This window comes from Cherax quadricarinatus, chromosome 85 (genome assembly GCF_038502225.1).
Source record: "Cherax quadricarinatus isolate ZL_2023a chromosome 85, ASM3850222v1, whole genome shotgun sequence".
NCBI classification, from domain to species: Eukaryota; Metazoa; Arthropoda; class Malacostraca; order Decapoda; family Parastacidae; genus Cherax; species Cherax quadricarinatus.
In genome coordinates, this window is record NC_091376.1 from 15,322,643 (window position 1) to 15,394,731 (window position 72,089).

Sequence of the window (72,089 nt, forward strand, 5' to 3'; positions counted from 1 at the left end):
TGTCCCACCGTTATTTATTCTTTTTCTTATATTTTATTATGTTTATATGAGTGAAGAGTGGGCGAGGCATATGTTAGAGAGTAGTGTAGAGTTAATGAGTGTCGTGAAGGTCACCACTGACCTTACATTATCTACCTACCTCACTCCTACTGCCTCGCCTGTCCCCTACCTACTGACTCCCTCCGCTTACCCCCATATTCCCCTAATCATTACCCCCCTACATGACAACCTGAAGAATTCCATGTGTCACACACACCTCACTTCAGGTCACCATGTGTCCCACACACCTCACTTCAGGTCACCATGTGTCACACACACCTCACTTCAGGTCACCATGTGTCACACACACCTCACTCTCCACCTGTATATACTGTCTTTCTACCTCTGCATGCTAGAAGTGATCAACGTCTCAGGACCGAAACGTTTGCTGATAAATATGTCCTAGTGTTTACTTACGTGTTTTTCTAAACCAATTTGTGGGTATTTATTACCAAGGTTTATACAGGATGAATTCTATATATTTTAAATGGCATATTTACCTCACATGTAGGAGATTAAGTAAGTAAGTAAGTAAGTAAGTAAGTAAGTAAGATAATTGGTACATAATACCGACATGATGGAAAAATAAACGCAAAAACAATAGATTTCGATCCTTTATTCCTGACTCTCCAACCTTTACTCAGGTAGATCTGTTTGTGACTTGATAAAGGCCACTGTGTGGGCGAAACGTTGTCGACAAAGGATCACATTATACTGTTTTATGTGTCTATTTTTCCACCTCATATGAAGCTTTATACAGAATTAAAAAAAAGAGTAGCTTCATTGAAGCTAAAACCTCGTTTAGCTTTAAAAAATAGGTTAGACAAGTACACGAGTAGGTGTGAGTTGGACCTGCCTAACATGGGCCAGCAGGCCTGCTGCTGTGCGCCTACTTCGTTAAATTCTTTGGAATAAATGGAAAAAATACTGAAACGCTAATAAATTTATTCAAATATTAGACATGGAAATCCTTAATACAAAAAAAAAAAAATCTAACAGGTGTTAGTACAGTTACCAGCGAAGGGCTCACAAAGGAGTAAGTCTGAGTTAAACGCCTCTCCTTCGGGGCAAAGAAAGTATGCCACCTCAGGAGGGTGACAATACAAGTAACCATTGCAATTTTTGGGGTCAGGAATCTTGCCCTCAGCGACGCAATACACTTCGCAGGGGTCACACAGGTTGTAGCAAACAGTGTCGTCGTTGGTACAATCTGAAGTCTCGAAGTTGAAGTTCGGATATTCAGGTGGACACGACACATCCAAGAATCCATTATCAAGGCAGATTTTATATAGCTGACAATCTGTTGGAGACGGCAACATAGTTCCTGGAATACACAGACCATAGTTTAAATTATAAATAATGGAATATTTGTTCTTCCAAGGAAGGTGAATAAATTAAAATCAAGTAGGTCATTGCCCAATTCCAGAGAGGATCCAGGTCCTCTATGTTGTGTGTAGATAAATGGTTCAGAGAACCGATAAGATGATCAATTAGATGATAAACTCTTCGCCATACATTGGCTTCATCCGTCCAATGTAAAGAAGAATGGTGAAGATCACAAGAAGTTTGAGGTAATCAGTCCCTCAGCCTGGAGTCAATAAAATCAGTCCATCTATAACTGATAGATTGATTATATCGATTCCAGGCTGAAGGATTGATTACCTCAAACTTCATCTGATCTTCACCAATCTTCTTTGTATTGGACTGATGAACCCGCTGTAACGAAAATTTTCTACAATAAAAGCACCCGAGTGTTGCACATGTGCCTAATCATCACCTATGTTACCTAACAAACCATACCTAACCTAACCTAACCTAACCTAACCTAACCTAACCTAACCTAACCTAACCTAACCTAACCTAATCTAACCTAACCTAACCTAATCTAACCTAACCTAACCTAATCTAACCTAACCTAACCTAATCTAACCTAATCTAACCTAACCTAACCTAACCTAACCTAACCTAACCTAACCTAACCAAATCTAACCTAACCTAACATAACCTAACCTAACCTTACTTAACCTAACCTAACCTAACCTAACCTAACCTAACCTAACCTAACCTAACGTAACGTAACCTAACCTAACCTAACCTAACCTAACCTAACCTTACTTAACCTAACCTAACCTAACCTAACCTAACCTAACCTAACCTAACCTAATCTAACCTAACCTAACCTAACATAACCTAACCTAACCTAACCTAACCTAACCTAACCTAACCTAGCCTAACCTAGCCTAACCTAACCTAACCTAACCTATCCTAACCTAACCTAACCTAACCTAACCTAATCTAACCTAACCTAACCTAACCTAACCTAACCTAACCTAACCTAACCTAACCTAGCCTTACGTAATCTAACCTAACCTAACCTAACATAACCTAACATAACCTAACCTAACCTAACCTAACCTAACCTAACCTAGCCTTACGTAATCTAACCTAACCTATATCACATAACCCCAGTCCTCTGTACTTCAACTCACTGCAACACGACTAGCAGTTGTACCTGAAAACTGCAATTAGGCAGAAGAGCTTCGGCTCAACTCCCTCTCTCCGAGACTTGACTGGAAATTTACATCGAGTTCTTTAATAATCCAGACTCCTGGAAGTGAGGGAGACCGGTGAATATGATAATGGTATACAATAATCCAGACTCCTGGAAGTGAGGAAGACCGGTGAATATGATAATGGTATACAATAATCCAGACTCCTGGAAGTGAGGGAGACCGGTGAATATGATAATGGTATACAATAATCCAGACTCCTGGAAGTGAGGGAGACCGGTGAATATGATAATGGTATACAATAATCCAGACTCCTGGAAGTGAGGGAGACCGGTGAATATGATAATGGTATACAATAATCCAGACTCCTGGAAGTGAGGGAGTCCGGTGAATATGATAATGGTATACAATAATCCAGACTCCTGGAAGTGAGGGAGACCGGTGAATATGATAATGGTATACAATAATCCAGACTCCTGGAAGTGAGGGAGACCGGTGAATATGATAATGGTATACAATAATCCAGACTCCTGGAAGTGAGGGAGACCGGTGAATATGATAATGGTATACAATAATCCAGACTCCTGGAAGTGAGGGAGACCGGTGAATATGATAATGGTATACAATACCGACAAGTTGACAAGCAAGACACATGTGCAACAGTTAGGTATCCTTGCAGTGCTTCTCTCTCTTAGAATTTGACTGACTCCACTACTACTACTACTACTACTGCTACTACTACTACTACTACTACCTCCACTACTACCTCTCTTGCTCCCGTCAATGTCTGCTGGCCTACATATACTCCCTCCTCCTCTACTATCTGTTAGAGTGACTTTGTAAATGGTCCAAGTTGGACCGAAACGTCGTCGTAAGCTCCTCTCTTCTATGTGCCGGTTATTTGTGTATTGTTCCAGTCACGGTATTGTGCCTTTTTTTGTTATCCTTGTTCCATAGTCTGGAACAAAGTTCCAGATTATGGAGCAAAACTCTTCTCCAGGCTGAGGGACTGATCACCTCAAATCTACGTCTTCAAGGGTGATGGATTGATTACATCGTCTTTACATCACTACTGCTTCTGCTGCCTCTATACTTGACTGAAGAAACCTACCGTGAAGGCGAAACATTTCAAATAAAGACACCCAGCTGTTGCACAAGTCTCTTAGCAGAGAGAGACTGGTTGTGAGGGAGGAGAGAGACTGGTAGTGAGGGAGGAGAGAGACTGGTAGTGAGGGAGGAGAGAGACTAGTAGTGAGGGAGGAGAGAGACTGGTAGTGAGGGAGGAGAGAGACTGGTAGTGAGGGAGGAGAGAGACTGGTAGTGAGGGAGGAGAGAGACTGGTAGTGAGGGAGGAGAGAGACTGGTAGTGAGGGAGGAGAGAGACTGGTAGTGAGGGAGGAGAGAGACTGGTAGTGAGGGAGGAGAGAGACTGGTAGTGAGGGAGGGGAGAGACTGGTAGTGAGGGAGGAGAGAGAGTGGTAGTGAGGGAGGAGAGAGACTGGTAGTGAGGGAGGAGAGAGACTGGTAGTGAGGGAGGAATGAGACTGGTGGTGAGGGAGGAGAGAGACTGGTAGTGAGGGAGGAGAGAGACTGGTAGTGAGGGAGGAGAGAGACTGGTAGTGAGGGTGGAGAGAGACTGGTAGTGAGAGAGGAGAGAGACTGGTAGTGAGGGAGGAGAGAGACTGGTAGTGAGGGAGGAGAGAGACTGGTAGTGAGAGAGGAGAGAGACTAGTAGTGAGAGAGGAGAGAGACTGGTAGTGAGGGAGGAGAGAGACTGGTAGTGAGAGAGGAGAGAGACTAGTAGTGAGAGAGGAGAGAGACTGGTAGTGAGGGAGGAGAGAGACTAGTAGTGAGGGAGGAGAGAGACTAGTAGTGAGGGAGGAGAGAGACTGGTAGTGAGGGTGGAGAGAGACTAGTAGTGAGGGAGGAGAGAGACTGGTAGTGAGGGAGGAAAGAGACTAGTAGTGAGGGAGGAGAGAGACTAGTAGTGAGGGAGGAGAGAGACTAGTAGTGAGGGAGGAGAGAGACTGGTAGTGAGGGAGGAGAGAGACTGGTAGTGAGGGAGGAGAGAGACTAGTAGTGAGGGAGGAGAGAGACTGGTAGTGAGGGAGGAGAGAGACTAGTAGTGAGAGAGGAGAGAGACTGGTAGTGAGGGAGGAGAGAGACTGGTAGTGAGGGAGGAGAGAGACTGGTAGTGAGGGAGGAAAGAGACTAGTAGTGAGGGAGGAGAGAGACTAGTAATGAGGGAGGAGAGAGACTGGTAGTGAGGGAGGAGAGAGACTGGTAGTGAGGGAGGAGAGAGACTAGTAGTGAGGGAGGAGAGAGACTAGTAGTGAGGGAGGAGAGAGACTGGTAGTGAGGGAGGAAAGAGACTAGTAGTGAGGGAGGAGAGAGACTAGTAGTGAGGGAGGAGAGAGACTAGTAGTGAGAGAGGAAAGAGACTAGTAGTGTGGGAGGAGAGACTAGTAGTGAGGGAGGAGAGAGACTAGTAGTGAGGGAGGAGAGAGACTAGTAGTCAGGGAGGAGAGAGACTAGTAGTGAGTGAGGAGAGAGACTGGTAGTGAGGGAGGAGAGAGACTGGTAGTGAGGGAGGAGAGAGACTGGTAGTGAGGGAGGAGAGAGACTAGTAGTGAGAGAGGAAAGAGACTAGTAGTGTGGGAGGAGAGACTAGTAGTGAGGGAGGAGAGAGACTAGTAGTGAGGGAGGAGAGAGACTAGTAGTCAGGGAGGAGAGAGACTAGTAGTGAGTGAGGAGAGAGACTGGTAGTGAGGGAGGAGAGAGACTGGTAGTGAGGGAGGAGAGAGATTGGTAGTGAGAGAGGAGAGAGACTAGTAGTGAGGGAGGAGAGAGACTAGTAGTGAGGGAGGAGAGAGACTGGTAGTGAGGGATGAAAGAGACTAGTAGTGAGGGAGGAGAGAGACTAGTAGTCAGGGAGGAGAGAGACTAGTAGTGAGGGAGGAGAGAGACTGGTAGTGAGGGAGGAGAGAGACTGGTAGTGAGGGAGGAGAGAGACTAGTAGTGAGGGAGGAGAGAGACTGGTAGTGAGGGATGAAAGAGACTAGTAGTGAGGGAGGAGAGAGACTAGTAGTCAGGGAGGAGAGAGACTAGTAGTGAGTGAGGAGAGAGACTGGTAGTGAGGGAGGAGAGAGACTGGTAGTGAGGGAGGAGAGAGACTGGTAGTGAGGGAGGAGAGAGACTGGTAGTGAGGGAGGAGAGAGACTGGTAGTGAGGGAGGAGAGAGACTGGTAGTGAGGGAGGAGAGAGACTAGTAGTGAGAGAGGAGAGAGACTAGTAGTGAGGGAGGAGAGAGACTAGTAGTGAGGGAGGAGAGAGACTAGTAGTGAGTGAGGAGAGAGACTGGTAGTGAGGGAGGAGAGAGACTAGTAGTGAGGGAGGAGAGAGACTGGTAGTGAGGGAGGAGAGAGACTAGTAGTCAGGGAGGAAAGAGACTTGTAATGAGGGAGGAGAGAGACTGGTAGTGAGAGAGGAGAGAGACTAGTAGTGAGGGAGGAGAGAGACTAGTAGTGAGGGAGGAGAGAGACTGGTAGTGAGGGAGGAGAGAGACTAGTAGTGAGGGAGGAGAGAGACTGGTAGTGAGGGAGGAGAGAGACTAGTAGTGAGGAAGGAGAGAGACTGGTAGTGAGGGAGGAGAGAGACTAGTAGTGAGGGAGGAGAGAGACTAGTAGTGAGGGAGGAGAAAGACTAGTAGTGAGAGAGGAGAGAGACTAGTAGTGAGGGAGGAGAGAGACTAGTAGTGAGGAAGGAGAGAGACTGGTAGTGAGAGAGGAGAGAGACTAGTAGTGAGGGAGGAGAGAGACTAGTAGTGAGGGAGGAGAGAGACTGGTAGTGAGGGAGGAGAGAGACTAGTAGTGAGGGAGGAGAGAGACTGGTAGTGAGGGAGGAGAGAGACTAGTAGTGAGGAAGGAGAGAGACTGGTAGTGAGGGAGGAGAGAGACTAGTAGTGAGGGAGGAGAGAGACTAGTAGTGAGGGAGGAGAAAGACTAGTAGTGAGAGAGGAGAGAGACTAGTAGTGAGGGAGGAGAGAGACTGGTAGTGAGAGAGGAGAGAGACTGGTAGTGAGGGAGGAGAGAGACTAGAATGTTATATATCCCATTCCTGAATTTCATTTAAGAACATAAGAACATAAGAATGTAGGAACACTGCAGAAGGCCTACTGGCCCATACGAGGCAGGTCTTTATCAAAACGACATCTACCTAAAGCTACTCAAGAAATAACTCCCGTACCCCTTAACACCAATCAAACCCAGCCCCTCCCACTCATATATTTGTCCAGTCTCTTCTTAAAGCTACCCAAGATCCTAGCTTCTATCACCCCACTGGGAAGACTGTTCCACGCATCTACAACTCTGTTAGAAAACCAGTACTTACCTATATCCTTTCTAAATCTAAATTTATCCAACTTAAATCCATTATTCCTGGTTCTTACCTGGTTCGACACCCTCAGTACTTTATTAATGTTTCCCTGTGATATCTTGAGAAAGCTTCGTCTGCTCAGCTTCAAGGTATAAACACCTGTGTGGGTGTTAACCTGCCAAGTTAAACTGAAAAATGTGGTAATTTTTTCTGTAAAATATGTTAACTCTGTGTCCCGTGAATGAACATTAAAATGGTATAAAATACCGAGAGATTGTTAGGTAAGACACATATGCAACAGTTAGGTATCTTTATTTTGAAAAGTTTCGCCTACACAGTAGGCTTCTTCAGTCGAGTACTCGACTGAAGAAGCCTACTGTGTAGGCGAAACGTTTCAACAATAAAGATACCCAAGTGCTGCACATGTGTCTTAATCATCGGTAAGTTATTAATGGACTGTGCTTCTTATGGGACTGATGAAGTCCTTCAACCTCAGTCTGTGTAGCAGGTGAAAATTTTCCAATGTAAGTTAAAAAAAATATATACGTTGGATTCTGAACAATAAAATGGTATAAAATACCGACAGGTTGTTAGGTAAGACACATATGCAACAGTTAGGTATCTCTATTTCGAAACGCCCCGCCTACACAGCAGGCTTCTTCAGTCGAGTACAGAAAAGTTGATAGAAGCAGAAGATACTTGAAGACGATTTAATCAGTCCATCACCCTTAAAGTTTTGAGGTGGTCAGTCCCTCAGTCTGCAGAAGAGCACCGTTCCATGGTATGAAACAATATGGAGATGAAGTGACAGGATGGAGCCCTATACAGCGCCAGGAGGCGAGACGTAGGTCACTAGGAGAGGCAAGAACTCAGGTGTTGGGAGGACAGGTCCCTCTCAAATCCAGCCGTTCTCACTAGTAGAGGTTTGTCTTACCTAACAACCTGTCGGTATTTTATACCATTTTATTGTTCAATCTGTCAGACACTGCAACACAAGGGTATCTTGGTACAGACCTACAATCAACTTCGACAAACCTCTACTAGTGAGAACGGCTGGATTTGAGAGGGACCTGTCCTCCCAACACCTGAGTTCTTGCCTCTCCTAGTGACCTACGTCTCGCCTCCTGGCGCTGTATAGGGCTCCATCCTGTCACTTCATCTCCATATTGTTTCATACCATGGAACGGTGCTCTTCTGCAGACTGAGGGACTGACCACCTCAAAACTTTAAGGGTGATGGACTGATTACATCGTCTTCAAGTATCTTCTGCTTCTATCAACTTTTCTGTACTCGACTGAAGAAGCCTGCTGTGTAGGCGGGGCGTTTCGAAATAGAGATACCTAACTGTTGCATATGTGTCTTACCTAACACGTTGGATTCTGTAGGATAACTGGAGAATGCCTCTTTTGGGTGGCTTCAAACTTTTAGCACTTGTGTGTTTTCCTGGCTACATAAGTTGCAAGCAGTATATTATATTATTGTACCCTATTGTTCAGTGGGTACAATAATATATTATACTGCTTGTTGAGCTAGTACACAAACAGGGAGTAGAATGAAATTAACTCAGAGGCATCCACACCACCGTATGTCCTACAATGATGGGTACAACGTCTAGCTTGGCTGGATGCACCATTTTAAGGATTGTGTGGTCTAGTGGTCTAAAGCGTCATGTGCTTTCTCTCACTATGAGGCGGGTCAAAACAGCATTACTTCGACTCCTTGGCTAGTGCAGTGTTGTTATTGATCAATACCACTAGTTCGTGGTCACAATAATATAAAATACTGCTCGTTGTACTGGTACACCAAACAGGGACTAGAATGAAATTAGCTTCGAGTCATCCAGACCATCGTGTGTCCTTGGGTAGCGAGTACAACATCCAGTTCCACTGGATTAGGGCATCATGTGTTTTCGCCTGCCATGAGGCAGGCCAAACCAGCATGGATTCGAGTCTTCGGCTAGTGCAGTGATGTTATTGATCAATACCACTCGTTCGTGGTCACAAATATATATATATATATATATATATATATATATATATATATATATATATATATATATATATATATATATATATATATATATATATATATATATATATATATATATATATATATATATATATATATATATATATATATATATATATATATATATATATACATATATATATATATATATATATATATATATATATATATATATATATATATATATATATATATATATATGTGTGTGTGTGTGTGTGTGTGTGTGTGTGTGGGGCAGAAGTTTGTGGTTATACGAGGGTGGGGGCAGGAGGAAAGAGGAGTGATTGGTGGAATGATGAAGTAAAGGGTGTGATAAAAGAGAAAAAGGTAGCTTACGAGAGGTTTTTACAAAGCAGAAGTGTTATAAGAAGAGCAGAGTATATGGAGAGTAAAAGAAAGGTGAAGAGAGTGGTGAGAGAGTGCAAAAGGAGAGCAGATGAAAGAGTGAGAGAGGCACTGTCAAGAAATTTTAATGAAAATAAGGAAAAAAATTTGGAGTGAGTTAAACAAGTTAAGAAAGCCTAGGGAAAGTATGGATTTGTCAGTTAAAAACAGAGTAGGGGAGTTAGTAGATGGGGAGAGGGAGGTATTAGGTAGATGGCGAGAATATTTTGAGGAACTTTTAAATGTTGAGGAAGAAAGGGAGGTGGTAATTTCATGCACTGGCCAGGGAGGTATACCATCTTTTAGGAGTGAAGAAGAGCAGAATGTAAGTGTGGTGGAGGTACGTGAGGCATTACGTAGAATGAAAGGGGGTAAAGCAGCTGGAACTGATAGGATCATGACAGAAATGTTAAAAGCAGGGGGGGATATAGTGTTGGAGTGGTTGGTACTTTTGTTTAATAAATGTATGAAAGAGGGGAAGGTACCTAGGGATTGGCGGAGAGCATGTATAGTCCCTTTATATAAAGGGAAGGGGGACAAAAGAGATTGTAAAAATTATAGAGGAATAAGTTTACTGAGTATACCAGGAAAAGTATACGGTAGGGTTATAATTGAAATAATTAGAGGTAAGACAGAATGTAGAATTGCGGATGAGCAAGGAGACTTCAGAGTGGGTAGGGGATGTGTAGATCAAGTGTTTACATTGAAGCATATATGTGAACAGTATTTAGATAAAGGTAGGGAAGTTTTTATTGCATTTATGGATTTAGAAAAGGCATATGATAGAGTGGATAGAGGAGCAATGTGGCAGATGTTGCAAGTTTATGGAATAGGTGGTAAGTTACTAAATGCTGTAAAGAGCTTTTATGAGGATAGTGAGGCTCAGGTTAGGGTGTGTAGAAGAGAGGGAGAATACTTCCCGGTAAAAGTAGGTCTTAGACAGGGATGTGTAATGTCACCATGGTTGTTTAATATATTTATAGATGGGGTTGTAAAAGAAGTAAATGCTAGGGTGTTCGGGAGAGGGGTAGGATTAAATTATGGGGAATCAAATTCAAAATGGGAATTGACACAGTTACTTTTTGCTGATGATACTGTGCTTATGGGAGATTCTAAAGAAAAATTGCAAAGGTTAGTGGATGAGTTTGAGAATGTGTGTAAAGGTAGAAAGTTGAAAGTGAACATAGAAAAGAGTAAAGTGATGAGGGTATCAAATGATTTAGATAAAGAAAAATTGGATATCAAATTGGGGAGGAGGAGTATGGAAGAAGTGAATGTTTTCAGATACTTGGGAGTTGACGTGTCGGCGGATGGATTTATGAAGGATGAGGTTAATCATAGAATTGATGAGGGAAAAAAGGTGAGTGGTGCATTGAGGTATATGTGGAGTCAAAAAACGTTATCTATGGAGGCAAAGAAGGGAATGTATGAAAGTATAGTAGTACCAACACTCTTATATGGATGTGAAGCTTGGGTGGTAAATGCAGCAGCGCGGAGACGGTTGGAGGCAGTGGAGATGTCCTGTCTAAGGGCAATGTGTGGTGTAAATATTATGCAGAAAATTCGGAGTGTGGAAATTAGGAGAAGGTGTGGAGTTAATAAAAGCATTAGTCAGAGGGCAGAAGAGGGGTTGTTGAGGTGGTTTGGTCATTTAGAGAGAATGGATCAAAGTAGAATGACATGGAAAGCATATAAATCTATAGGGGAAGGAAAGAGGGGTAGGGGTCGTCCTCGAAAGGGTTGGAAAGAAGGGGTAAAGGAGGTTTTGTGGGCGAGGGGCTTGGACTTCCAGAAAGCGTGCATGAGCGTGTTAGATAGGAGTGAATGGAGACGAATGATACTTGGGACCTGACGATCTGTTGGAGTGTGAGCAGGGTAATTTTTAGTGAAGGGATTCAGGGAAACCGGTTATTTTCATATAGTCGGACTTGAGTCCTGGAAATGGGAAGTACAATGCCTGCACTTTAAAGGAGTGGTTTGGGATATTGGCAGTTTGGAGGGATATGTTGTGTATCTTTATACGTATATGCTTCTAAACTGTTGTATTCTGGGCACCTCTGCAAAAGCAGTGATAATGTGTGAGTGTGGTGAAAGTGTTGAATGATGATGAAAGTATTTTCTTTTAGGGGATTTTCTTTCTTTTTTGAGTCACCCTGCCTCTGTGGGAGACGGCCGACTTGTTGAAAAAAAAAAAAAAAAAAATTGTAGACAGCCTGTACTGTCTGCATAGACAGCCTATGCTGTCTGCCAACTGAGTACATATTTTGTGCCATGCTTGTGCTGCCACCTATAGGCCTATGCCACTTCAGTGTACCCAGACCTGCCTCTACCTCACTCTCTCAGCGGCCTTGACTCAGTCAACAAGGCCTACTCCCCTCTCCCTCGCGGGCATGGCCCTCCCGGGCCATGGGCACAAACACACTGCCTGTGTACCCCACGACATTGCAAATAAAGTATGAAACCTCTGAAGCCTTATCTTTGAACCCCGCTCTGCAGAACGACCAATAATCTGGTAAACATTGGTGACAGTGGTGGTCACAGTGGTTGTGTTGCTCGAGGAGGGAAGGAAAAGGAATGAAGTCGTCTTCACTTCATCACCCCATACAAGAAGTATCAGTGTCTCAACGAGTCATCCTGATGTCGTGTCTGCACGTTTCAGCATCCAGACATGGGTACAAGCAGGATTTGGCCGAAATTTACCGAATTTCTTGGAGAATTATGACTCCATGCCACAGTATCAAACTCTGTTCAAGTCACGTGTTCAGCGTATGGTTCTGCTGTTGTTGTTTAACTCAGCACGGCTATTTCAGCAAGTCAGCGGTGAGTTTGTGGTGATTTCAGTGTCCAGTGTGGGTGTTTCTTTAAGTGGGTATGTGGGAGAGGAAGTGGCTGGGTTTCTCGCCTCACTCACACCTCACCCGCCTACCACCACACTCCACCACTATGTACTCACTCCCTCTGCTGTGTTTTCTGCTGTTTTCCATGTGAATTCATTGCCAGAGCTGTGTATCCGAGTGCCCGACGCCACTCAAAGCTATGTGGATCACCAAGCCACGTAGATCACAAAGCCACGTGGAGTGTGGACGATGCGACGTGGATCTACAAGCCACGTGAGTTACCAAGCCAGATGTCCCAGGCCACATGCTGTGGTCTGCTGCCGTATCACTCAACTGACGTCACCTCACGACGTCACCCATGATGCTGCTCGACTTCACGACGTCACCTACGATGTTGCCCGACTTCACGACCTCACACCAGGACGTCACTTCGAGACGTCTGCTGACGTCACCTCGAGACGTCTGCTGACATCACCATGCTGCTGACGTCACCTTGCGATGTCACCCCATGACATCACCTCACGACGTCACGCCTGATCGACAGTGTTAGTTTCACAGTGAGCAATATGTTGTGTTGTAGAGAAGATTGAGTGAAGATATATGTCATATGATAATTAATTCCTCTCAGTCAGTGTTCTCACGTGCTCATGTATAGCTTAGTGTCGATATTTCGCACAGAAAAGCACCATTTGCTAGTAAGCCATGTAGTACCGCATGTGCAGTGTGGGTGTGTGCAGTTTTCCATGTGTCCTGTGTTGTCTTGAGCCCAGAACACTGTGTAGCACCTTGTGTTACTTGTCACCCAGTGTGACCTGCACATTTGACAGCTAATATTAGTCAGCCCAAGCAACTGAACCTCTTGCTGAGAGTGTCTTGACTGCAGAGACGCTTAGAGATGGGTAGCTGCATGATGTAAACATCGGCTGGATCTGGGCGCCAGGGAGGTGTTGGATGGTACCCAGCAACAGGAAGGTCACAACTCTTCCCAAGGAGTAGTTGTATAGGCAGCAGCTTCCGCCCAACAGCACAAAACGAACGAATCCAGGAGTAGTCCGTGAAGAGTGTGGGATCTTGTGACATGGTTGTCAATATCCGTCTCCTTAGTGGGGTACCTTGCTGCCTGTGCAGAATCGTGGCCACTTTGCAGGCGTTTATGTATCTTACTCTGTCAGCCAGGGAAGGAAGCCGGGCTTCAGATCTGAGACATACTGTGTTGGTCCAGATGGGGGCCCCAAGCATAGTTCTTATCGCCTGATTTTGTACGACCTCCACTCTTTGCCTGCTCTGCGGGAAGAGATGAGCTAACGCCGGTGCGCCGTAGTCAATGAGCGAGCGTATAGCTTGTATATAGTACAAGCGAAGTACATCTTTGCTTGCCCCTGCACGGTGCCTCGTCATGGCTCTCATGGCGTTGAGTCTGAGTAGAGCACGTGACCTGACATACTCGGCCTGTTTCTGAAAGGTCAGCTTTTTATCAATGTAGATTCCCAAGTACAGGTAGGAGCCTGTCCACTCAAGTTCTATATCCTGAATACGTAATCTATTCACAGGATCTGGTCCCTTGAACATCATTGCAAGAGATTTCTCGGCCGAGATCTTGAGGCCTAGTTCCTTGCAAGACTGCGTAATTAGGTCCAAAGCTCTCTGAGCCTGTCGTTCTAAATTGCCTTTCCCATTCACTACGAGTGCAAGATCATCAGCATAGCTGAGGAGCTGTGTACCACTATGAAAGGGAAGGCTCACAAGTTCCTGCATGAGGATGTTAAACAGGGTAGGACTGAGCACACCTCCTTGTGGCGTCCCGTTTTCCAGGGATTTAAAGGAAGAGTAGTGTCCCTGAAAGCTGATACAGGCCTGCCTGCCTGCCCCTAAGGTAGGACTCTATCCAGGCCAGGAGGCGTCCTTTGATTCCCTTCCGAGCTAGTATTGCCAGAATTGCTGTGGGGCTGGCTAGCTCAAATGCCTTTTCAAGGTCGAGGTAGACGACAATACTAGGTTTTTTGTTACTGTCAGCAATCTGGCTTAGTAGAGTGGTTATGCACTCTGCTGTACCCACTCCTTTGGTGAAGCCAAATATGTGATGATGAGAGGGTCCAAGTTTCCATAGGAGGCGGTTTAACACCATCCTCTCAGCAGTCTTGGCTAAGCAGCTGGTCAGCGATATGGGTCTCATACTGCCTGGGTCCTTGGGCTTTGGAATTGGTACGATGGTAGCTTTCTTCCAAGCTGCTGGGAGTGTCCTGGCCCTCCACGACTTGTTAATGACGTCTAGTATGGCCTCCCATCCACTCTGCCCAGCCCGTGCAATCATGGAGTATGTAACACCATCGATGCCCGGGGCAGTGTCACCTGTGTTCTTAATGGCACGTCGGAGTTCCAAGTCCGTGAGGTCTTCATCAGTCACATCTTCCGACTCACATGCAGCTTGTATCGTTAGCTGGCGCTGTGGCAGAAGATCTGTCTGTATATTCCGGATGTCCTGTGGGAGCTGAGTGGATGCTCCCCTGGAAGTGAAAAGCTCCACTAGTTTCTCAGCTTCCTGGGATGGATTCGGGTGTGCTGGTGGCCTCGGCTTGCTCTTGCCATTTGCTATGTTGAGCTTGCCCCATATCTCAGATAAGGTGGTGTGATGCCCGAATGTTGAGCACCACTCCAGCCATTTCTCAGTTTTTACTCTGAGAGAGACTCTGCGGGCATGCTGCACAATGGCTGTTAGAGTATTCCTGTTCTCTGCCGTAGGGTTACGCCTGTATAGCTTCCTAAAAGAGTTGATGCGGTGGTTCTGCTCCCGCACCTCGTCGTTGTAGAACCACCAGTCTCTTTTGTGAGTGCGTCCTGCGGACTTCTTTGGAATTGCGCACTCTGCTGCCTGGATGAGAACAGTGATTAGCTCCTGTTCAGCCGTATCACAGTCTTCAGATAGAGAGTATGTGGACCACCAGTCATGAAGATAATCCTGGAACACCTTCCAGTTGGCCCTCTTTACGTCCCATCTAGGAGGCAGCTCAACTGTGGGAGGCCTGTTGATGTTGAAGGTGGTGATCACTGCAAAGTGGTCACTGACAAGGTGAGGATGAGTTTCCCATGTGGCTCCTGCTGCGAGTTGTCTTGACCCGAAGGTAAGGTCGAGGCAGCCACCCAACAGGTGTGTGGGGTCTCCATTGTTTAGCAACTTTACCTCTGGAATATCGTGTAGGAGCATTGCTATGTGTCTGCCAACAGCATTGGTTGCTGAGTGAGAGTGCAGCATTGGGTGATGTGCGTTGAAATCTCCACCCACAATAATACACTCAGTGCGTGCTAGTGCGAGGAGCTCTGCAATGTCAAGGGTGTGTCTTGGGTTCTTGTAGATGTTATATATGGTAATGGGCGCCCCAGGTATGTGCACAAGGATGGCCTGTACCTCAACATCCTCCCCACAGTCCACAGGGTTGGCTATAACAGAATAGAATGGCATTCTATTCAAGATTGATGGACTGAACACATCGACTCAAGGTTGAGGGACTGATTACCTCATTCTCCTCCTGTTCTTCTAGTTTCTCCTACGTATGGACTGATGAAGCCACTGTGTGGCGAAACGTTTCCTCAATAAAGATACCCAAGAGTTGCACATGTGTCTAATTTATCAACATGTCGGTTCTCTGAACCATTCATCTACAAACCCTCTCACTCATGCATTAATCCAACCTAAATTTGAAACTACCCAAAGTTCAAGCTTCAATAACCCAACTAGGTAGACTGTTCCACTAATCAACTACCCTATTTCCAAACCAATACTTTCCTACATCCTTTCTAAATCTAAACTTATCTAATTTAAATCCATTACTGCGGGTTCTCTCTTGGAGATATACCCTCAAGACTTTATTTATATTCCCTTTATTAATACCCATCTTTGGTATAACTCTACTTTCATACGTTCCCGTCTTCGCTTCCATAGATAAAGTTCTTTATTTCCACAGACTCCTCAGTGCACCACTCGCATTTTTCCCCTCATCAGTCAAAGAGAGAGAGAAGGGAGAGAGAGAGAGAGAGCGAGATAGAGAGAGGGAAGATAGAGAGAGGGAGAGAGAGAGAGAGAGAGAGAGAGAGAGAGAGAGAGAGAGAGAGAGAGAGAGAGAGAGAGAGAGAGAGAGAGAGAGAGAGAGAGAGAGAGAGAGAGAGAGAGAGAGAGAGAGAGAGAGAGAGAGAGAGAGAAAGAGCGAGAGAATACATTTGAAGACTGACCAGGTTCTTGGCACTGTAAGGCACAGGGGCTGCAGAGGTCTTTGCAGTAGTTGGTGTCAGGGACGATCTTCTCACATTCCCTCACACTTTCGGCAGCATTGAAGAAGTACCTGATGCAGACAACAGAGCATCACTCCTGGATATTAGCAGACGACTGAGATGCCTCAGACTCAACACATCAAACAGTATGTAGACTCATTACGTTTGTGAATTGTATCCTTAATGACCCAGGTGCAGTCGATATCTTTTATACCTAAGAAATTAGCATGTTCTAAGACGATGTGTGTACTCATACAGAGTTAAACATAAATGACAAAAATTATGTACTACGGCTTACGAAATCTTAATAACCATTCTATAGCCTGAATCAGTTTAAGTACCAATTAATACTCAAATTTTTTACTATTTTTGCTACCTCTTTTTTTTTAATAATGCATAATTAAAATTGTACCGCTGAATACCCATGCCTGGTCTTAAGTAGTATGTAAACAGTATTAGTCTATCTGAAATGCTCATACATCCTAGTGGCTTTCTATGGTGTAATAAAGTTGGTAGAATTACCGACAATATGTAAAGTAAAAGGACACAAGTGCAACTAATGTGACATTTATTGTGGCAACGTTTCGCTCTCCAGGAGCTTTATCAAGCCATTGATAAAGCTTGATAAAGCTCCTGGAGAGCGAAACGTTGCCACAATAAATGTCACATTAGTTGCACTTGTGTCCTTTTGCTTTCTATGGTGCTTAACAGTATTGTATTACATGTAAACTATATATTTTTAAGGCACAAATAAGTATTTCTTTTGTTAAGAAGTCATTGAACGGTGGATACTGCACTAGTCTGCCTTGGTTTTAGAACTGTCTTGGTACAGGCTCGTAACCTCCTTCTGGTGATTTTGGTGATTTTTTTTTTGTATTATTTTGTGTATATTGTATGTGTAGTAAAAACTCATTCTTTAACGGTTGACATTAATACAAATTATAATGTTAGGAGACAAGAACAAATAATGTGACATTGTGGCAATGATTCGATATGTTGCCACAATAAAATGTCACATTAGTTTCACTTGTGTTCTTTTACTTAACATATTGTCGGTAATTTTATCAGGATGGAAATAAATGGTATAAAATACCGACACAATGGAAATATAAACACATATGCAGTATAATGTGATCCTTTATTGACTACGTTTCGCCCACACAGTGGGCTTTTTCAAGTTACAAACAGGTAGTTCTGTTTGTGACTTGAAAAAGCCCACTGTGTGGGCGAAACGTAGTCAATAAAGGATCACATTATACTGCATATGTGTTTATATTTCCAATTTTATCAGACTATTACACGTATTATAATGCATCAGAGAAGAACCAAAATGAAGACAGTGAAATAAATAAAACTGTCTTCTTGAGGATGGACTGGTAACATCAACCAATGTTTATTTCGCTTTTGAGTTTATTTTGTATAAAAATGAAACATAAATAAATTTGAAATGTATATACATTAAATGTTAACTAAAATATTCACGACAGGTTAGTTGTAAATAAGACAGAAGGAAGCACTGGTTAGAAATAATAATAATAATAATAATAATAATAATAATAATAATAATAATAATAATAATAATAATAATAATAATAATAATAATAATAATAATAATAATAATATCTTTATTTTTACCAGGAATGATTAGCTGTGAGTAATATTTGCCTACCATGGGTGAGCAGGCCTAGTTCAGTGCTCCTCTGTCTTTATTTTAAACTTCATTATAAAATATCTTGAAGTGTCTTTAGAAGTTATGTATGCAGTTAGTTTTATATATTTCAAATTAATTGTGAATAAATTTGTAAAATCTGCATAAAACAAGGAGCCATTAATTTGATAATGTATTAATATAAATTATGTATACCAGTAATGGAATATTTATTAACAAATGATAGAAAAATCCCTGTATATGAAGTCCAACAAACATCATTTTATGTCTCTTGGCATCTTAACTGAATACAAATCATACATAGGAGGCATTAAATAGTGTCAAAACGCTTAATCTAAAAATAAAAGCAGTTTAGAGATCAAGCGGAACGTGTGTTAGCCCCATTCTGTCACTTCAACTTCATATTGTTTCAGACAACGGAACAATGCTCTTCTCCAGACTGAGGGACTGACCACCTCAAAACTTTAAGGGTGATGGACTGATTACATCGTCTTCAAGTATCTTCTGCTTCTATCAACCTTTCTGTACTCGACTGAAGAAGCCTACTGTGTAGGCGAAACGTTTCGAAATAAAGATACCTAACTGTTGCATATGTGTCTTACCTAACAATCTGTCGGTATTTCATACCATTTTAATGTTCATCGTGTGTTAGCTCTGTTGTTTGTTACTATGCTAACTTGTAGGACAATAAATCTCCCAAACTTATTGTCCTACCAGTTAGAGGAGCGTTACTCGTCGGCCAAGTGATACTCTCGTGACACTCTCCTACATTCACTGTTAAGTCTGAGGGAAAGATGGAGGGTGAATGTTTGATGACTGTAGGAGCATTCCTCTTTCAGGACAGCAGGGCTGGTAAATAAGTATTTCTAAGATAGAATCCAATGATCACTACCCTTTTGGCTCTAGTGTCATGCATGTAAAGATAATGTAAGAAATCGTCTCTGTTGGTTAGTTTGCAATAACCCAGAGGGTAAACTTTCCTTTTTCCTCGTCCGTGCAGAGTAGGACATCAAGAAAGAGAAGTCGTTCATCTCGTCCCTTCTCTACTGTAATTGAGTAGAAGGTTCCACAATGTTAAGCTTCAAAGGCAGATCATCCATGCTGAATCATCTGTATAAAATAGCCAACACATCGCCCGCTTAACATTGCTTCATCACACCCTTTGCTCCTCCTGATCCTCCGTGCACAGAGTGGCCAAGACTGACTGACTGGAGAACACATGGCCATTCTATACCATTTCCTGAACATAACAACTTTCCTTCCTTGATGTTCTACTCTACGAAGATGAAAATCCCACTTTCAGGGTCTATAGGAAACGTACCAATAACCATAATTTGTTACATCATCTTTCGCACCATGATATTAAAACCGAAGGGATGCTCATGTAGCTGGGTATGCCTGTTTTCCTCTAGGGTAGCTGAGCTCTTGGAGAAAATTCTCCGGTAAAGGGGATATCTCTCAGACCTCTCAGCACCTCCTCAGCCCTCTGAGGGACTTGGCCCTCCCGGAAGGGCTAGTGGACTCTTTCTTGCAAACAGGTTTATTAAAACCACTTGTATGTGCCGTAGGGTCACGAGGCACGCCTTCCTCTCCTTGCTAGACTTCTTAATCAACTATACAACGAGGTTACATTACTCTTTTCCCCTTAGCAGGAAAATTAAGGGAAAACCTGTGCCCCACTTTATCTACAAGTTGGGACTATTATGAATTCTAGTCTATAGCTGAATAACAAGAAACCTACTCTCTTGTATTGAATATTGTTGCAATTTGTAGCAAGAAAGGGATATAAAGCTGAGTTCAGCATATTCCTTTGTGCGGACAATGAGCTGGAGGGCGACGAGGGAGGCGGGCCTTACATTGTTTTAAGGAATGGATGAGATGAGACGTGTGTGTATCACGAGGGCGTTTTCTACTTATCGTTAAAAGACAAAGGGACAGTAGTAACCAATGAGTTCTTGACTTGTTCATTCTCAGGAAACTAGAAAAGTTAGACTAGTTCCCTTATATGAGTCAGGAAATTCGCAGTAGAACTAATCACGTAGTGTTTATTGCATATCCGTGTTCTCCCTGCTGTGGATAATTCCACGAAACTATGGAGAAGTGATGTTACTGAATGATGAAGTGCAACCAGTATTGTTAGTGATTACAACGAACATTCCCAACGTAGTGGCGAATATTAGTGCAACATTCCACGAGACACTCAAGCCTTCACTCAAGTCACCGATATCGACCTTATTGGCGCTGTCAATGCCATAAGCTTACGTTGCATGAGCAAAGTAAGGCTTAATCTCACTTGTATCGCCAAAAATGAACTGCAGTCCATGGACAGGCACAAGGTGATTAGGGCTGTCATATTCGAGGTCGTAATTCGAGGGCTTTACGCCCAAACCAAGTGATCACCACTACACATTTCAGATGGTAGTGAAATGCTGGATATACACTCCTTTGGGGCAAACTGTTTTCAAACAAAATTGTTAATCAACAGCCACTGTGGAATGTGGAACAGCACCCAGAAGGGATGTCCAGGGAGAAGCTGCTGGACATTGTGCTGTTAACAGAGAAATAACAATTTCTATATGTAATAAAGTTGGTAGAATTACCTTTTACTTTAATTTCTATATGTTTCTTTCATACAGGAAAGTGTAGTTATGGCCACAAGGGCATTTTCAGTAAATCAGTCCTTTTTCAGTCTTTTCTCAGTTGTTGTTTGAGGTATATTTTTGACAAATATTTTCAGGAAAGAGTGAAAACACTTTGTCTTGTGCACCAAAACTGGTAAACAAAAGAGCTACAATTTTTTGATCGACGGCCTCCTTCTTCGGGGGGGGGGGAGGAATGCTTTTTCCCTTTTTTTTTTTATTTTGCTCCAATTTTAATGAAAATTTTCCTGTGAATTAAGTAGCATTTGAGACACTACACAATATGCTTTCAGTCACTTTTTTCCATAAAGTTAGATAGAAAAAAATTAATAGTTATATTCTATGGGTCTTACAGCTTTCCTTCTAGTACAAATATGGTAAGATGTACAATGTTCTAGTTGACATCAGACGATAATCATTGTAGAGAAGGTGATGAGCGAAATGTCAACAGAAATCATTATACAAAATGTTGAATTTTTTTTTGGAAAAAAATCCATAAAAGCAAAACGGTAAAACATATCACAAATCCCTTCTCTACTTTAATAGAACCATCATTCCTCAATAATGTGTGAAAAAGTCATGATGCTCCTATAAATACTCTTCGCAAGAGAAGGAAAATAATGTCAACTTATTCCTGAGTTATTCATATATATTTTTGCCTGAAACTGTAGGGTGGCTGCGCGCCACCTTTCACCGACCAGCCTGACCCTACTGTCATGGGCGACTCATAAGTCACTGAGGTACTGGTGGTGTGCACAGTGCAGTGATCAGTTAGGTTAGGTTAGGAAAGGTTCCTCAGGAAACAGCGCAGGTTTCTCCTAACGCGGGTCTTAGTCAGATGATAACCCACCATTGGAGCTTTTGGTCATCTGACAGATACTTAGAAATGTGCTAGAAACAAGCTGATTATATCAAAATGATGCCAGAATTATGCACTATTTTTTTGTCAAGAAAACATTTTTTTTTTTTCAAAATTTTTAGATTTTTGTCCCAGAAAGTCTCACAGAGCGTTGCTCCCTACCTTCAGCTGACCCAGCAACACCCTGCATTGTTTTCACTCAAGCAGTAGACGGCCTACAGACTAGGAGTTCCTCCTCTTTCTCCCACCAGACTGTGGGCCTGGTTGACCCTCAGGGCAAGCCTAGACACACTGCCTGCATCAAGAATCCAATAGAGTAAAGTCGACTCCTCCAAGAAGCATCATTAACACCCTGTCATCAAATACCACTCATTATATTGGCACATGTAGTGTTTACAACAGTTGTGTTTGCCTGGACAGAGGAAGGAAGATGAAGCCACTGTCTCTTTCATCCATCTCTCGATAAGTTCTGATGTCGTGTCTGCAACTCCTATCATCCAGACATAGGTACAAGCAGAATTCAAATCCGAATTCTCTTAATTTCCTCGGGTCCCACAACACACTATACTATTTCTATGTAAGGTAATCGGTCCCACCTGCATATTGATGCTATTCTTTGTGCTCAGTAAGGCTATTTCAGCACGACAGAGGTGAGTTTTGTATTTTCACATCCAAAGTGGTAGCGTCCACCTTGGGCTCCACGTTTGTGTACGGGTTAAGAAGGGAGGCGGCGGATCATCCCCTCACCGTACACCGCCATACTCCCACCATGCCTACAGTGGCCCAGGGCCTGGTGGCAAAAGTTCTCACTTCACATGGTGAGGATCCGGGTTCGATTCTAGGCGAGGGAAGAAACATTAGGCACTTTTCCTTACACTGCATTATTTATTAGTGTAAATTATGTAATAATATTACCATATGTTCAGTGCGGGTGTGCAAGTTTTCTGTGTGGTTCAGTGAGGTGGTCTAAGCCCAGATGAGTGTGTAGACCACAGTGTGGTCTGAGACCTTGTGTTACATGTCACCCCAATGTGACAGTTTGTCGACTGACACTAGTCAGTCCAGGCGTCAGATACATGAGTCGTCTGAGCACCCTGTACAAAAAGTACGTAATTACGCTCACTGCTCTCGTAGACGTCACGTCAGACGCGTCCCTACTATGACTCCTGGATACCCTTGAGTCGATACTCCTGAGTCGTCTATGCTACGACTCACTCTGTCACCACCATCAAGCTGTGCTGAGCAGTTCTCGCCAGTGATTGCCCCTACACAACGTCCAGTATTGGGCCCCTACTTAAACAAGATGGGTCTTACACAGATGACAACAAGGAAATGAGTGAGCTACTCAAGTCCCAATATGACTCAGTTTTTAGCAAGCCGCTAACCAGACTGAGAGTCGAAGATCAAAATGAATTTTTTATGAGAGAGCCACAAAATTTGATTAACACAAGCCTATCCGATGTTATCCTGACGCCAAATGACTTCGAACAGGCGATAAATGACATGCCCATGCACTCTGCCCCAGGGCCAGACTCATGGAACTCTGTGTTCATCAAGAACTGCAAGAAGCCCCTATCACGAGCCTTTTCCATCCTATGGAGAGGGAGCATGGACACGGGGGTCGTCCCACAGTTACTAAAAACAACAGACATAGCCCCACTCCACAAAGGGGGCAGTAAAGCAACAGCAAAGAACTACAGACCAATAGCACTAACATCCCATATCATAAAAATCTTTGAAAGGGTCCTAAGAAGCAAGATCACCACGCATCTAGAAACCCATCAGTTACACAACCCAGGGCAACATGGGTTTAGAACAGGTCGCTCCTGTCTGTCTCAACTATTGGACCACTACGACAAGGTCCTAAATGCACTAGAAGACAAAAAGAATGCAGATGTAATATATACAGACTTTGCAAAAGCCTTCGACAAGTGTGACCATGGCGTAATAGCGCACAAAATGCGTGCTAAAGGAATAACAGGAAAAGTCGGTCGATGGATCTATAATTTCCTCACTAACAGAACACAGAGAGTAGTCGTCAACAGAGTAAAGTCCGAGGCAGCTACGGTGAAAAGCTCTGTTCCACAAGGCACAGTACTCGCTCCCATCTTGTTCCTCATCCTTATATCCGACATAGACAAGGATGTCAGCCACAGCACCGTGTCTTCCTTTGCAGATGACACCCGAATCTGCATGACAGTGTCTTCCATTGCAGACACTGCAAAGCTCCAGGCAGACATCAACCAAATCTTTCAGTGGGCTGCAGAAAACAATATGAAGTTCAACGATGAGAAATTTCAATTACTCAGATATGGTAAACATGAGGAAATTAAATCTTCATCAGAGTACAAAACAAATTCTGGCCACAAAATAGAGCGAAACACCAACGTCAAAGACCTGGGAGTGATCATGTCGGAGGATCTCACCTTCAAGGACCATAACATTGTATCAATCGCATCTGCTAGAAAAATGACAGGATGGATAATGAGAACCTTCAAAACTAGGGAGGCCAAGCCCATGATGACACTCTTCAGGTCACTTGTTCTATCTAGGCTGGAATATTGCTGCACACTAACAGCACCTTTCAAGGCAGGTGAAATTGCCGACCTAGAAAATGTACAGAGAACTTTCACGGCGCGCATAACGGAGATAAAACACCTCAATTATTGGGAGCGCTTGAGGTTCCTAAACCTGTATTCCCTGGAACGCAGGAGGGAGAGATACATGATTATATACACCTGGAAAATCCTAGAGGGACTAGTACCGAACTTGCACACGAAAATCACCCACTACGAAAGCAAAAGACTTGGCAGACGATGCACCATCCCCCCAATGAAAAGCAGGGGTGTCACTAGCACGTTAAGAGACCATACAATAAGTGTCAGGGGCCCGAGACTGTTCAACTGCCTCCCAGCACACATAAGGGGGATTACCAACAGACCCCTGGCAGTCTTCAAGCTGGCACTGGACAAGCACCTAAAGTCAGTTCCGGATCAGCCGGGCTGTGGCTCGTATGTTGGTTTGCGTGCAGCCAGCAGCAACAGCCTGGTTGATCAGGCTCTGATCCACCAGGAGGCCTGGTCTCAGACCGGGCCGCGGGGGCGTTGACCCCCGGAACTCTCTCCAGGTAAACTCCAGGTAAACACCAGTATCAGTCGATAATAGTCTTGAGTCATACGGCCAGAAATCCTGCCCAGATGCCGAGTTCTGACGATGCCTCACTCGAGGGCACCAGCAAGTTGTGCTCCAAGTTGAGTGAACCCAGCACGATGACTGCTTTACCATCGCAGACGAGACTGTACCCGGTTATATAGCTCAACCAGCAGTGATGTGTACTGATGTGTTGCAGTATCTATCCAGATCCAGGAAGGCGTGCAGTGACGCCCACCGAGGCTCACTATGTTGACACATGATGTTTTTGGCACAACCCCTTGTTTTTCTTCCCTCCCCATAGGAAGTTTTTGTCCATTATATATTTTTTTTTAACAAGTCGGTCGTCTCCCACCGAGGCAGGGTGACCTAAAAAGAAAGAAAATCCCCAAAAAGAAAATACTTTCATCATCATTCAACATTTTCACCTCACTCACACATAATCACTGTTTTTGCAGAGGTGCTCAGAATACAACAGTTTAGAAGCATATACATATAAAGATACACAATATATCCCTCCAAACTGCCAATATCCCAAACCCCTCCTTTAAAGTGCAGGCATTGTACTTCCCATTTCCAGGACAAGTCCGGCTATATAAAAATAACCAGTTTCCTTGAATCCCTTCACTAAATATTACCCTGCTCACACTCCAACAGCTCGTCAGGTCCCAGGTACCATTCGTCTCCATTCACTCCTATTTGAAACGCTCATGCACGCTTGCTGGAAGTCCAAACCCCTTGCCCACAAAACCACCTCTACCCCCTCCCTCCAACCATTACGAGGACTACCCCTACCCCGCCTTCCGTCCCCTACATATTTATACGCTCTCCGTTTCGTTACTTTGATCCATTCTCTCTAAATGACCAAACCACCTCAACAACCCCTCTTCAGCCATCTGACTAATACTTTTATTAACTCCACACCTTCTCCCAATTTCCACTCTCCGAATTTTCTGCATAATATTTACACCACACATTGCCCTTAGACAGGACATCTCCACTGCCTCCAACCGTCTCCTTGCTGCTGCATTTACCACCCAAGCTTCACACCCATATAAGAGTGTTGGTACCATTATACTTTCATACATTCCCTTCTTTGCCTCCATAGATAACGTTTTTTGTCTCCACATATACCTCAATGCACCACTCGTCTTTTTTTCCTTCATCAATTCAATGATTAACCTCATCCTTCATAAATCCATCCGCTGACACGCAAACTCCCATAATTTAATCCCACCCCTCTCCCGAACACCCTAGCATTTACTTCTTTTACAACCCCGTCTATAAATATATTAAACAACCATGGTGACATTACACATCCCTATCTAAGACCTATTCTACCCGGGAAGTAGTCTCCTTCTCTTCTACACACCCTAATCTGAGCCTCACTATCCTCATAAAAACTCTTTAAAGCATTTAATGACTTACCACCTATTCCATATACTTGCAACATCTGCCACATTGCTCCCCTATCCACTCTATCATATGCCTTTTCTAAATCCATAAATGCAATAAAAACTTCCCTACCTTTATCTAAATACTGTTCACATATATGGTTCAATATAAACACTTGATCTACACATCCCCTACCCACTCTGAAACCTCCTTGCTCATCCGTAATCCTACATTGTCTTACATCTAATTATTTCAATAATAACCCTACCGTACACTTTTCCTGGTATACTCAGTAAACTTATTCCTTTATAATTTTTACAATCTCTTTTGTCCCCCTTCCCTTTATATAAAGGGACTATACATGCTCTCCGCCAATCCCTAAGTACCTCCCCCTCTTTCATACATTTATTAAACAAAAATACCAACCACTCCAACACTATATCCCCCCCTGCTTTTAACATTTCTGTCATGATCCCGTCAGTTCCAGCTGCTTTACTCCCTTTCATTCTGCATAATGCCTCATGCACCTCCCTCACACTCACATCCTGCTCTTCTTCATACCTAAAAGATAGTATACCTCTCTGGCTAGTGCATGAAATTACCGCCTCCCTTTCTTCCTCAACATTTAAAAGTTCCTCAAAATATTCCCGCCATCTACCCAAAACCTCCATCTCCCCATCTACTAACTCCCCTACTCTGTTTTTAACTGACAAATCCATATGTTCTCTAGGTTTTCTTAACTTGTTTATCTCACTTCAAATTTTTTTCTTATTTTCATTAAAATTTCTTGACAGTGCCTCTCCCACTCTATCATCTGCTCTCCTTTTACACTCTCTCACCACTCTCTTCACCTTTCTTTTACTCTCCATATACTCTACTCTTCTTATAACACTTCTGCTTTGTAAAAACCTCTCATAAGCTAACTTTTACTCTTTTATCACACCCATTACTTCATCATTCCACCAATCACTCCTCTTTCCTCAAGCACCCACCCTCCTATAACCACAAACTTCTGCCCCACATTCTAATACTGCATTTTTAAAACTATTCCAACTCTCTTCAACCCCCCCACTACTCATACTTGCACTATCCCACCTTTCTGCCAATAGTCGCTTATATCTCACCTGAACTTCCTCCTCCCTTAGTTTATACACTTTCTCCTCCCTCTTACTTGTTGTTGCCACCTTCCTCTTGTCCCATCTACCTCTTACTCTAACTGTAGCTACAACTAAATAATTATCCTATATATCAGTTGCCTCTCTATAAACGTGTACATCCTGGAGCCTACCCATCAGCCTTTTATCCACCAATACATAATCTAACAAACTACTTTCATTACATGCTATATCATACCTTGTATATTTATTTTCATAAAATATGTATTACTTAATACCAAACCTCTTTCTACACATAGCTCAATTAAAGGCTTTCCATTTACATTTACCCCTGGCACCCCAAATTTACCTACTACTCACTCCACAACATTTTTACCCACTTTAGCATTGAAATCCCCAACCACAAGTACTCTCACACTTGGTTCAAAACTTCCCACGCATTCACTCAACATTTCCCAAAATCTCTCTCTCTCCTCTACACTTCTCTCTTCTCCAGGTGCATATACGCTTACTATAACCCACTTTTCACATCCAACCTTTATTTTACTCCATATAATCCTTGAATTAATACATTTATAGTCCCTCTTTTCCTGCCATAGCTTATCCTTCAACATTATTGCTACTCCTTCTTTAGCTCTAACTCTATTTGAAACCCCTGTCGTAATCCCATTTATTCTTCTCCACTGAAACTCTCCCATCCCCTTCAGCTTTGTTTCACTTAAAGCAAGGACATCCAGCTTCTTCTCATTCATAACATCCACAATTATCTCTTTCTTATCATTCGCACAACATCCACGCACATTCAAACTTCCCACTTTGACAATTTTCTTCTTATTCTTTTTAGTAATTACTACAGGAAAATGGGTTACTAGCCCATTGTTCCTGGCATTTTAGTTGATTTTTGCAATACACATGGCTTACGGAGGAAAGATTCTTACTCCACTTCCCCATTATAAATGTGTTTTATATTTTGTGCTTGTGCACTGTTCCTGCGAGAGAGAGAGAGAGAGAGAGAGAGAGAGAGAGAGAGAGCAGGTGGCCCGTGACCTGGTGGCAAAAGCTCTCGCTTCACACTGTGAGGTTCTGGGTTCATTTCCCGGGGAGGGTTGAAACATTGGGCGTTTTTCCTTACACCGGTTGTCTATGTTCACCCATCAGTAAAATGAGTGCCTGGGTGTTAGTCGAATGGCGTGGGTCGCATCCTGGGATAAAACTGACCTAATTAGCGGGAAATGCTCAGCATAACAAGCGGCTTTCTATATAGTAGTATGTCACTGATGTCAGCTATGGTCTGTATACCTTGTACATGTACTGGTAGTAAATAAAGATATTATTATTATTATTATTCAGTCAATTAACATGGTCGGGTATGACCATGGGTAGTGTGCCCGAGCGATGTAGCTGGGTATGCCTGCCCCATACCTGTGTCCCATGACTATCGCTCGGAGAACTGTGCCTGTAGACCTGTACTGCCGCCTTGTGGCTATTAGTCTACTTTAAGCTCACTCCTCAACACCCTGCATTGTTCTCACTCAGAAACCTACACACAAGAAGTCCCTCCTCTCTCCCACGCCAGTCTCAGGGCCTCGCTGGCCCCCAGGGCAAACGTAAACATACTGCCTGCATCAAGAACCCAATAATGTAATGACGTCCTCCAAAGAGTATTAATCCCCACCGAACACATTACTGATATACTCACTGGAAATCTACCCGAGATTATATAGAATATCTTTTCCTTAATTTCCCAGTAGAGGAATGCTTCTACAGTCATCAAATATCAGCTGAAGTTTCTGGCCTCACTCTTCATGTGAGCGCTAAGGATCTCTCATATGGACAAACATGAGCGCTCAGCTGAGACATTTACTGCCGTATCACATGTGAACAACATAGCTAATACACTCGCCAGGAGCATCACCGTAGCCATCAAGTTATACAGTTACAATCAGAAAGTCATCAGTTTCCCCGGATCTAAAGCGGTAACGCATCTAATGCCCATAATGTGTAAAAGAACATAAGTATGAGTGTGATAGAGATGACAAGTACAATGTCTACGTCATCCAGTATAATTCACTCAACCACTGTATGGTGTCTAATGAGGTCAGACATCAGTGAAGAAAGTCTTAGTAAACGTCACTGTCTGGCTTTTATTATATTGTTGCCTCCAACACTATCAGGAATACTAAACAAAATTAGTATTGCACCAGTGGTTTATCTACATACATGATAATAGTTCTTGCACCTCAGTGTAAATTCCCTGAGAGACACGCACATCTATGTATAAATACTTCTTGGTGTATATGCACCGAGAGTTACTGACCACTCGGTGTCCAATACCGGTTGACAAATGCATATCCTTATATTTATATATATATAAATAAATAAATATATATATATATATATATATATATATATATATATATATATATATATATATATATATATATATATATATATATATATATATATATATATATATATCAAATGATCAAAACCGCAGTTGGAGATATATACAAAGTATAAAGTAAGCATGTGAGAGCTCACCCCTCTGGGCAGGTGCTGGGGTAGAGGGAGTGTTCTAATACTCCATTGCCATCTGGGTCGCTGCAGAAGTAATACTGTAGACAGTTGGAAGGATCTTTTATCATGTCTCCCTCAGCTCTGCCTGTGCAGTCAGGCACACACAGCTGAAGTGATGGTCCAATCTCCTGGAGACACAGGATACAACAGATGTGAACAGTGTTGTTGGAAGCTGGAAGTAGGAAAGCAGATGATGTTGGACACACACACACACACACACACGCACACACACACACACACACACACACACAAACACTCACACACACACACACACACACACACACACACACACACACACACACACACACACACACACACACACACACACACACACACACACACGCTCGCACACACACGCTCACACACACACACACACACACACGCACACACACACACACACACACACACACATACACGCTCACACACACACGCTCACACACACACACACACACACACACACACACACACACACACACACACACACACACACACACACACACACACACACACACACACTCACACACACACACACACACACACACACACACACACACACACACACACACACACACACACACACACACACACACACACACACACACACACACACACACACACACACAAGAGGTCACAATTGGAAGTTGAAGACTCAGATGAATTAAAGGGATTTTAGGAAGTATTTTTTCAGTCATAGAGTAGTCAGGCCGTGGAATAGCCTAGAAAGTGATTTAGTGGAGGCGGGTACCATACATAGTTTTAAGGCGAGGTATGATAAAGCTCATGGGGCAGGGAGAGAGAGGACCTAGTAGCAATCAGCGAAGAGGAGGGGCCAGGAGCTATGAATCGACCCCTGCAATTACAAATAGGTGAGTACACACACACACACACACACACTCACACACACACACACACACACTCACACACACACACACACACACACACACACACACACACACACACACACACACACACACACACACACACACACACACACACACACACACACACACACACACACTCAGACACACACACACAAGAGGACAAGATTCAGGCAAGATTACAATCATGAAGCTGGGAGAAGGACAAAAAGAATGGAGATAGAGTACAGCCTAGGAGGCCAAAGGCTGTGAAACTCACTCATGGAAAAGGATGTTGGGGTGAGCATCATACCGAGCACATCTCTTGAGGGGCACATCAACCAAATAACCTCTGCAGCATATAAGCGCTTGACAAACCTAAGATTAGCGTTTCGACATCTAAGTCATTCACAACACTGTACATCGTGTACGTCAGGTCCAGAGTGGGCTATGTATGAAGCTCACACCTCGTCAAACACGACAAGAAATTTCATTAAGTGCAAAAGTTTGCAGCATGACTAGTCCTGGAGCTGAGGGGATTTGTCCTACGACTAGAGGTTAAGGGAACTCATCCTGACGATACTGTAAGACGGGAGAGATAGGGAAGACATGATAACAATGTATAAAATATTTAGAGGAATTAACAAGGTGGACAGGAAAAGAATGTTTCAAAGATGGGATAGAGGCATAAGGGGCCACAACAGGAAGTTTAAAGCTCAGATGAGTCATATAGATGTTACGAAGTATTTCTTCAGTCATAGAGTTGTCAGGAAGTGGAACAATCTAGAGAGTGAAGTAGTGGAGGCAGCATCCATACATAGCTTTAAGAAGACGTATGATAAAGCTCATGGAGTCGGGAGGGAGTGGACCTAGTAGCGATAAGCAAAGAGGCGGGGCCAGGAGCTACGAGTAGACCCCTGCAACCAGAGGGTGCTCGATTCCGGGCGTCTCCCCTCCGGCCCCCTCCGGGCTACGACCAGGGGCATGGAAGTGAGTACACACACACACACACACACACACACACACACACACACACACTCACACACTCACAATTTACTCACAAACTTCCAAAAAAGGGTCTACACAGGTATGAGACAATTCCTACATGAGGTGCAGTTGGTAAGAGAGCTAGAGAGGAAGACAGTAAATGAAATGATGAAACACTTGGCATCAAAGTGCACGGAGTCAGTGGAGAAGTTCGTGCCAGAGGTGTGGAGTGGCCATAGTCAAGTGTTCTAGAGCATATAAAAGGCATTTAAGGTAAAGGACCAAGGAAAACAGGGAGTTGAACCAAAGAGCCAAAAATGAATGTGAATGGATGAGGAGAGAAGCCAAGCTTCAATATGAGAATGGCAAAGCATCAAAAGCCAAATCTGACCCAAAGGTATTATACAGTCACATAAGGAGGAAAACAACAGTCAAGGACCAGGCAATCAGACTGAGGAAGTAAGGCGGGGAGCTCACAGGGAACGACCAGGAAGTATGTGACGAACTCAGCTCACGATTCAAGGAAGTATTCAGAGTGGACACAGAGAGACTTCGAGCGAACCGAGGTGGTAGGGGGTACCAGCAAGTGCTGGACATATGCCACACAACCAAGTAGGAGGTGAAGAAACTACTAGGGAAACTAGATACCTCGAAGGTGGTGGGCCCAGATGAAATCTCTCCTTGGGTCCTTAGAGAGGGAGCTGATGCACTGTGTGTGTACCACTAACAACAATCTTCAATAAATCTTTCAAAACTGGGTAACTGCCTGAGGTGTGGTATACAGCAAATGTAGTCCCAATTTTTAAGAAAGCAGACAGACAGGCTGCACTAAATTACAGACCACTGTCACTGACATGTATAGTATGTAAAGTTATGGGGAAGATTATCAGGAGAAGAGTGGTGGAGCACCTAGAAAGGCAATGGCTCGTACATGACAACCAGCATGGTTCAGGTAAGGGAAATCCTGCATCACAAACCTATTCTAGTTCTACGACAAGGTAACAGAAGTTAGTTAGGAGAGAGAAAGGGATGGGGTGATTACATCTTCTTGGACTGTAAGAAGACATTCAACACAGTACCACACAAGACACTGATTGAAAAGCTAGAGGAGCATTCAGGAATAACAGGGAAAGTACTGTAATGGATCAGGGAATACCTGATAAGAATGAAACGTGTGTTAACCCTTTGAGGGTCCAAGGCGTTGATCTACATCATGAGTTCAGTTCACTCAGATAAGCTGTGAGTGGTAAATTTGGGCCTCGATATGAGAGAATGAATCTATGTGGTAAGAGTGCACCATTTAAAACAAATCCTGAAGTGCACAGTGCATAATGAGAAAAAAATTGTGACTGTGTTTTTGGATTAAAACACCGACTTGCGGTGTATTTTCGTGTGTTTTTTCTAGGTTGCATTCGCGGTTTCTTAGTCTCAATTAATAGAATGAAAGATATATTATAGAAAATGAGATGATTTTGATTGGTATTAGTAATGAAAATACCTTCAAATTGAGCTTAAATTAGCGGAAATATTTGATTTTTGCTGATGTTCAAGAATAAACAAATGACGTCACGTGTCAAATACACACCAGGTTCAAGAGTAAACAAATGACGTCACGTGTCCAATACACACCAGCTGGTGGGTTTAAGATACGTTCACAAATGTGTTGATATTATTTATGCAATTATTACAATATTGCATAACAGTAAATCTTCTATTTTTTATTTTGGTGTGAATAAAAATTCTTTATGTAAATAAAAAATCAAAATGGAATTAATCTGTAAAGCCTGAAAACGTAACTAATAAACAGAGGAAATGTTATTTTAGTCCCAGGAATGTTTGCATTGTTTATTCTGGACCCTATTTTGAAATTGGAATATTTTGAACTTTGTATGAAATTGACCAAATTACCAATTTCTGATTACATTATTGGGTACTTGAAAAAAGTGACTGGGCAGTTTCCTGTGCTCAGTCGATAAAAAAGAAGTAATAGTAGCGAAATAGCTAAAAATTTGGCCAACTGGAATAATGTAATTTGCCTAAAATCGGAGTCAAATTCGGCAAAACTGTCGATGCGTAAACGTCGCTGACGAAGTAAAATTCGGTATATTGTAATGTCTTTAGTTTTCCATAAAATTTCGTACTTTTTGTTATATTACCATCAGAAAAAGATTCTCTACCATTTCATAAGAAAAAATTAAATTTGTTTTTTTTGAAAATTCTTGGACCCTCAAAGGTTAATTAATAAGAGACAAGGTATCAGAAAGGGTGCATGTGTCCAGTAAGGTTCCACAAGGAGTCAGTCTTGGGTCCGGTGCTGTTTTTTGAATATGTGAACGACATCACGGAAGGGATATTCTCTGAGGTATCCCTGTTCGCAGACAATATGAAGCTACGGAGGAGAATACAAGCGGTTCAGAAACAAGTAAGCCTTGAAAAGGATCTGGGCAGGCTGCAAGGCTGGTCTGACTAATTTATCCTGGAGTTTAACACCAGCATTTGCAATGGTATGAAGCTTGGGAACTGACAAAGGATTATGAAGCTTGGGGAATGACAAAGGATTATAAAGCTTGGGGACTGACAAAGGATTATGAAGCTTGGGGAATGACAAAGGAGACCGCAAATGGAGTACAGCCTTAGAGGTTAAGTAAAAGGATCTTCTGGTGAGTATAATACCAAGTACATTTCCTGAGGTGCACATCAACCAAATAATTGGTGCAGCATGTGGGCTCCTGGCAGTCCTAAGAATAGCTTTCCAACACCTCAGTAAGGAATCATTCAAAACTGTGCTCGTCAGGGCCATGTTGGAGTATGCAGCACCAGTTTGGAACCCACACCTGATCAAGCACGTAAAGAAATTATAGAAAGTGCAATGGTTTGCAACGAGACTAGCCCCAGAGCTAAGGGGTATGTCTTTTGAGGAGAGGTTAAGGGAAATCGACCTGATGACACTGGAGGACAGGAGAGAGAGAGAGGGAGGACATAATAACGACATAAAATACTGAGAGGAACTGACGAGGTGGACAAAGACAGTAGGTTCCAGAGATGGAACACAACAACAGGGGGTCACAGCTGGAAGTTGAAAACTCAGATAAGTAAAAGGGATGTTAGGGAGTATTTCTTTAGACAATGAGTTGTCAGGAAGCAGAGTTGTCTGGAGAGTTATGCAGTGGAGGCAGGATCCATACATAGCTTTAAAAAGAGGTATGATGGAGCAGGTAGAGAGTGGGCCTAGTAACGACTGGTAAAGAGGCAGGGCCAGGAGCTTTTAATCGACCCTTGTAGCCACAATTAGATGAATACAATTAAGTGAGTACACACTGTAGAGTTAAGAGAAGCAGCACATGTAAGGTGGGAGAAGCCAAAGTATAAAAGAAGCGACTTCACAGGTATTAGGAATTTCCTGCATGAGGTACAGTGGGAAAGAAAACTGGTGGGAATAACAGTAAAGGTTCTGAAGCTCGGGAGTGTCCATAACCCTAGCACTTATAAGTTAAATAATGTAGAAGTTAGCCTAGTATGGGCCAACAGGCCTCCTGCAGTGTTCCTCCTTTCTTATGTTCTTATGTTCTTATGTTCATACAGATTGCGAAAAGGACTTGGGGGTTATGGTAAGCAGCAACCTTAAACCAAGACAGCAATGCCTAAGCGTACGTAATAAGGCAAATAGATTACTGGGATTTATATCAAGAAGTGTAAGCAACAGAAGTCCAGAGGTCATACTGCAGCTTTATACATCATTAGTAAGGCCTCACCTAGATTATGCAGCTCAATTCTGTAAAGTAAAAGGACACAAGTGCAACTAATGTGACATTTATTGTGGCAACGTTTCGCTCTCCATGACCTTTATCAAGCAACGTTTCGCTCCTGGAGAGCGAAACGTTGCCACAATAAATGTCACATTAGTTGCACTTGTGTCCTTTTACTTTACATATTGTCAGTAATTCTACCAACTTTATTACAGCTAAATTCTGGTCTCCATATTACAGAATGGACATAAATTCGTTAGAAAACATTCAGCGTAGGATGACTAAATTAATACATAGCATTAGAAATCTTCCTTATGAAGAAAGATTGAAGACTCTTAAGTTACATTCACTTGTTAGACGAAGAATGAGGGGAGACCTGATCGAAGTGTATAAGTGGAAGATAGGTATTAATAAAGGGGATATTAACAAGGTCTTGAGGATATCTCTCCAAGAGAGAACCCGCAGTAATGGATTTAAATTAGATAAGTTTAGATTTAGAAAGGACATAGGAAAGTATTGGTTTGGAAATAGGGTAGTTGATGAGTGGAACAGTCTACCTAGTTGGGTTATTGAGGCTGGGACTTTGGGTAATTTCAAATTTAGGTTGGATAAGTACATGAGTGGGAGGGGTTGGATTTGAGTGGGACTTGCACATCGGAGCTTGTTTCTTGGGTGGCATTGAAAATTGGGTTCGTCAAATGTTTGTTAGTGGGATGAATTGTAAAGGACCTGCCTAGTATGGGCTAACAGGCCTGTTGCAGTGTTCCTCCTTTCTTATGTTCTTATGTTATGTTCTTAAATGATGTAATACGTGACCACAAAAATGCAAGGAGGCAGCGGCAAGGTTCGTACCCAAGGGCAACAGAAGCAATGTGAAGACAGAATAAGTCTTTGGCTCACCCAAAAGTGTGGAAAGACGAAAACTAAGTGTGCTAGAGAATGGAAAAAAGTATAGAAGACAAAGGACCCAGGAAAATAAGATTAGCCGGAGTGCTAGAAATGAATATGCATGGATAAGGAGCGAGGCCCAGTGGCAATACGAGAATGACATAGAAATGAAAGCCAAATCTGACCCAATGCTATTGTACAGTCACATCTGGAGGAAAACAACAGTGAAGGACCAAGTAATCAGGCCTGTGAAGGAAGTAGGGGAGATCACAAAAAAAAAGTATGCATGGAGCTCAATTTTTACTAAAATTTCTATTTACTCTTAACATTTTTGACTTTTAATAACCATTACTTGTCTAATTACCTTTACCTGTTTTAATACCACATTTACTATCCTAGATTACTCTTAATTACCTTGTACTGCCATATAACCTCAAGTATAACTACCAGTGCAATATTGAATGAAATAAACATTACTTTTTCACTTTTTTGTAATCATTATTACTTACTAAAATTTTATTAAACACCATATTTACTACCAGTCAATTTTACTTTTGTACATTAAACATTATTTTATACTTCCCATAACATTTTGTTGCCAAATTTTCAAGTTTTTATATTCAACCCCAACCTTTGTATTATCCTTTGTACCTGTGTACCTGGGTACCTGTCTACCATCTTACTATCATATTATAACCAAGACATTACCATTGTGATTTTTTACTATTATTCTTTTGGTACTTTAATTGTGAATTTTATTTTGTCAATTTAAATCTATAGTTATAATCTTGATCTTGTCAACAACCTATACCAGACTCTAGTACAATTGCAAGTACCATTTCAAATTGTATTTTTATATTATAAGTTTATATTATAATTCCTACCATCTGTCCATTTAACTTTGCTTACCATTACTTAATTTTAGTCCCTTATATATTTTCTCCTTTATTTTAGCTTTATATAACTATCCTAGTTTATATATCCACAATTGTTAAAATAATCAAGGTGCTATTCTCAGGTGCTAAAGTAGAATAAGTTCACAATTTTGCCATTATATTCCAAAGCTCATTTATTTGATTACCACTTTATTCTTCACCACAACCTATATTAGTCCCTTTTTATTATAATTTTAAACTATAATTCTAACTTTAAAAAATTACCTTTATAGTACTACCTACTATCATATTCCCAAGCTCTATTATATGATCATCACTTTATTTGTATTAGTCCCTTAGCTCATTATTTTACATTTGTTAAATAATTCAGGTGCTCTTTTTTAGCTTAAGACTTTATACTTTGTTTTATACTTAATTCTAACTATAGATTCACTACAAATCTTATGATTACAAGCATTGATCCTGATACCAACCTCTTATTTAATGACTTAAATGAATCAAACAGTTACTGTAATTACTACACTGCAGAACAATCAAAGGCACTTCTCAGTGCCAACAACAACATAACTGTCTTTAACTACAATATCAGATCTTTAAGCAAGCATTATGATGACCTCATAGCATTACTAAATTCCTTACATGCCAATATGTCCATCATTACACTAACTGAAACCTGGCTAAAGCCTGATAGTACAGATGTCTATGCCATTCCTGGTTACACAGCCATACACAACTGTAGGCCAGACCAACAAGGGGGTGGCACAGCCATATACTACTCAGACCAACTAGAATGTATCACTAATACTTGCACAAGGGATGAACATGGGGAATATATAATAGCTAAATTCAAATCCAAATACCTACAAAAACCTCTCACATTGATAAACATCTACAGAGTTCCACAGTCAAACATTAGCCAATTTAGTCAAAATCTAGGAAGTATGATAACTGATGCACGCATGAACAAAGATCACTTACTACTCTCAGGTGACTTCAATATAAATCTCCTACAAGACCAGGACCCACACGTTACTGAATTCACAAACACAATGAGTAACTGTATGTTACTACCAACAGTAACAAAACCTACAAGAGTTACAGAGACTAGTGTTTCCCTACTTGACCACATCTGGACCAACACCATATCCCCTTTAAAATCAGGCATAATTACAGATAATACCACAGACCACTACCCTACTTTCCTCATAACAACTCTTGGTAAACTACCCCAAGACACTACTAAAGTCACCTTCAGACTTCACAATGAGGCAGCCATTAATAACTTCACAACAGCATTAGCAAACATTGATTGGCACACTGAGCTAGAAATCTATACAGATATTGACGAATGTATTAATAATTTTCTAAAAAAGACCCAATACCTCTATAACAAGCACTGCCCTAAAAAAACTAAACAGATGACAGCAAAGAGACTGAACAGTCCCTGGCTAACACCCAGCATTCTCAAATCCATAAATACAAAACACCAATATGAAAAACAGTACAGAATGGGTCACATAACCAGAGACCAAACAAAACGTTACTCGTCAATCCTAACCAGCCTGATAAGAAGGGCAAAAAAATTGCATTATGAGAACAGATTATCCAACTTACGAGGTGATATAAAAAAGACCTGGAAAACCCTATCAGAAATTCTGGGAACAAAAAAGATATCACGAAATAGCGAAATAAAATTAGCAAAATCAGATGAACCCCAACTCCCACCAACAGAAACAGCAAACAGACTCAATGATTTCTTCTCCACTATAGGACAAAACCTTGCCAATAAAATCCCAAGCTCAGATACCCCACCAAATGACTACCTCACCGGCAACTACCCGAACACACTGTTCCTAGCTCCGACTAACCCATACGAAGTCTCCCTTATTATCAACGCACTAAAAAACAAGGCAGGAGATTTAAGTACCTTACCACCCTTTATATACAAAAAAGTGTCACAAGTGCTATCACCAATCATTGCAACACTCTTTAACAAATCCATCGAATCCTCAACCTTCCCTACAGTACTCAAAATAGCAAGGGTCACCCCAATCCACAAAGGAGGAGACCAAACAGAGTTGAATAACTATAGGCCAATATCCAACTTACACCCTCTCTCAAAAATCTTCGAAAAATTAATTCATAAACGAATCTACTCCTACCTTATCTCCCAAAACATACTCAACCCCTGCCAATTTGGATTCAGGCCTAATAAAAATACTAATGATGCTATTATACACATGCTAGAACATATATACACTGCAATAGAGAAAAAAGAAGTCCCACTGGGGATCTTCATTGACTTACGTAAAGCTTTTGATACAGTTGACCATGACTTGCTCCACGTAAAATTGTCACACTATGGTATAAGAGGGCACTACCTCAACTACCTCAAGTCATACCTCAGCAACAGAAGCCAATATGTGTACGCAAATGGGGCAAACTCTTCTGCGCAACCAATTACAGTTGGTGTCCCACAGGGAAGTGTCCTTGGCCCTCTTCTCTTTCTCCTATACATAAATGACCTTCCAAATGCTTCGCAATTACTCAAACCCACACTATTTGCAGATGACACTACATACGTCTTCTCTCACCCGAGCCCAGTCACACTAGCCAATACTGTAAATACCGAATTACAGAAAATATCTACCTGGATGAGGACTAACAAACTTACACTAAACATTGACAAAACCTACTTCATTCAGTTTGGTAACAGAGCTTCAGATGTCCCTCTTAACATAATGATAAACGGATCACCTATCACAAAGCTAACAGAGGGAAAATTCTTAGGAATCCACCTTGATAATAGACTCAAATTTCATACACATATACAACAAATTTCTAAGAAAATTTCCAAGACTGTAGGCATACTATCGAAGATACGGTACTATGTTCCACAGTCAGCCCTCCTGGCCCTATATCACTCTCTTATTTACCCCTATCTCACCTACGGAATTTGTGCATGGGGCTCAACAACAATTAACCATCTCAGACCACTAATTACCCAACAAAAGGCTGCAGTTAGAATGATAACAAATTCTCACTACAGGCAGCACACTCCACCAATATTCAATACACTAAACCTACTCACCATACAAAACATCCATACTTATTACTGCACCTATTACATACATAGAACACTTAACTCTGATATTAACCCTCCCCTCAAACATCTCCTTGCCAACCTCAACAGAACACATGACCATAACACAAGGCACAGATCACTCTTTGATGTTCTTCGTGTTCATCTCACACTATGCAAAAACTCAATGCACATAAAAGGCCCTAAAATCTGGAATTCATTACCTGTAAATATAAAAGAAACACTACCTGTTTATAAATTCAAGTCTCTACTCAAAGATCACTTACTCACCCAAAACCAAATAAATACTGAATAACTGAACCTTATAAATTGTATATCTTAAATGTTTCTCACAATTATATCACATAAATGTTAAACCTAAAACCGAATCTAACTTTATTATTTTTTAAATACACTACCTAACAGAATCCTTCATATGACTGAATGCAACCATATGACCTGTCTTTGTAATACTCACTTGTGCTTTATAGTAATCTGTTTACATTAATGTTTTATCACTGAATTCATCATTGCTTAGTTAATCTTAAGTTAATTTTAAGCCAGCCCGTAATGCTATGCATAGTATAAGTGGCTTTGGCATGCTGCTCTTATCTGTATTTTTTTGTACCTCTGTATGTGTGCTCAAATTTATAATAAATAAATAAATAAATAAATAAATTTTCAGTGGAGACGATAAGGACTCCAGAAAACTGGGATGGAAGGGTGCACCAACATGTGCTGAACACCCTACATACATCTGAGGCAGAATCTATACATATCTTTAAGAAGAGATATGATAATGCTCATGGAGCAGGGTGAGAGTGGACCTAGTAGGGACCAGTAAAGAAGAGCCAGGAGCTGTAAATCGACCTCTGCAAACACAAAAAGATGAATACAAATAGGTGAATATATACAAATACACACACACAAACACACACAATACACACTCACACATGCAAACAACACTCCCTTACACACATAAACAGCACACAAATGCACTAGAAAACCTAACCCTTTAAAAAATAAAAAATTGGGGGCCGAGATGGGAAGTCGAAGACTCAGGGGATCAGAGGAAGATGGTCCTGGGAAAGAAGAATGGATGGAAAAGCAATGTGAAAGGATGAAACAAGAGTGGAAAAGCAGATTAAGCAAGCTTTTTTTGAAAATGGAGAAAAGGAGGGAGGCAGAGAAGTAATGGGAGTGGTGAGCTGAAGCTGTAAAAGCCAAGATACAGGTCCTAGAAGATGAGGTAAACATGCTGAAGCGAGTTACAGGGCCAGCGCCCATAGGAGATATGGTATCTGAAGCAGGTATACCCCTATTAAACGAGGGGGCCCAATGGAAAGTAAGGAGACAAAACTTATGCTAAGCCCCTATCAGGCCATCAAGCAAGACCAAAGAATGAAGGGGGCAAGCTGTTGGGTGCAGTGATAAGTAAGGGGGTGCAGGTTAAGAAGATGACAGGTCCCATGCAGAGATAAGACCAGGCCACCGAGAGTTACAAGAAACAATAAGGGAGGCAATAGCTATGTACAAATGTGACCCAGAGACACAGAAGGAAAGGTAATGGTGTCAGCATAGTTGATGATCCCTGTATTCCCAGTATTATATAGCATAGCATATTAGTATCATCCCTGTGCTTTAGACACGAGATCCCTCGTAGGCCTTTGGCTTTGTGTGACGTCATGGGGATACACATGGGCAGTGATCCCTCTGTCCCGTCCTCACTCGGCGGCAGACCTCCCAGGCGTAGACAGGCAAGGCACTGGGCCCCATCTCTCATCTCAGTCTGACAATACACCTACCATCCTACAAGTGTGTCTACCTTATCCTACGATATCTCCATTTAAGAACCCTTACGATAAATGGTGCCATCGGAGGGCCTGTAATTCTGACGATTACAGCGATTTCTGGAGATAAAATTGTCGACCAGCAAGACGGCCATTTCGTGTGACCAGTAGGCCTACCGACTACCGAGATTCACCCAGCCAGCTATCTCAAGCCAGCTACTCTACCAGCTTCTACATTATTCACTGGTCAGTCTCTTTGTATTAGTGTTAACTGCTTTTTGCATTACTCCCGAGGGGTTGACCCGAGTTTGCAAAATAAGCCAGCTTCCAGTCTGTGGTGGGGGAGTCAGAACACCCGAGTCCAGTCCAGCCTAGCCTACTCCATCCAATTATTTTGCCTGCCAAGCCAGCTTCCACCCCTGCTGTGCTCATCGTGTGAAGTTATCAAGCCATTCTGTGTGAAGGGTTAAGATAAGCCAGCTAGCAACTAACCCAGGTGTCTTACCCCAGTACTCAAGCAAGCCACGTGAGTAGTCTTATCGCTTGTGATTCAAGCTCCAAGCATTCTGAGTGCTCCTTGTCATCCTTGTGGTGTTGTAGTATTTCGTGGGTTTCTTCTAAGCCAGCCGGCTTAGAATTATCTTCGCGGCAGTGTGGGTTTTCTCAGTGAGGCTTACGACGTTCAACCCATAAGCCCAACCATTCACGATCACGTGTGTCGCACCATTGCCGGTCTCAGACGCCTCGCTCAGCCATTACCCACAAACCCAACTACAGTCGGCCATTACAACTCACCTACCTCATCAGTGTTTTGGTGCACTGCTAAGGGTTGTAGCACCATATTTTAAGGACCACATAGGGGGTCAAGAGCTAGAGTGTGGTGCGCCATCTTTAAAAGCCTCCTATGTGTTGTCTATCGCCGATTTAAGCGCAATTCTACGATCATCTGTGCAGAGGACAGCAGCAAGACGATATAAACAATCCATCAATCTCATTTTTTCAAGTGTTACAGCTATAATATTTTTTTTTAGAGACATTTGCAAGTGTTGAGACATTTCTTTTGTGTTCCCAGTGAATTTTTCTCTTAGTGACATTCAGTGACTCTTGATCAGACTCAGTGTTTATCATGTACTGATTGCATAAATTTCTTTTAATCTCCTTAATTCAGTGTTAATTTTCGTGCATTATTTTATATCTGTTGTGTTGTGTATCTTTTTATACACTTGAAGTAAGTAATGAGTGTTTTTCCTTTGTTGTGTGTGCAACATATGAGCAATATAGAACTTGCGTTTAAACTTCAGAATTCCAGTGAATTAATTCAGTAATTTTTCACCTCATATTCTGCATCACAACTCAGTGTTGTCTGTTATTTTTTTCTTCCCAGCATTTGTGTAATTTTATTTTTGTTCCCTGTGTGTTGAACATTCTTGTGTTCATATTCCTTTATTCAGCCAGTGTTTAATTTGTCTTATTTCCACAGACAATAGTGCCATTTTTAAAGTCCCAGCAAGAACTCACTTTTACAAAATTTTTCACACATCAAGTTTCATTGCAAGAAAATTCTAGTACTGTGTTTATGTTGATGTTTTGTGTTCTGCATCACTGTAAGTGTTGTGTTCCTTTTTGTTGTGTGTTTTTTTGCACCTATTATTTTTTTTTTCATATTTTATTGAACAAATTCACTCTTAGTGCAATTTTTAAGTTCTCCTTTTAAAGTAAATTGTTCTTTTGCTTGTTGTTTAAGTGCAGTTAAGAGTTAAAGTGTTCATTCCTTGATATATTTCTTTTCTTGTGTGTTATAATTTTTATTATTGCACATTGACTCATTTTGCAATAATTCTTGTGCAAATATTGTGTTGCTATTAAAGTTTTTCTTGCAGAAAACTTTATGCAGTGTTGTGCAATACTTTTTTTTTTTGATTAGCAATTATTTCATATATTGCTACAGTTTATTACAGTGCAGTTTCTTATGCTCTGTTCTGTGCATAGTATTTTATTCTGTCTGTCATTTTATTTTATTTTTCAGTGAATTGTGTGTTTGTTTTAATTTTTGCACAAGTTTATTGAGTCCATTTTATCATTTTATTGTGTATTTCCTTGTTGCATTGAAAGTAAAGACAACTCACTGTGCCATTTATTCAATTTAAAGTAAAAGTTGAGCATATTAGATTTGAGCAAAGTAAAAGTTCTCTTGATTTTCAGTGTTTGCTAAGTTGCATATTATTCTTGTGTGAGTTCTTTGCTTACTGTGTAACTTGTTAATTTTTAATTACTTATGCAGAATAGTTAAGCATTTTCTTCCATTTAAGCTTATTGTGTCATTCTCTCTATTTTTTTTTTTTTGACTTATGCCCTTCAGTATTTTCACTGAGAAGATGTCCCAGACACTTTTGAATATTCACTTAGTGTATCATGCCAGTCAAAGTCAATATGAATCAGTCCACAGTACCAATATTCCCTTACTGACTGAAAGACAATATCTAGCCATTGAGCAATGTCTTTGTTCTCACAGCTTGTATCTGAGATTTGTTAAAGTGCTGCGAAATGTGAAGTTCAGATTAAGTTCCTATAGATCCGTGAATTACTTATTAACGTAGCCGAGCGGTCAGGCACTAGTAATTCTGTCATTCCCGTCTGTGTTCCACCTATACCTTCAGACTTGCAGGATAGTGTTCCGTTGCCTCAAGTGTCCGGGGACACTCAGACTGCCTTGAGTGCACAGCCTATCCCTGCAATGACTGCTAGTTCGAGTAGTAGTTTCTCCACAGGGGATGCCTTGTCAGAAAACGATTACTTGCAACTAGTAATGCCATCTCTTGTTGATGTGACATGCTGTCTGCAGAAAGACGTCTCTGTTACAGCTAGTGTTCTCACTAGAGTGTCTGTTGTTGTTCCTAATGTTCCAGATGGTGATCCCATCCCAGTTGACAGTAATCAGTGCTTTGTAAGAAGTTAGTTCTCGAGTAACTTTCACATGTTAACGTTTGTAAGTGTAGTTTCTTTATAGCTGATACCTCGTGTCACTGTGTGCGACTCAGATTGAATATCAGCATTGTTCACCGTGTTCATTTCTTTTCTCCTGTGCTTGCAGTTGAGATAGTAGATTCGTTCTCCCTTGCTCATATTGCGTGTTATAGCGTTAATTTTTTCAACCGGGGGGAGTCATCCACTCCACCGAGTTTGTTCTTTCCTCCAGTAAGGAAGAACTGTTACCTTTATTCCAGAACAAACAGCCTACTGGAAGGTTAGCCAGATGGTCCTTGACTATCCAAGAGTTCAATCCCACTTTTGAAAATTTACCTGGCAAGTCGAATGTAGTCGCAGATGCTTTATCGCGACACGTTAGTGTAGTTACTGCAGATCCTCCATTTACTGTCGAGGATGTCAAAAATGCCCAAAGAACCGATCCCTTGTGTTCTGGTGTGATTCGATTCCTGCTCCAGGAAGATCTTATTCTTACTGTGAAGCCACCAGCATCCATTAGTGACTTTGTAATGAGCCAAGAATTACTGTATCGAATAGTCGAGTTGAGTACTCCTAGCAGACGAATTAGTAATTCCACAGTCACTAGTGATTGTAGTTGTATCTTTTGTAGATACTCGTTCAGATCTCTCTCAGTCAAGGCATGTGTTAGCCATTGCAGAGGAATTCGACCCTCCCAGAGATGATAACCATTCTGCATACGTAAACCTTACCCTCGCAGAATTGGGTTTAAATGTACATAGTCTGTATAATTAGATGTCCGAGATGAATGAAATTGTCAACTGTGTGTTTATTATTAGCTGATCAGTTTGTCAGAAATTTTCGTGTTCACATGTTAACGTTTGTAAGTGTAGTTTCTTTATAGCTGATACCTCGTGTCACTGTGTGCGACTCAGATTGAATATCAGCATTGTTCACCGTGTTCATTTCTTTTCTCCTGTGCTTGCAGTTGAGATAGTAGATTCGTTCTCCCTTGCTCATATTGCGTGTTATAGCATTAATTTTTTCAACCGGGGGGAGTCATCCACTCCACCGAGTTTGTTCTTTCCTCCAGTAAGGAAGAACTGTTACCTTTATTCCAGAACAAACAGCCTACTGGAAGGTTAGCCAGATGGTCCTTGACTATCCAAGAGTTCAATCCCACTTTTGAAAATTTACCTGGCAAGTCGAATGTAGTCGCAGATGCTTTATCGCGACACGTTAGTGTAGTTACTGCAGATCCTCCATTTACTGTCGAGGATGTCAAAAATGCCCAAAGAACCGATCCCTTGTGTTCTGGTGTGATTCGATTCCTGCTCCAGGAAGATCTTATTCTTACTGTGAAGCCACCAGCATCCATTAGTGACTTTGTAATGAGCCAAGAATTACTGTATCGAATAGTCGAGTTGAGTACTCCTAGCAGACGAATTAGTAATTCCACAGTCACTAGTGATTGTAGTTGTATCTTTTGTAGATACTCGTTCAGATCTCTCTCAGTCAAGGCATGTGTTAGCCATTGCAGAGGAATTCGACCCTCCCAGAGATGATAACCATTCTGCATACGTAAACCTTACCCTCGCAGAATTGGGTTTAAATGTACATAGTCTGTATAATTAGATGTCCGAGATGAATGAAATTGTCAACTGTGTGTTTATTATTAGCTGATCAGTTTGTCAGAAATTTTCGTGTTCACGTTCCCTCCGTATTCTGAGAATTAACAGTCTAGATTTGAGTGCACCGAATCTGCTTTTCTGTTAAACACTTCTTTGTATATATTTATTCTTCCTCAGAATCCGTAGAGTGCATGAATACAGATCGATCGATCAATTCCATCCATATTGTATAATGATTTGTTCTTATAGTTTGTAATGATTACGTTAACACCCATTACGTCAAAATCATGTTGTACCATCCATTAGTTCTAAGTTATATATGAATTTGTTATTGTATAGAATCAGCCCAGATCCGCCTGCCTGTTCAGCCTATAGTATAGTAGTGTATGTCGGGACGACATACGTAACATGACCGAGCTGTCAGCATAGTTGCTGATCCCTGTATTCCCAGTATTATATAGCATAGCATATTAGTATCATCCCTGTGCTTTAGACACGAGATCCCTCGTAGGCCTTTGGCTTTGTGTGACGTCATGGGGATACACATGGGCAGTGATCCCTCTGTCCCGTCCTCACTCGGCGGCAGACCTCCCAGGCGTAGACAGGCAAGGCACTGGGCCCCATCTCTCATCTCAGTCTGACAATACACCTACCATCCTACAAGTGTGTCTACCTTATCCTACGATATCTCCATTTAAGAACCCTTACGATAATGGAAGGAGAAAGCGAGAGGTCAGTCATTAATCATGGGCTTCGGGAGAGTGAAGAGAGGACACAATGAAAGACAGCAGAAAGAAAAATAAGAGATTGAAAACATCATCAAAGAAATATGTGAGGAGGACATGATTGAGATAATAAATTTTCAGAGAATAGGGAAGATGGTACTCAAAGGGAAATATCAGCTGGTCAAACTGATTTTCAAGACAGAAAGGGAGTGGAGCAGGATCCTGCAGGGTAAACCATGGTTGCTGAAGGAATCATCAACATATAAGAGAGTGTTCCTAGACTGCAACAGAACGAGAACAGAATGACAGCAGCTAAGGGAGAAGACACAGAAACAAAAGGGCTAGAAAAAGAGACAAGGATAGAGTCAGAAGAGGACAACCAGAGCCAGGCAGAACAACAAGCACAAACACATACAGAACTACCCTCAGAACCCCACAGCCAAACACACTATACCAATTCAATCCACACTCACAGCCCCCATCCCACACTATGCACTGGAATCCCACAGCACCCTGCCATGTGCCCCACTCCCCATCCTCCAAAAAACCCCAAAATACAGTGCTGGAGAGGAAAGTGAAGGTATGGTACACCAATGCTGATGGAGTAGTGAATAAGTGGGAGGAGTGGCTTGAAAGAATCAAAGAGGCATCACCAGACATTATAGTTCTCACAGAAATCAAGCTCATAGGAATGGTAACAGATGCCATCTTTCCAATTGGATATCAGATCTTGAGGAAAGACAGGGAACAGAGGGGGTGGAGGAGTGGCACTGCTCATCAAAATCCAATGGGATTTTGAGGAGCTGGAGAGAGGAGACAGAGGAGAAGCAAAAGACTACATAATAGAAACACTTCAGACTGGAGGTCCCAAGGTGGTAATTGCAGTGATGTATAATCCACCATAGAATAGCAGGAGGCCAAGACAAGAATATGATGAGAGTAAAAGAGCAATGGTTGACACACTGGCTGAAGTGGCCAGAAGGGCTTATATGGACAGAGCACTGTAACCAGTTGTGGGTGACTTCAACCACAAAGAAATCAACTGGGAAAACCTGGAGCCACATGGGGGCCCAGAAACGTGGAGGGCAAAAATGATGGAGGTGGTGCTGGAAAACTTCTCGCTAGGGACACTGCTAGAGAGAGGAGAGGAGACGAATCAGCAAGACTGGACCTTGTATTCACCTTGGCTTAAGTAGTGCAGATATTGAGAACTTCACATATGAATGGTTCTGAGCTTCGAATACATAGAGATACTAGTGGAGAGGGAGGCAGGAAGGACAGAGCGGAGGAAGCCAAACTGAAAGAGAGGGGACTACACAAGCTTGAGGAATTTCCTGCACGAGGTTTAGTGGGACACAGAACAGGCAGGGAAATCAGTAAATGAGATGATGGAATGTGTGACGACAATATGCAGGAATGTGTGACGACAATATGCAAGGCAGCAGAGGAGAGGTTCGTACCCAAGGGCAACAAAAATAATAAGAAGGCCAGAATGGACCCTTGGTCTACCCGGAGGTGTAGAGACGCTAAAACTAAATGCTCTATAGATAGGAAGAAGTATAGGAGGCAAAGGAAAAGGAATAAAGAGAGCAGTCGTAGAGCCAGAAATGAATATGCACAGGTAAGGAGGGAGGCCCAATGACAATACGAAAATGACATAGCAGCAAAAGCCAAGTCCGACCCAAAGCTGTTGTACAGTCACATCAGGAGGAAAACTACAGTCAGGGACCAAGTAATCAGGCTGAGGAAAGAAGGAAGTGAGACCACAAGAAATGACAGAGAAGTATGTGAGGAGCTCAACATGAGATTTAAGGAAGTATTCACAGTGGAGACAGAAAGGACTCCAGAAACACTGAGGGGTGGAACACAGCCAACTGCTAGACACAATACATACAATTGACGAAAAGGTGAAGAAACTGCTAAGCAAACTAAATACCTCAAAGGCGATGGGGTCGGATAATATCTCTCCGTGGGTCCTGAGAGAGTGAGCAGAGGTGCTCTGTGTGCTACTAATAATAATCTTCAACACATCTATCGAAATAGGGCAGCTGCCTAAGGTATAGAAGACAGCAAATGTAGTCCCAATTTTTTAAAAAGAGACAGACATGCAGCACTAAACTTCAGACCAGTATCACTGACATACATAGTATGCAAAGTCATGGAGAAGATTATCAGGAGAAAAGTGATTGAGCACCTAGAAAGGAATGAGCTCATCAATGGCAACCAGCACAGATTCAGGGACGTTAAATCCTGTGTTATAAACCTACTGGAGTTCTATGAGAAGGTGACAGCAGTAAGAAAAGAGAGAGAGGGGTGGGTAGACTGGACTGTAAGAAAGCTAAAGAACAATGTTCCAAACATGAGATTAGTGCAAAAGCTGGAGGACCAGGCAGGTATATCAGGGAAGACACTGCAATGGATCAGAGAATACCTGACAGGAAGGCATCAGAGAGTCATGGTAAGTAGCGATGCGTCGGAGTGGGCGCCTGTGACGAGCGGGCTTCCACAGGGGTCAGTCCTAGGATCTTTTCTGTTTCTGGTATATGTGAATGACATAAAGGAAGGAATGGACTTAGAAGTGTCTGTTTGCAAACGATGTAAAGTTAATGAGGAGAATTCAATCCGTGGAGGACAAGGCATGACTACAAAGGGATCCGTACAGGCTAGAGGCCTGGTCCAGCAAATGGCTCCTGGAATTCGACCCCGCCAAGTGCAAAGTCATGAAGATTGGGGAAGGGCAAAGTAGATCGCAGGCAGAATGCAGTCTAGAGGGCCAAAGACTATAAACCTCACTCAAGGAAAAGGATCTTTGAGTGAGTATAATACCGAACACATCTCCTGAGGTGCACATCAACCAAATAACTGCTGCAGCATATGGGTGCCTGGCAAACCTAAGAACAGTATTCTGGCATCTCAGTAACGAGTCGTTCAGGACTCTGTACACCGTGTACATCAGGCCCATATTGGAGTATGCAGCACCAGTATGGAACCCGCACCTGGCCAAGCACGCCAGGAAATTAGAGAAAGTGCAAAGGTTTGCAACGAGACTAGTCCCGGAGTTAAGGGGCATCTCCCACGAGAAGAGGTTAAGGGAAATTGATCTGACAACACTGGAGGACATCAGGGACAGGGGACATTATGAAAACACAGGACAGGAGAGATAGGGGGGACATGATATTGACATATAAAATACTGAGAGAAACTGACAAGGTAGACAGGGATAGGATGTTCCATAGATGGGACACACCAACAAGGGTTCACAGTTGGAAAGTGAAGACTCAGATGAGTCACAGGGATGTTAAGAAGCAATTCTTCAGTCACAGAGTTGTCAGGAAGTGGAATAGTCTGGAATGGGAGGTGGTGGAGGCAGGATCCATACACAGCTTTAAGAAGAGGATAAAGCTCATGGAGTAGGGAGAGAGTGGACCTAGTAGCAACCAGTGCAGAGGCGAGTCCAGGAGCTATGACTCGACCCCTGCGGCCACAACTGGGTGAGTACAATTAGGTGAGTACACACTGTAGGGTTAAAAGTGAAGAGAGAAGCAGCACATGTAAGGTGGGAGAAGCCAAACTATAAAAGAAGCGACTCCACAAGTATTAGGAATTTCCTGCATGAGGTACAGTGGGAAACAGAACTGCTGGGAATAACAGTAAATGAAATGATGTAATACGTGAAGAAGGGAAAATAACAAAGCATCGAAAGTTAAATCTGACTTAAAGCTGTTGTGCAACTACATCAGGAGGAAAACAACAGTCAAGGACCAGTACTCAGGCTGAGGAAAGGAGGAGGACCACAAGAAATGACAAAGAAGTATGTGAAGAGGTGAACACGAGATTTAAGGAAGTATTTTCAGTGGAGAGAGAAAGGACTCCAGCAAACCGGAATGGTAGGTTACATTAGCAAGTGCTTGACACATTACACACAACCAAGGAGAACGTGAAGAGGCTGCTAAGTGAACTAGATACCTCAAAGGCGGTGGGACCGAGCAGAGGTACTGTGTGTGTGCAACTAACCATGATGTTCAACACATCTATCAAAACAGGGCAACTACCTGACTTATGGAAGAAAGCAAATGTAATCCTGGCTTTTAAGAAAGGAGACAGATAGACAGGCAGCATTACACTACAGACTGGTATCACTGACATGTATAATATGCAAAGTCATGGAGAAGCTTATCAGAAGAAGAATGGTGGAGCACCTAGAAAGGAATGTGCTTATACATGATAACCAGCACGACTTCATAGAAGGGAAATTCTGTGTCATAATCGTACTGGAGTTTAACAGAAGCAATGCAGTGGGTGTGTAGACTGCATATTCTTGGACTGTAAGAAGGCTTTTGACATAATCCTGCACAAGAGATTGGTGAAAAACGTACAGGAGCAGGCAGGAATAACGGGAAATGCACTACAATGGATCAAGGAATACCTAACAGGAAGGAAACAACGAGTGATTGTACGTAACGAGGTGTCATAGTAACGAGCAGGGTTTCACAAGGGTCAGTTCTAGGGCCGGTACTGTTTCCGGTATATGTGAGTGACTTGATGGAAAGGACAGATTCAGAGGTGTCCCTGTTTGCATACGATGTGAAGTTAATGCGGAGAATTCAAATGGATGAAGAAGAGAAAGAACTACAAAGGGATGTGGATAGACTGTAAACCTGGTCCAGCAACTGGCTCCTGGAATTTTAGCCCACTATGTGCAAAGTCATAAAGATTTGGAAAGGGCACAGAACACTGCAGACAAAGTTCAGGGTAGGAGGCCAAAAAGTGCAACCCTCACTCAAGGAAAAGAATCTTGGGGTGAGTATAATACAGAGCACATTTGGGGTGCACATCACCTAAATAACTGATGCAGAATATAGGCGCCTGGCAAACCTAGGAACAACGTTTCGGCACCTCAGTAAGGAATCGTTCAAGAGTGTTCACCGTGTACGTCAGGCCCATATTGGAGTGTGCAGCACCAGTATGGAAACCACACCTAGTCGAGCACGTCAAGAAATTAGAGAAAGTGCAAAGGTTTGCAACAAGACTAGTCCCTGAGCTGGAGGACAGGAGTGATAGGAGGGACATGATAACGACATATAAAATACTGAGTGGGGGAACTGACAAGGTGGATAGAGACAGAATGTTTCAGAGATTTGACACAGCAACAAGGAGTCACAATTGGACGTTGAAGACTCAGATGAGTCACAGTACTGTTAGGAAGTATTTCTTCAGTCACAGAGTTGTCAGGATGTGGAACAACCTGGAGAGTGATGTAGTGGAGGCAGGATCCATACATAGCTTTAAGAAAAGATACGATAAATCTCATGAGAAAAGGAGAGTTAAACTAGTAGCAACGAGCGAACAGGCTGGGCCAGGAGCTGTGAATCGACCCTGCAATCACAAATATGTGAGAAATAGGTGAGTACACATACCAGCAGGAGAAGAGCTGATACAATTGTCACGACCAGCATGCTGGAGGTCGGTCAGTAATATGGTCATAAAGCCCGTTGTTACCGCTGTTTTATAATACTCAAAGTACGTTCAAGCAGCTGTCAGCCTTCCCACCTGGCCCTGGCACCAACCACTCCTACCATCTACGATGCAAAATCAAGTTCCACCCTCTTACCTGTACCCAAACACTGTCAATTCTATGATAAGTTCCTTAAGAAGTCAGAGGCTCGGCAATGCTGCTACCTTAATGGGGAGGACGATCCTCTGGTTACCTGGGAACTGTTACACGTGATGGTGAGCCTTGTAAACAGCGCTTGTATACAGAAGACCAGGAATACTACACCGTAGCTAGGAATACTATGGAGAACCTACCCTCTATGCTTACTACAGTTCTTCTGTATTAATATAAGTAAAACAGAGGGGCTTAAAAGACGATTGGGACCAGGAGAGGGACTGCAAGATACCTTGTTGCAGGATGGCAAGGCATTTGGTTTACAAAAGAAAGCACTGGGTTTGAACCCTGGGCGATACGTGATATCTGGATAAGTCTATAAAAAAACTTGTTGTCCCTATTTCGTAGAAGTAAATTGATATCTTGGAGTTAGTAGACTGTTGTGGGCCGTATCTTGAGCAAAGAAGTACAAACGTGACTCACGAAAACGTAATGACACGATTGCAAACAAACCCTACCACGGGTGAGGTCTGAACCCTCGGTCAGAGAGATGACCACGGGTTCAAACCCCACCCGTGGTATGGTTTGTTTACGTACAAACGTCCCAAATGAAAACAATCTACCCTGCTATTGGTAACCTGGTTTACTAAGCCTCCCAATTAAGTTTTATTCTTCAAAGAAGACTGAGATCAGAGAACAGGACGTAAAGTGAGTTAGATTAACGGTATTAAAAAAACCATACCCCCGGCCGGGATTGAACCCGCGGTCATAGTCTCAAAGCTCCAGCCCGTCGCGTTAGCCACTAGACCAGCTAGCCACAATAAGATTCATCCAACTAGGTATATTTCTACACCATAGGAAGGTTAGCATAGGCACCACTGTGACCACAAATGCAAGTTTTTACAGACGAATCTCCAGCTAGCGTGGCCGTGACGAACTCTAGCTCAAGTTCCTTCACTGCAGTCAACATGATTTGTTTGCAATCGTGTCATTACGATTTCTTGAGTCATTAACGGTATTACTTTGAGTAACTGGGAGGAAGGGGAGAGTGAATGATTCTTGTGAATGCTGCTGTAACGACATTGTCGTTCATATTAGAACTAAAATGTATGAGAAATTCAACTAGATTATTATACGATCTGTAAGTCAAAACATTTAGCAGGATCACCAAGATCACCTCATATATGGTATTACAACCACCATATATGACGCGTTTGTGTAATGCTGCACCAGAGGAAGTTTGTGTAATGCTGCACCAGAGGAAGTTTGTGCAATGCTGCACCAGAAGTTTGTGTAATGCTGCACCAGAGGAAGTTTGTGTAATGCTGCACCAGAGGAAGTTTGTGTAATGCTGCACCAGAGGAAGTTTGTGTAATGCTGCACCAGAGGAAGTTTGTGTAATGCTGCACCAGAAGTTTGTGTAATGCTGCACCAGAGGAAGTTTGTGTAATGCTGCACCAGAGGAAGTTTGTGTAATGCTGCACCAGAGGAAGTTTGTGTAATGCTGCACCAGAGGAAGTTTGTGTAATGCTGCACCAGAGGAAGTTTGTGCAATGCTGCACCAGAAGTTTGTGTAATGCTGCACCAGAAGTTTGTGTAATGCTGCACCAGAGGAAGTTTGTGTAATGCTGCACCAGAGGAAGTTTGTGTAATGCTGCACCAGAGGAAGTTTGTGTAATGCTGCACCAGAGGAAGTTTGTGTAATGCTGCACCAGAGGAAGTTTGTGCAATGCTGCACCAGAAGTTTGTGTAATGCTGCACCAGAGGAAGTTTGTGTAATGCTGCACCAGAGGAAGTTTGTGTAATGCTGCACCAGAGGAAGTTTGTGTAATGCTGCACCAGAAGTTTGTGTAATGCTGCACCAGAGGAAGTTTGTGTAATGCTGCACCAGAAGTTTGTGTAATGCTGCACCAGAGGAAGTTTGTGTAATGCTGCACCAGAAGTTTGTGTAATGCTGCACCAGAGGAAGTTTGTGTAATGCTGCACCAGAGGAAGTTTGTGTAATGCTGCACCAGAGGAAGTTTGTGTAATGCTGCACCAGAAGTTTGTGTAATGCTGCACCAGAAGTTTGTGTAATGCTGCACCAGAGGAAGTTTGTGTAATGCTGCACCAGAAGTTTGTGTAATGCTGCACCAGAAGTTTGTGTAATGCTGCACCAGAGGAAGTTTGTGTAATGCTGCACCAGAGGAAGTTTGTGTAATGCTGCACCAGAGAAAGTTTGTGTAATGCTGCACCAGAGGAAGTTTGTGTAATGCTGCACCAGAGGGAGTTTGTATAATGCTGCACCACAGGAAGTTTGTGTAATGCTGCACCAAAGGAAGTTTGTGTAATGCTGCACCAGAGGAAGTTTGTGCAATGCTGCACCAGAGGAAGTTTGTGTAATGCTGCACCAGAGGAAGTTTGTGTAATGCTGCACCAGAGGAAGTTTGTGCAATGCTGCACCAGAGGAAGTTTGTGTAATGCTGCACCAAAGGAAGTTTGTGTAATGCTGCACCAGAGGAAGTTTGTGCAATGCTGCACCAGAGGAAGTTTGTGTAATGCTGCACCAGAGGAAGTTTGTGTAATGCTGCACCAGAGGAAGTTTGTGCAATGCTGCACCAGAAGTTTGTGTAATGCTGCACCAGAGGGAGTTTGTATAATGCTGCACCAGAGGAAGTTTGTGTAATGCTGCACCAGAGGAAGTTTGTGTAATGCTGCACCAGAGGAAGTTTGTGTAATGCTGCACCAGAGGAAGTTTGTGCAATGCTGCACCAGAGGAAGTTTGTGTAATGCTGCACCAGAAGTTTGTGTAATGCTGCACCAGAGGAAGTTTGTGTAATGCTGCACCACAGGAAGTTTGTGTAATGCTGCACCAGAGGAAGTTTGTGTAATGCTGCACCAGAGGAAGTGTGCAATGCTGCACCAGAAGTTTGTGTAATGCTGCACCAGAGGGAGTTTGTATAATGCTGCACCAGAGGAAGTTTGTGTAATGCTGCACCACAGGAAGTTTGTGTAATGCTGCACCAGAGGAAGTTTGTGTAATGCTGCACCAGAGGAAGTTTGTGTAATGCTGCACCAGAGGAAGTTTGTGTAATGCTGCACCAGAGAAAGTTTGTGTAATGCTGCACCAGAGAAAGTTTGTGTAATGCTGCACCAGAGAAAGTTTGTGTAATGCTGCACCAGAGGAAGTTTGTGTAATGCTGCACCAGAGGAAGTTTGTGTAATGCTGCACCAGAGAAAGTTTGTGTAATGCTGCACCAGAGAAAGTTTGTGTAATGCTGCACCAGAGAAAGTTTGTGTAATGCTGCACCAGAGAAAGTTTGTGTAATGCTGCACCAGAGGAAGTTTGTGTAATGCTGCACCAGAGGAAGTTTGTGTAATGCTGCACCAGAGGAAGTTTGTGTAATGCTGCACCAGAGAAAGTTTGTGTAATGCTGCACCAGAGGAAGTTTGTGTAATGCTGCACCAGAGGAAGTTTGTGTAATGCTGCACCAGAGAAAGTTTGTGTAATGCTGCACCAGAGAAAGTTTGTGTAATGCTGCACCAGAGAAAGTTTGTGTAATGCTGCACCAGAGAAAGTTTGTGTAATGCTGCACCAGAGGAAGTTTGTGTAATGCTGCACCAGAGGAAGTTTGTGTAATGCTGCACCAGAGGAAGTTTGTATAATGCTGCACCAGAGGAAGTTTGTGTAATGCTGCACCAGAGGAAGTTTGTGTAATGCTGCACCAGAGGAAGTTTGTGTAATGCTGCACCAGAGGAAGTTTGTGTAATGCTGCACCAGAGGAAGTTTGTGTAATGCTGCACCAGAGGAAGTTTGTGTAATGCTGCACCAGAGGAAGTTTGTGTAATGCTGCACCAGAGGAAGTTTGTGTAATGCTGCACCAGAGGAAGTTTGTGTAATGCTGCACCAGAGGAAGTTTGTGTAATGCTGCACCAGAGGAAGTTTGTATAATGCTGCACCAGAGGAAGTTTGTGTAATGCTGCACCAGAGGAAGTTTGTGTAATGCTGCACCAGAGGAAGTTTGTGTAATGCTGCACCAGAGGAAGTTTGTGTAACTGGTGAAACTGGTATAATTCCCCAGTATTTATCCCAGCACAACTGGTATAATTCCCCAGTAATGTATCCTAGAACAACTGGTATAATTCCCCAGTAATGTATCCTAGAACAACTGGTATAATTCCCCAGTAATGTATCCTAGAACAACTGGTATAATTCCCCAGTAATGTATCCTAGAACAACTGGTATAATTCCCCAGTAATGTATCCTAGAACAACTGGTATAATTCTCCAGTAATGTATCCTAGAACAACTTGTATAATTCCCCAGTAATGTATCCTAGAACAACTGGTATAATTCCCCAGTAATGTATCCTAGAACAACTGGTATAATTCCCCAGTAATGTATCCCAGCACAACTGGTATAATTCCCCAGTAATGTATCCTAGAACAACTGGTATAATTCCCCAGTAATGTATCCCAGCACAACTGGTATAATTCCCCAGTAATGTATCCTAGAACAACTGGTATAATTCCCCAGTAATGTATCCCAGCACAATTTTGTGCTCATTGGACACATTTTACAATCTTTAAATTCGAAAGCAAGTTTAGTAAATAAAGTTTAACTTACACTAATTTGAATATTTCTTAATATAAAACACGTATACAAACAAGAGTCATTATATTAGACTGGTAGTGGATTGTGTCCTCAGTTCCCTCTGTATTTAATGTTAAGTATCTTCAAGTACTTAAGTAATTGCTATCATTATACTCCAACTTGATAAGATTACAAGACATCTGTTATTTCTCTGTATGATTTGACACATGTTAATTCCCTAGATAAAAAAAAATATGATTATAATCATAACCATAGTTTTTAAAGGGGCTGACAGGTAAGCCAGTGGAAGGTCTCGGTCACGTGACCAAATGCTCCAGCTGCGGGTCATCGTATGACTAAGACCCGCGTCAGGAAACACTTCTCCCGCTTCCGGACAAACCTTACCTAACCTAACCTAGACTCAAGTACTGAAGAGAGGAAATACTTTAAATGTCATGTTGGTATTTTCATAAGAACATAAGAAAGAAGGAACACAGCAGCAGGCCTACTGGCCCATACTAGTAAGGTCTTTGTCAAACCCAAACCCAATAAAAAATATTAGCCCAACCCATTATCGATGTTACATAAGAACATAAGATAAACTGAAACTGAATTGCTAAGAAATCACCAAGTTTATGATACAGCCAGTGAAGACTTGTGCAAGAAAGGTATAAAATACCGACAATATGAAAGTTAAGACACATGTGCAACATCTGGATATCTTTATTGTAGACGTTTCGCCATCCAGTGGCTTTATCAATACAGATTCTAGGACATAATAGGAAGACAGTAGAACTATATATAGTATATAGTTCTACTGTCTTCCTATTATGTCCTAGAATCTGTATTGATAAAGTCACTGGATGGCGAAACGTCTACAATAAAGATATCCAGATGTTGCACATGTGTCTTAACTTTCACAGTGAAAACTTCACTTAATATTCCTGATGACGGACTTTTAAATGGCTGCCTGATTTTTTTCCTTATTTTTCTTCATTCAACTTCTCATTTTTATTTCGATCATAACTCGAGAAAGCCTCTTCTGATCGGCTTCTAATTACCAACATTGGAAATCAGAAGCCGGTAACTATGACCATATTCTTGGAACAATTGGTATATGCAGGTGTCCTATGACCAAAGTTGTTGAACTCATTCTCAGCTTCCTGGAATGGCTGCCATAACTTCCATAACCCTCAGCAGAATAACTTCAGGTAAGACACATATGCAACAGTTAGGTATCTTTATTTCGAAACGTTTCGCCTACACAGTAGGCTTCTTCAGTCGAGTACAGAAAAGTTGATAGAAGCAGAAGATACTTGAAGACGATGTAATCAGTCCATCACCCTTAAAGTTTTGAGGTGGTCAGTCCCTCAGTCTGGAGAAGAGCATTGTTCCATAGTCTGGAACAATATGAAGTTGAAGTGACAGGATGGAGCCTTTAAATAGTGCCAGGAGGTGAGACGTAGGTTGCTTTGGGAGGGCAGGTCCCTCTCAAACCCAGCCGTTCTCACTAGTAGAGGTTGTCGAAGTTGATGGTCTGTACGAAGATACCCTTGTGTTGCAGTGTCTGACAGAATGAACATTAAAATGGTATAAAATACCGACAGATTGTTAGGTAAGACACATATGCAACAGTTAGGTATCTTTATTTCGAAACGTTTCGCCTACACAGTAGGCTTCTTCAGTCGAGTACAGAAAAGTTTTCTGTACTCGACTTTTCTGTACTCGACTGAAGAAGCCTACTGTGTAGGCGAAACGTTTCGAAATAAAGATACCTAACTGTTGCATATGTGTCTTACCTAACAATCTGTCGGCATTTTATACCATTTTAATGTTCAGAATAACTTCAGAAGTTATAAAAAAGAAATTACCTGTTAACTCGACGCAGCAGTCAAGTGTGTGGCGAGACATATGCCAATTTTATGCGTAAAAACAGAGACAATTTTTGCTTCCGTGTCAAAACAGTAGTAATTAGGGATAACTAAAGTATAATGAACACTTGTCAACGATCAATAATAACTTACATACAGACAGTAACATAGGAGATTAATTGGTCTGTATATTTCGACTCTCTTCTGGGAATCTCTTCAACAAATCATCTGTTGAAGAGAATCCCAGAAGGAGATCGAAATATACAGACCAATTCGTTTTCTGAATTGGTCTGTATATTTCGGTTTTAACTGAACACATTAATTATATTTGAGTCTGTCTCTTCTGAACATTAAAATGGTATAAAATACCGACAGGTTGTTAGGTAAGACACATATGCAACAGTTAGGAATCTTTATTTCGAAACGTTTCGCCTACACAGTAGGCTTCTTCAGTCGAGTACAGAAAAGTTGATAGAAGCAGAAGATACTTGAAGACGATGTAATCAGTCCATCACCCTTAAAGTTTTGAGGTGGTCAGTCCTTCAGTCTGGAGAAGAGCATTGTTCCATAGTATGAAACAATATGGAGATGAAGTGACAGGATGGAGCCTTATATAGCGCCAGGAGGTGAGACGTAGGTCACTAGAAGAGGTACAGACCTGCAATCAACTTCGACAACCTCTACTAGTGAGAACGGCTGGATTTGAGAGGGACCTGACCTCGCAACATCTGCGTTCTTACCTCTTCTAGTGACCTACGTCTCACCTCCTGGCGCTATATCAGGCTCCATCTACAATGATGAGACATATGCTGTTCAAGCACTCTTCTGGTCATAAGAACATAAGAAAGGAGGAACACTGCAGCAGACCTGTTGGGCCCATACTAGGCAGGTCCTTTACAATTCATCTCACTAACAAAACATTTGCCAAACCCAATTTTCAATGCTACCCAAGAAATAAGCTCCGATGTGCAATTCCCACTCAAATCCAACCCCTCCCACTCATGTACTTATCCAACCTAAATTTGAAACTACCCAAAGTCCTAGCCTCAATAACCCAACTAGGTAGACTGTTCCACTCATCAACTACCCTATTTCCAAACCAATACTTTCCTATGTCCTTTCTAAATCTAAACTTATCTAATTTAAATCCATTACTGCGGGTTCTCTCTTGGAGAGATATCCTCAAGACCTTATTAATATCCCCTTAAATTCGTTAGAAAACATTCAGCGTAGGATGACTAAATTAATACATAGCATTAGAAATCTTCCTTATGAAGAAAGATTGAAGACTCTTAAGTTACATTCACTTGTTAGACGAAGAATGAGGGGAGACCTGATCGAAGTCTTGGGGATCAGTCTTGGGCCCGTTGTTGTTTATAATATATATCAATGATCTTGATGAAGGAATTACTAGTGATATGAGCAAATTCGCCGATGACACGAAGATAGGTAGGATAATTGATTCAAACGTAGATGTTAGGGAACTTCAGGAGGATTTAGACAAACTCTACTCTTGGTCAGAAATGTGGCAGATGCAGTTCAATGTAGAAAAATGCAAGGTTCTGAAGCTCGGGAGTGTCCATAACCCTAGCTCTTATAAGTTAAATAATGTAGAACTTAGCCATACAGATTGCGAAAAGGACTTGGGGGTTATGGTAAGCAGCAACCTTAAACCAAGACAGCAATGCCTAAGCGTACGAAATAAGGCAAATAGATTACTGGGATTTATATCAAGAAGTGTAAGCAACAGAAGTCCAGAGGTCATACTGCAGCTTTATACATCATTAGCAAGGCCTCACCTAGATTATGCAGCTCAATTCTGGTCTCCATATTACAGAATGGACATAAATTCGTTAGAAAACATTCAGCATAGGATGACTAAATTAATACATAGCATTAGAAATCTTCCTTATGAAGAAAGATTGAAGACTCTTAAGCTACATTCACTTGTTAGACGAAGAATGAGGGGAGACCTGATCGAAGTGTATAAGTGGAAGATAGGTATTAATAAAGGGGATATTAACAAGGTCTTGAGGATATCTCTCCAAGAGAGAACCCGCAGTAATGGATTTAAATTAGATAAGTTTAGATTTAGAAAGGACATAGGAAAGTATTGGTTTGGAAATAGGGTAGTAGATGAGTGGAACAGTCTGCCTAGTTGGGTTATTGAGGCTAGGACTTTGGGTAGTTTCAAATTTAGTTGGTGAAGACCTGATTGTGTGCTCTCTGTGAATCTGTACCAGGATGCCCTCTCTTGAGCAACTTTACCAGCAGCTGAGAGAAGAGCTCAGAGTTGCTAAGATGGAGATACGGCGATTAACGGAGGAGAACAAGAGGATTCGTAGTAATCCTTCTGTTGTGAGTCCCCAGGTTAAGAGGGGAGCTTGGTCAGTGGCCGGGCAACATGGAACCAAGCTGAAGATCAAGAAAACGGTTGGAGAGGCAGAAACAACGAGAAATCAGAAGACTACCGTGGAAACTACCAACTCATTCTCGGTGCTACCTGACGAATGTGAGTGTTCTACTGGGAATGCCACAACGAGCACCAAAGAAGCCTTGGCAGACGTGAGTAAGACATCCCTAGAAACCCCAACGAAGACCATCGAAAACGTCTTGACGAATTCTACAAGTGGTGTAATGCTACCTGGCGAATGTGAGTCGACTACTCGGAGCATCACGACGGACGACGCCAAGGAAGGTAAAAACATTGTTGTTGTTGGGGATAGCCAGATTAGGTACATGGATAGGGCATTCTGCTTGAAGGATAGGAGTAGGAGGCAGAGAGTGTGTTTTCCTGGGGCTGGGATGAAGGATATTGTTAGCCTTCTGGATGACATCATGAGAGGTAATGGGAGCAATCCTATTATCTGTCTCAGTGCTGGAGGCAACGATGTTGGCAGACGTAGGAGTGAGGACCTGATTAGCAGGTATAGGTCAGCAATAGAGATAATTAGGAGGAAGGGTGGGAAACCTGTCATATGTGGCATTTTGCCAAGGAGAGGAGTTGGAAATGAATGGTTGTCCAGAGCAATTGGTGTCAATTGCTGGCTGGACAAATACTGTAAGGAAAATGCGGTAACATTCATTGACAACTGGGACCTCATCTATGGCAGAAATGACATGTATGCCAGGGATGGGGTTCACTTATCTAGGTGTGGGGTGGGAGCACTGGCCAACGCAGTGGAGGGAGCTGTTAGGTCTTTAAACTAGGAATAGTTAGTGGTATGGGTTTTGGCGGGAAAACTGTGAAGTCGCAGGGTAGTAACATGAGTACTAGGAGAACTAGTAATAGGCAAAATGAGGTGGATATTGGAAAGCCAGTGGCACTAATTGATAAGGACAGTAATAGGTTTAGTGGAATAACAGAAAGGAGCAGGAAGGGTAAAGAGAGAGGAGGGTCATTAAATATTTATTACACAAATAGTCGCAGTGCTAGGAATAAGATGGACGAGTTGAGACTAGTTGCTAGTGCAGGTAACATAGATGTATTTGCCATTACTGAGACGTGGTTTAATTCAAAAAGTCGGGACATGCCTGCAGAATGTCACATTCAGGGTTTTAAATTGTTCCAAGTAGATAGAAGTATCGGGAAGGGGGGAGGGGTGGCATTGTATGTCCGAGATCGCTTGAACTGTTGCATAAAAACGGGTATTAAGTCTGAAGTAACACATACAGAGTCTGTTTGGATAGAATTTTCAGAGGGGCATGAAAAATTAATTTTAGGTGTGATATACCGTCCCCCAAATTTAGATAGGGACCAGGGGAGACTACTATGGGAGGAAATTGTTAGGGCCACAAGGCACGATAATGTAGTAATTCTAGGAGACTTTAACTTTAGTCATATTGATTGGAATTTCTTGACTGGGAATTTAGAATCATACGATTTCTTAGAAGTAGTTCAGGATTGTTTTTTGAAGCAGTTTGTGACAGAACCTACAAGGGGAAATAACCTGCTTGACTTAGTTAGGGCAAACAATGAATCACTTGTTAATAATTTAGAAGTTTCAGAGGAACTGGGTGCTAGCGACCACAAATCAATTACATTTAGAATTGAATGGAAGTATGATAGTAGGGATAACTCAGTAACAGTCCCAGATTTTCGCTTAGTAGATTACGATGGGCTTAGAGAACACTTATCATCTGTTGACTGGGGTAACGAAGAGAGCTATCAATATGACAGTTTTCTGAACACAATACATGCTGCTCACACACAAGGCTGGCGACTCCCTGACCACTGCACGATCCTTCAAGCTGAGCTGGTGGCGATTCAGCAGGCATTGTCACATGCCCTACGACATCGACTCCGACCTGTCATACATGTTGATTCCACGTCTGCAATCAATGCCCTCTCCCATCCTCAACCACAGGACAATGTTCACCTCATCACATCGATCCTGAGCATAATGACAGCCTTAGAAGTTCAGGGTAACAGATCGACATTGAACTGGATCCCCAGCCATGCTGGCATCCGGGGAAATGAGGCGGCAGATGATGCAGCCAAGGCAGCAACAGACTATCCACATGTTGGGATTACTGTCCCAATCAGCCTACGACAGACCAAACTGGTGGCTGCCACAGCCATGAAACTTATGGGGGAGGTCTTAGGTGATACCCCATCTCAGCAGTGGTACCGAGCAGCGACTCAGGGAGAACCCCCTCCATATGATAGAAGCTGGTCCAGAGCGCAGTGTACCGCCATCCATCGGCTTCGTTTGGGCTTTCCCACAGCCAAGATGATGGTAGACAAGGCTGAGGAGATGTGCCAATACTGTCAGCACGTTGTCCAGCGGCCCCTAACACACTATCTTCTGGAGTGCGAAGTTACTGAGACACTCCACAGGCAACTAGGAGTGATATTCCCTCCCGAAGAGGAACCAGAGATGACTGCGGCCACACTAGTGTACCATGGAGTCAACGAACCAGACAAGCTGTTACCTGTGATAACGACATATCCTCCTCCTCGCTAGTGTCCATAGTTAGGAGTACATACGGTGTTGTCGCTTATGAGATGCACCAGTTGAACTGACCAGAAGAGTGCTTGAACAGCATATGTCGCATCATTGTAGAAACCTTTCTCCCTCGGGAGCCAGAGACGGGTCATCGCAAGATTGAGACCCGTGCCAGGACTACGGTCTTGGCGAACATTATACATACATACTTGAACTTCATATTGTTTCAGACAACGGAACAATGCTCTTCTCCAGACTGAGGGACTGACCACCTCAAAACTTTAAGGGTGATGGACTGATTACATCGTCTTCAAGTATCTTCTGCTTCTATCAACTTTTCTGTACTCGACTGAAGAAGCCTACTGTGTAGGCGAAACGTTTCGAAATAAAGATACCTAACTGTTGCATATGTGTCTTACCTAACAATCTGTCGGTATTTTATACCATTTTAATGTTCATTCTGTCAGACACTGCAACACAAGGGTATCTTCGTACAGACCATCAACTTCGACAACCTCTACTGGTGAGAACGGCTGGGTTTGAGAGGGACCTGCCCTCCCAAAGCAACCTACGTCTCACCTCCTGGCACTATATAAGGTTCCATCCTGTCACTTCAACTTCATATTGTTTCAGACAACGGAACAATGCTCTTCTCCAGACTGAGGGACTGACCACCTCAAAACTTTAAGGGTAATGGACTGATTACATCGTCTTCAAGTATCTTCTGCTTCTATCAACTTTTCTGTACTCGACTGAAGAAGCCTACTGTGTAGGCGAAACGTTTCGAAATAAAGATACCTAACTGTTGCATATGTGTCTTACCTAACAATCTGTCGGTATTTTATACCATTTTAATGTTCTATCTTCCACTTATACACTTCGATCAGGTCTCCCCTCATTCTTCGTCTAACAAGTGAATGTAACTTAAGAGTCTTCAATCTTTCTTCATAAGGAAAATTTCTAGTGATATGTATTAATTTAGTCATCCTACGCTGAATGTTTTCTAACGAATTTATGTCCATTCTGTAATATGGAGACCAGAATTGAGCTGCATAATCTAGGTGAGGCCTTACTAATGATGTATAAAGCTGCAGTATGACCTCTGGACTTCTGTTGCTTACACTTCTTGATATAAATCCCAGTAATCTATTTGCCTTATTACGTACGCTTAGGCATTGCTGTCTTGGTTTGAGGTTGCTGCTTACCATAACCCCCAAGTCCTTTTCGCAATCTGTATGGCTAAGTTCTACATTATTTAACTTATAAGTGCTAGGGTTATGGATACTCCCGAGCTTCAGAACCTTGCATTTATCTACATTGTACTGCATCTGCAACTTTTCTGACAAAGAGTAGAGTTTGTCTAAATCCTCCTGAAGTTCCCTAACATCTACGTTTGAATCAATTATCCTACCTATCTTCGTGTCATCGGCGAATTTGCTCATATCACTAGTAATTCCTTCATCAAGATCATTGATATATATATTATAAACAACAACGGGCCCTGTGGAACGCCACTTGCTACTGATCCCCACTCGGATTTAACCCCATTTATGGACACTCTCTGCTTCCTGTCTGTGAGCCATGATTCGATCCACGAGAGCACCCTTCCCCCAATGCCATGAGCTGCTACTTTCTTCAACAGTCTTTGGTGCGGAACTCTATCAAATGCCTTACTAAAATCTAAGTAAACAATATCAAATACTTTATCGTGGTCAAGAGCCTCAAAAGCTTTACTGAAGAAAGTTAATAAATTAGTTAGACAAGACCGGCCTCTTGTGAATCCATGCTGAGTATCATTAATCAAGCTATGCTTATCGAGATGGCTTCTTATAATCTCAGCTATAATTGACTCTAGTAATTTGCCTACAATTGAGGTCTGGCTTATTGGGCGGTAATTTGACGGTAACGTCTTGTCCCCTGTTTTAAAAATAGGAATTACATTAGCCATCTTCCACATATCAGACACTACACCTGTTTGAAGTGATAAATTAAAAATATTAGTTAATGGTTCACAGAGTTCCATTTGGCATTCCTAAAGAACCCTTGGAAAAACTCATCAGGACCCGGCGACTTATTTTGCTTCAGTCTGTCTATCTGCTTCACAACCATTTCACTAGTGACTGTGATGTTACATAATTTATCTTCTAGCCCACTATAAAAATTAATTACTGGAATATTGTTAGCGTCTTCCTGTGTAAAAACTGAGAGAAAATAATTATTAAAAATCGTGCACATTTCATTCTCTTTGTCAGTAAGGTGCCCATAGTTATTTTTAAGGGGACCTATTTTATCTCTAACTTTTTTTCTATAGACCTGGAAAAAACTTTTTGGGTTAGTTTTAGAATCCCTAGCAACTTTAATTTCATAGTCCCTTTTAGCTTTTCTTATCCCCGTTTTAATGTCCCTCTTAATGTCAATATACTGATTCATAAGATGACCCTCACCTCTTTTGATACGCCTATAAATTCCTTTCTTATGCCCTAGTAGATATTTGAGCCTATTATTCATCCATTGTGGGTCATTTCTATTTGATCTAATTTCTTTATGTGGGATAAACGTTCTTTGAGCAGCATGTATAGTGTTCAGAAAACTGTCATATTGATAGCTCACTTCGTTACCCCAGTCAAAAGATGATAAGTGTTCTCTAAGCCCATCATAAACTGCTAAGCGAAAATCTGGGACTGTTACTGAGTTATCCCTACTATTGTACTTCCATTCAATGCTAAATGTAATTGATTTGTGGTCGCTAGCACCCAGTTCCTCTGAAATTTCTAAATTATTAAGAAGAGATTCATTGTTTTCCATAACTAAGTCAAGCAGGTTATTTCTCCTTGTAGGTTCTGTCACAAACTGCTTCAAAAAACAATCCTGAACTACTTCTAAGAAGTCGTATGATTCTAAATTCCCAGTCAAGAAATTCCAATCAATATGACTAAAGTTAAAGTCTCCTAGAATTACTGCATTATCGTGCCTTGTGGCCTTAACAATTTCCTCCCATAGTAGTCTCCCTTGGTCCCTATCTAAGTTTGGTGGACGGTATATCACTCCTAAAATCAGTTTTTCATGCCCCTCTGAAAATTCTATCCAAACAGACTCTGTATGTGTTACTTCAGACTTAATGCCCGTTTTTATGCAACAGTTCAAGCGATCTCGGACATACAATGCCACCCCACCCCCCTTCCCGATACTTCTATCTACTTGGAACAATTTAAAACCCTGAATATGACATTCCGCAGGCATGTCCCGACTTTTTTAATTAAACCACGTCTCAGTTAAGGTAAATACATCAATGTTACCTGCACTAGCAACTAATCTCAACTCGTCAATCTTATTCCTAGCACTACGGCAATTAGCATAATAAACATTGAAAGACTCTCCTTTCTCTTTACCCTTCCTGCTCATTTCTGTTTTTCTACTAAACCTGTTACTGTCCTTATCACCCAAAGTCCCTGGCTTTTCAATGTCTACCTCGTTCTGCTTATTACTAGTTCCACTAGAACTCGTAATATTACTACACTGGGACTTCACTGTTTTCCTGCCAAAACCCATACCACTAACTATTCCTAGTTTAAAGTCCTAACTGCTCCCTCCTCTGCAGTTGCCAGTGCTGCCAACCCAGACCTAGATAAGTGAACCCCATCCCTGGCATACATGTCATTTCTGCCATAGAAGAGGTCCCAGTTGTCAATGAATGTTACCGCATTTTCCTTACAGTATCTGTCCAGCCAGCAATTGACACCAATTGCCCTGGACAACCATTCATTTCCAACTCCTCTCCTTGGCAAAATACCACATATGACAGGGTTCCCACCCTTAATCCTAATTATTTCTATTGCTGACCTATACCTGCTAATCAGGTCTTCACTCCTACGTCTGCCAACATCGTTGCCTCCAGCACTGAGACAGATAATAAGATTGCTCCCATTACCTCTCATGATGTCATCCAGACGGCTAACAATATCCTCCATCCCAGCCCCAGGAAAGCAAACTCTCTGTCTTCTACTCCTGTCCTTCAAGCAGAACGCCCTATCCATATACGTACCTAACTTGGCTATCCCCAACAACAACAATATTCTTACCTTCCTTGGTGTCGTTCGTCGTGATGTTCCCAGTAGTCGACTCACATTCGTCGGGTAGCACTGAGAATGTATTAGATGTTTCCACAACAGTTTCCACGGCAGTCTCTTTCTTCTTCATCGTTTCTACCTTTCCATTCGTCTTCTTAATCGTCAACTTCGTTCCCTGCTGTCCAGCCACTGACCAGTTTCCCTTCTTGACCTGAGGGCTCAAAACAGGAGGACTACTACGAATCTTCTTGTTTTCCTCGGTCAGTCGCCGAATCTCCAACTTCTCCATCCCCAATTCTTCCTTAAGCTGTTTTTAAAGTTGCTCGATGGAGGGCATCTTGCTTCAGTTCGAGAGAGCGCGCAAACAGGTCTTCACAGAGCCAAGTACACGTCAACACTGCACAAAAGCCAACTCAATCAGGAGCTACTGCGCAGCACGTCCGCACGGCCCAATAGCGATGGTTCTGGAGTAGTCTTGGTCAGAGATACGAGTAGGACCAGGAGTTGAGGTGAAGTTAACAATGTCTGGAATTAGCTTGAGGAGGTCTTGTGATGGTGGCGAGTCTGGAAAGTTGAAGTTTGGCTTGTTGTTAAGGCGAAACAGTTCATTGATTGTTGTGTTGAATTGGCCAGGGTTTGCAGCATTAGTGAGGTGTGCATACATCATACAGTAGAGCACCTTGGATGGAGCAGCGTCAGGAAGAGCAGAGAGGGACTGGCTGGGTGGAGATGATTGTTGTGTAGCTTGAAGGAGTTCGGTGGTAACAGATCGAATTTTTGGAATGGCGGAGTATGTTGGAGATTTAGGGTTGTTCTTCTTGGTTTCTTCAATGATTTTCTTAGACAGGACTTCTTTACGTAGAGGGCATTTTGCTGCAAGGGTATGGTGAGTAACCTTGCAGTTGAGGCAGGTAGGAGAGGTAGTGGTAGTGGTAGTGGAACATTCCTTGAAGTTGAAGATTGTATTGGACTGATGAAGCCACTGTGTGGCGAAACGTTTCCTGAATAAAGATTTTCATATGCTGCATAAGTGTCTCAATCTTCAACTTGTCGGTTTTTCAAACCATTCATCATTCCTTGAAGTCATGGTCGTCTTTACCGCAGTTTGTGCAGTACTTCTTTCCTTTCAGAGGACAGTCAGGCGTTGAGTGGTGATAGGAGTAGCAGGTCCAGCATGGCGAGATGTGGGCGAAACGTTCGGGTTCTATGTGACTTGGATGGATATGATAGGAGATAGCTAGGCCGTCAGACAGTGCTCTAGTAGCCATATCGATGTTGGAGAAGGTTAGCTTGATCATTGTAGAGGCGTTGGGGATTTTGGTGATATGTTTAATCGACGCCCAGGTATTTTGTTCCTCGACAGAGGTCTTGAGAACCTCAGTCGATAAAGAAGTGACGAGCTTGTCCAGCCGTTTGACGAAAACGGAACGTTTCGCCAGCAAAAAAGGTGAAGGGGAGATGGTGAACTGTCGGTCTCTGAGGGTTTTCATAGACGTGTCGGCCATTAGCTTTGAGGCTTCATAATCGTCAGTACAGACGACGAAGATTGAGTATTTCGTCGAGTGGATGGCTGTAAATTTAACCTGTAGGAAAGTCTTTACAGCGGCAGCAAGGGCAAGTTTAGTAGAGTCATTTATTACTCCACTGTTGGGTTTGATCCTTACACGGTTTGCAAGCATCATGAAGGAGTAAGACAGGCGCTGGTACGATGATTATAGGTTCCCCTCCCCGACGGGGATTGAAGGAACACTTCCTGAGGTGAGGAGCGACTGTGTCTTGACCGAGTTGAAGACCTGAAATCAACTTGGACTACTTCTACTAGTGAGAATGGCTGGATTTGAGAGGGACCTGACCTCCCAACGACTTCATTCTTACCTCTACTAGTGACCTACATCTCACCTCTTGGCGGTATATAAGGCTCCATCCTGTCACTTCAACTCTTGTGCACCTCAACTTAAAGTCTTCAAAACCAACTCAGGCTTCAAACTCCTTCTTGACAAACATTCCTACGAAGCGTACACCTCAGCGATACCAGACAAAAACTTCTCAACGCAGGCTTCACCATTATTTGGACTCCTGAGCACCGTGGCAAAAGCACAGTCATTGCTAAACACGTAGACTACTCTCTCCTGACAGCCTATGACACAGACAAAGAAGACTTAATAAAAGATATCAGCACTAAGAACAAAGTCTCTGTTTACGATATTTACAGACCCGAAAACTCTACCATTCTCAAAATACGCTGTTCTACTCCTGCTGACGCCTCTACACTCTTCAGTCAAGGAATCTTTGCCAAGACCATCCGCATTCCTCCAAACACTCTCTTCACCCCGAACTTCCACCCAATCACACAATGTCTTAATTGCTACAAATTCGGCCACGACAAAAACACATGCACATCTACACAAGTCTGCTCCAGATTGTAATAAAGTTGGTAGAATTACCGACAATATGTAAAGTAAAAGGACACAAGTGCAACTAATGTGACATTTATTGTGGCAACGTTTCGCTCTCCAGGAGCTTTATCAAGCCATTACAAACAATACATGGACACAGAGGGTATATAAAGGCTCAGAGTGAGGTGAATACTAGTGAGGTACCATTCCGATGTTCACTAGTGGTAGTAGTAGTAGTAGTAGTGGTAGTGACAAAAGCAATTAATTCGTACATGAGTAAAAGGATACAAAAGCTATTACTTGGGTAACATAAAAATAGGTTGGACAAATATAAACTGGAATGAGGCAGGTTGTTTCAGTGTTCACTCTCTGTGCTTTGTGTGGTATAACAGGAGAGACTATGGGATGGCAGGGTTTACAGAACAACGGCAGCTTCACCATCTCCGAAGTCTTAGCAAGAATCCTCCTGAAAACTGTAAACCCTGCCATCACATAGTCTCTCCTGTTATACTACACAAAGCACAGAGAGTGAACACTGAAACAACCTGCCTCATTCCAGTTTATATTTGTCCAACCTATTTTTATGTTACCCAAGTAATAGCTTTTGTATCCTTTTACTCATGTACGAATTAATTGCTTTTGTCACTACCACTACTACTACTACTACTACCACTAGTGAACATCGGAATGGTACCTCACTAGTATTCACCTCACTCTGAGCCTTTATATACCCTCTGTGTCCATGTATTGTTTGTAATGGCTTGATAAAGCTCCTGGAGAGCGAAACGTTGCCACAATAAATGTCACATTAGTTGCACTTGTGTCTGCTCCAGATGTTCAGCAACTGGCCACTTCTGGAATACTTGCAACCTCCCCCTTAAATGTTCTAACTGCGGCGGGTCACACACTGCAGTTGCAAATTCCTGCCCTTCTAGAAAGCACATTCTCTCCTCCCTCAGAGCTAGCCAACCTCCCTCCCTCCCCAACCCCTTCCCTGCACCTCCCTCCCCTTCCTGCCTCCTCTCAACACAGTCACAAAAGACGAAATAGAACCAGAACATTATGAACAACCCTCGGACGACGACGAAGTAGTAGTCGAAGAAGAAACTACAGGCAACAGTTACCTAAGCCAAGCCTTTAATGGGTCTCTAACCTTCTACACCACCCCCAACCTCCCAACCGAAATGAGCGCAGCTGATATGCTCCACTTAATGAAAGATGGAGCTGTTAAGTACACCTGCA

General features: G+C 42.3%; 1 protein-coding gene across 1 annotated transcript; it reads right to left on the reverse strand.

Annotated features, from left to right (window-relative positions):
• Positions 1-967: 967 nt before the first annotated feature.
• LOC128703263 (uncharacterized) lies at positions 968-52,959 on the reverse strand. Its single transcript, XM_070103447.1, has 4 exons — positions 52,802-52,959; positions 29,804-29,967; positions 16,397-16,506; positions 968-1,363 (listed from the first exon to the last, which is right to left on the reverse strand). Exons 1-4 carry the CDS (start codon positions 52,838-52,840, stop codon positions 1,032-1,034), a joined length of 645 nt encoding a protein of 214 aa, XP_069959548.1. The 5' UTR covers positions 52,841-52,959; the 3' UTR covers positions 968-1,031.
• Between the last annotated feature and the right edge of the window lie 19,130 nt (positions 52,960-72,089).

Excerpts from the sequence above, each read along its gene's own strand:
- LOC128703263 (XM_070103447.1), bottom strand. The coding sequence starts at position 52,840 with ATGCTGGTCGTGACAATTGTATCAGCTCTTCTCCTGCTG. Across the intron at positions 29,968-52,801 it reads TATCAGCTCTTCTCCTGCTG|GAGATTGGACCATCACTTCA; the intron begins GTATGTGTACTC and ends CTGTGTCTCCAG. Across the intron at positions 1,364-16,396 it reads CTTACAGTGCCAAGAACCTG|GAACTATGTTGCCGTCTCCA; the intron begins GTCAGTCTTCAA and ends TGTGTATTCCAG.